This window comes from Pyrus communis, chromosome 3 (genome assembly GCF_963583255.1).
Source record: "Pyrus communis chromosome 3, drPyrComm1.1, whole genome shotgun sequence".
Lineage (NCBI taxonomy): Eukaryota > Viridiplantae > Streptophyta > Magnoliopsida > Rosales > Rosaceae > Pyrus > Pyrus communis.
In genome coordinates, this window is record NC_084805.1 from 13481277 (window position 1) to 13553365 (window position 72089).

Here is a 72089-nt window from a genome sequence, read left to right on the forward strand (position 1 = left end):
TTAGAAGTTATTCATTGGGCAAAACTGTTGTCGTCAGGAAAAGATGCCCTGGCCACCTTGACTCGACGAAAGTATTTTACTTGATGACGTCTCTTCGTCACCCCACTTCAAATTAAATATTATTACAAACTTGATCTGACAAAATTTTAGTCGAAAACTATTTAAAACAAAGTAAAATTAAAAAAAAAATAAAATTTTGCTCGACAAATAAATTCATTGGCCTAACTCTTTTGATTTTATTTAAATATTCGGTATTTATACAGTATTTAATCTAAATAATTTATATTTAATTCTAATTATATTAATCTAAAAAGTTAAATTAATTACAACTTAAAAAAAAATTATTTAACTATATTCAAAATAAAATTGTTCCTAGAATTATGTAAAAATAACTAAACTAATTAACTATGGCTACTCGAGTGGATGGTGGAATGGTGCCTCAAGGTTGCCCGGGGGCTCGGGACTGTGAATGCCCAAAGCTGACGTTGCTTGGGCTATCCTAGCAATGTATTGTCAAATATATTTGTCACGTTGGTGCATGGCTACTTGCGAGCAAGTGTCTTAAGTATGTCGCTTCTTCTCTTCGGTGTTTAGCTACGTCTCTTTTGCGCACTTCCTTCATCTCCACCTACTGCAATCTGGAAGACGTCTCAATCGAAGGAACTTGATAAAGAATAAGACCCCCTAAGGTGCCAAACCTGACCCAATCCTTGGCCGCATAATTTATTGCCTTTCCATTGGCCCCCGTCCATCTATAAGTGTAGGGACACCTCTGGATCAGGTGTCAAATCCTCCATTGGCATGTTTTTTGTTGCTGGGAGAGGTTGGCAAGGTAGTCGTCATTCTTCTGCAACATAGAAGCCTACAGAAAAACAAGAGAAACCAATTAAGATTATAGATCAAGCCTTAGAAGAAGGTTAGTTGAAACTATCTTTTGTGAAATTTTGTGCTTGCTTGCTTCTTTTAGAGGGATTAAACTATTTCTACTCCTATCCATTTCTTTCAAATTCATTTCAAATGATCTCATTATTCATTTTTTATTGAATACTAAGAGTTATTGTCTTTTGTGGACACTTGTGCTTATTATCACCCATGAATGAACTCATTGAGACGATGTTAGGCTGTGCATGTTTTAACTAGTAAATGGCCTAATTCCCTACCTTTGTTGTGTGAGACATTAGCCATTTTGAAGCCAAACATAGCCATATCTTTCATCAGCCACACTAAACTTTACCCATTTTCCTCCATAATAGCCATTCCCTATGGCTTGGGGAATACCAAAGTGATGAAGACAAAAATATAATGCTCAAGCTTTAAACTAAAAAATTGGCGTGTACCGAGGTAACATGGGCTGGAATTGCAAAATAAGAGAAATACAAAAAAAAGATAAAGAAAACATTTTAAGAAAAAAAAAATGAGAAGAAGATGCAATTTCTAAATCCATGGGTCCTGGACGCCGAGAACAAGTAAAAAAGATCCATTCAAGAGGAGAACATTCTGAATTTGCAAGGAAGACACTTTGGTTTATCTCAAGTTCTAGTAATCCTTATCCATCCCTTCATGGCCCCTACCCTAAAAACCTTACATTACAACCTTATGAAAGACCTAGTTGATCTTTGAGGATGTATTCATGGGTGTTAGTAAGTATGTGTGTTATCCTATTCTTAGTATTTGATTCCTTTCATGAGATCTTGTCTAGAAAGTTCTTTTGTTTCTAATTGAATTATGTGTGAGAATATTTTGCTTTCCATTACATAATCTCACACACATATACTTGTTGAGAGCAAGCCCTAGGAATCAAGTGAAAGAGTGAATCTGTGAGATTAGAGTTGAGACAAATCTTACCTTCCTTGCTTGAACTTGTAACTAACAGGTTGAATTTGTGCTAAAGCACCTCACTAACATGCAGATTTGATTGTTGGAAAGGTAAAGTCAAAGTTAGGAGTGTAAGGCATAGTTGTGCTTTGATTCTTATTATCTTGTTTCGGACGTTTATGGGTACCATCACCGTTAATCCCTTAGGAGACACAACTCCTCCTACTAGAAAATGGGCCATATATGGTTGGAAAGCCCTGGAAGTCTTCTTTCTAATGGTCTTTACAGCTTGTGATTTGGAGGTTTCGACAAGAAGTTATAACAGAATAAAGAAAAGTTGTTCAGTTACAAATTCTGATAACAGCCAGTTTTCAGTTACTCCAATACTAAAAGCTAGTTGTTATGAGTTATAAGTGAGAGTCAATTCAAGGATGTAAATGTGTCAGATGTTAGATAAGTCCTAAGTCTTTTAATAGGAGAAAAATATTCAACAAAAAGAGGAGAATCTGGAGAAAGAGAGAGAGCATGAGTCTTCGGCATTGAGCAGTTTCTAGGTTCTAGCTTTCCTGACTTTTTATTCATTTTGTTTTTATGGATGCTTAGGGCTGCTTTGAAGCCTTAGACATGATTAATTAATGTTATGATGCAGTTTTAGTTTATCAATTTCATTTGCAAGCTAGAATCAGTTTTCTGTTTCAATCATTTCAAGCTTAGCTACCTTGTTTATGTTTTCTTTTTGTTAAGAATGATAAGGATGACTACCATATATTCTTTCATTCATTAGCAACATGTGGTTAGGTTCAGAACTAATCATGTAAATTGATTCCATGAAGTTCTAGATAAATGCCATGTTCTAGGGTTCATGTGATGTTCATAATTCTCTTTGTTCTTAATGAGTTTCTAGGTGCTAAATCTGAATATATGCCATGCTAGGTTGCACCTACAAATATAAGTTTTATGTATGTGCCGTGCATCTAACATGCAAAGTAAGAGAGGATTCATACAATCTAGTTTTATGCCATGCTAGATATGTGAACGTCTTAGTTGTGCATTTAAAAGGGATAAGTCAAAAGATCATATCACTGATTTAGGAATGTTTAGGGGAAGGCCTTTGTTCATTTGAAGTCAGATTTATGTCATAAAAACGTTTCTACCTATTCCATGTCTTAGGTTTGTTTTTAGATAGTTCTAATTTTTTCCCTTTTCTTTTTGTTTTTATTTCTTTTCCAAACTTACTCAAACCCACCCCCCCCCATCCCCCCACATTTTAAGTCATAGGAGTCTTTAACTAATGCTAATTTGTAAAAGTCAAAGGTTTTACTAAGTTGTTTCTCAGTTCTTGTGGTGCGACACCCTTACTTGTGCCGCTATACTATCCTTATATTTGCACTTGAAAGGAACTTCAACAAAGAAAGAAGAAGGCTCTTGGTGTCATAACATGTTAAGCTTTAGTCCAACGAAATGGTTCATTGGGCAAAGGTTTTTAAAAATCCTCACATGTGTTAAAAACCTTAAAATTTCATCGGGGAAACTCAAGTGTTCATCAGGCAAAGATTGCCTGAATATTTAATTTTGATAAAAAAAAATTGGTGGGAAATAAATTCTTCCCAACAAAGTTTTGAAATATTTTTTCGCACAACCTTTTTTTCTAGGGGCAAATTTTATTTTTAGAAAAATTTGGACGTTTGACTAACGGATTTAGTAATGTAGCCCAACAAATCTATTTATGTTTGCCTAACGATCTGCACCTAATTCGTTAGGCAAAGTTGAAACTTTCCTTTTTCCTTTCCTTTTTAATTTAATTTCAAAGAGTTAAAAGATCATAGAATTTGATGATCACGTCAGTTCAGTGTGTGTGGTTCCCCTATTAATTACTGTCCTTCAACAGATTATTAAAATCAAATGTCCTATAGTTGTTAAATTGTGATTATTTGTTTCTAACCGTTGAAGGATTTCGTCTCGTTACCTAATCTCCAAATGTTTGTTTTTGGGGATTTTGGCCTATGAGATCTCAGAACATATGCAAACAAGTTTGACAGTTGGATCGTTGAAACTAGTTTTGTAGAATGCATATCCCATCAAAACAATAGATTTTACATATACTTAGAGTTTATTCTATACTTCCATTAAGTAGAACATAAGCTTTTGTTGTATCCGCTATGATCGGGTTCATCTATTGCATTCTTCTAGGGTTAAGGATTGTATTTGTAAAAAAATCATCAAAATCGAGGCTGAAATAACTGTTATATCATGATTTTTTATTTCTAACAGTCGAAGGATTTCGTCTCGTTACGTAATCTACGAGCGTTTGCTTTTGGTGATTTTTGGCATATAAGATCTCGAAATATATATAAACAAGTTTGATGGTTGGATCGTGGAAACTAGTTTTGTAGAATGTGTATCTCATCAAAACAATAGATTCAAAAAGCACTTAGAGCTTAATCTATACTTTGATTAAGTAGAACGTAAGATTTTGTTATATCCACTACTGTAAATATTTTAAAGAGAGCATTAACGAAAAGGGCTTAGGCTAACTTTTATTTAATAAAAAAACCATCCTAAACTATTATTTTAATAAAAAGGGCTTAAGTTTTATTCATAAGGACAAAACCCAAGCCCTTAAAAAACAAAAAACGCAGGCTCAACTAAAAGCCCAACTTGCATAACATTTATTATCCCAAAAATGACTCTGACGGAAATAACCCAAGCTCGTTAAAACATAACGGTTACTACATTCAATCCACCACTTCATCACCATTAATCGCACTAAGCACCCCTACAATTCAAATTCCTTTCTGCAAAACCTAATTCCAACTTCAAACTCCAACTTTCAAACCAAAATCTACAACGACTTGTCGAGAACAGTAAATTCCAACGAGCAACAATGGCATAAGAACAACAAATTCCGGCCGAACAACAAGTTCCCGACGATCAACAACTTCAGATTGAACAACAAGCTCCTAAGGAGCAACCAGTTGCCTCCAAACAAAAGGTACTAAACTGAAATCCTTGTTTGCATGTTCTTGATTCCATATAATCTATCAATTTTAAATTAGAAACTGCATTTTGATAACTAATCAATTATTTCCAAAACTAAAATTATGTGTGTTCACTACTAATTTTCAATTTCATGTTTAAGTTTAGGATAGTTCAAGAAATATTGTGTGTTATTTTTGCCTCAAATTCACAGTTAATTTGGGTTATATTGTTTTAGATCAATAGACAGTGTATATTTTCTTAGATCTCATAAAAATCGGGGGTTATTTTTCATCAATTTTACAAAATAGTTAGGTTATTACACTTAAATTCCAAAAATAATTTTCGGTTTTGATCGGTTTTGTTTTGATCCCTTTCATAAACAACATAGGTTGATTTTGTTTTGTTTTTATCCCTTTCCTTATAAATAGGGTGGCATAATTCATAAACAGTGTGGGTTATTTCACTAATAGTTTGACATATTTCATAAATATTGTGAGTTCATAAATACTGTGGATCATGTTTTGTTCTATATCCATAAATAGTGTGGGATATTTCATAAATAGTTTGACATATTTCATAAATACTGTGAGGTCTATCATGTTTTGGTTACTTTCTGCCATTTGTGTGTAGTTTTTTCAAATGGGGTTTATTTTGGTACATTACATAAAATAAAGTGAGTCTATTTAGCGTAGTTTCATAAATAACATACATTTTTTTTTGTTATAGTTTAATAAATAGTATCCTAACAATCTCCATTTTTGAAGATGAAAACAACGAAAAAACCTGCAAAGAAGGATAAAACAAAGAAAAAATAAGCCAAATAGAAGAAGGAATACCTCCAGTACGGATGCAACATGATTGTGTTTGTAGAAGCAATGAAAGTCTACAAACCTATGTTACAATGGTGTCAAGATGTCTGTATTGCACTAAAAAGGACGCCACTTTGGAGTCTACTTAAGACGTACATGGATGGGACTTTGATTATGTCAAACAGAAAGAGGATGTCCAACATGGACTTGATCAAAATCATTAACTGCTACAACCCAACAACCCAAAAGTTCAAATTTGGGTGTCATAAAGCACATGGGATTTCCAGCAATGATGTTGTCCAAATCTTTGAATTGAACAACCAAGAAATCGATCTGCGGAATACAGACAAATCAACCAAATTTGGTGATGATGACTGCCTCATCAAAAAGTACTTCGTAAATGTCAAGGTTGCCAAGAAGAAGCATCTTGCAGAGGCATATGAGAAAGCAATTCTAGATGAAACACCTGAGGGCACACAAGATATTACTTCACTCATATACGCACACCTTGTTCAATCATTGCTGTTTACAAACTCTGGAACCTACATCACCTGAAGTTTCCTCAAAATCTGTATGAATTTGCAGGAAATAAACAAGTACAATTGGGCCAAAGGAGTAAGGGACTATCTATTTAAGATGCTTGGAAAAGCAAATAAGAAAAAGATGGATGAAGGAGAACAACCAACCATTAGTGGATGCACCATCCTTGTTTTGGTAAGTAACCAACATAGTTAATAAAAATAACATGAATTGTTTCTTACAAAGTTTTGCACAAACTAACATCAATTACTTAATTCATATAGTACTGGATATGTTTTCACACAAATCTAATAGAGACAATAGAAGGACAAGAAAACATGATTTCGGTGATCGCAAGATGGGACATAAGCATGATCTACAAAGCAATCCAGGATATCCAATGGAACAAATTTAAGTAATCACCAATAATCAATATATTTCAATTTGAAAATAGTATTTTCCAACATAAAAATAATTACTTACATATAAAATGACACCTATCTAATGTGACTGTTTCCAAATTAAGGATGGCATTCCTTCTTAACAGCCACATGAAGAATCTACAGAGAAACGACGACAAAAAACGAAGGTGAATAAAAGAAAGTAACCTGATACTTAAGAAGATGAATCAAACAACGAAAATGAATCAGATAAAGAGGACATACCATAAAAGGTACAAAACAATATTCAAACAAAAAACTATCATATATGACCAAATGACATCTATAAACAATTAACTGATTCTACAAAAAAAAAGGTTCTTTCAATGTGTCCGTCATACTCTTCCATAAATAATTGTGGCTTATTATGTGTTTGTTCATAAATAGTTTGAGTAATTATGTTGTAGTACCATAAATAGAGTGTCTATTTAATAAACTATCTTAGTTAATTTCATAAATAGTGTGTATATTTCATAAACAGTGATGGTTAATTTCATAAATAGTGTCTATATTTCATAAACAATGTTGGTTATTATCATAAATAGTGTTTGTTTTTCTTCTTTCGAATCATACCCTTGCATATATGCACATTATGCAACTTTTGAATAACAAAAAAGTCATTAATATCACACTTGGATGCATACACACACCAAAGAAACCATCAAATTCCTTCCTAGAACACTCAAAGCTAATGCAATTCTTATCATTCTTCAAATATTTCAATTCAAAACCACATTCAACTGAAAACTTCTTCAACTTATCTCGAAAATCAACACAACATCAAGAACCTTCAACATATTCATAACATCGGCATCACAATCTAAGACAAGTAGGATCTTCATTCAAAGCATATCGCAACTCAAACCAACCAAGCCTCAAACCCTTAAACCTAGAACAAATATCAATACAAATATGATCGAATGTAGAAGTTGATGAAATAGAACTAATAACATATAAACCACCATATGTAAACTGATCTAGTTTACAATTCTCCATAACTAATGAACAAAAAAAACAAACAATTACAAATCAGTACACAAAATATTATATGCAGATAACCCAAAAAAAAAAAAAAAAACAACTGTAAATCACAACAAAAACTATTTAATATTTTGTTGCAAAACTATATAAAATGAACAAAAAACTAACAATATTTCTAAAACAAAACAGAACGAAACAAAATTAAAAAGCTAAAAAGTACTTTAATAACAACTGTTTCATAAACTATTATAGAACTACATCCACTATTTATGAAAAGTTAAACACATCAAGACGTACCTGCAAATTCGTCAAAACATGAATCAACTACTTGATATATTGTAATTTGAACACAAATTAAGACAAAATATATCAGTCAACACAAAAACTCAAAAAACTATGAAACTAGAATCTCATAACTTGTAATGTAGTATCTATTACCTCCAAACAATGAAACTATGAAGAACGGTAATCAATTACAGAACTCCAGTGAAACAATGAACAACAACGAAGATCACGAATCCAAAAAAAAAATAAAAAATCTCAGAACCTTCAATTTCGGAAAAAAATAAAAAATAAAAAAAATATTCTAAGAACCTTGAACGAACCTTCAATTGAAGAATAATTCTTATTTTGAAAGACCTAAACGAACAACAAAAATCAGGATTTCAAAAAAAATGACTCTCAAAACCTTTGCTTGGTTCACAAAAATCGACTCTCAAAATCTGCATATTGAAGAACTCTACAATGCAAAAGCAAAGTCATTCCAGTCGGTTATGCTAATTTCAAAATAACTTAACTAATGATTAATTAATGTAAGTTAACCTAAAACTATTAAGGGAAAAATTGACAAATTAACTTGCTATTTGGGTTGGGCTGATATAAAAGTGGCTTTTGTCCTTTTTATTAAGTAAACTTACAATACGGTTTTTGGTTAAAAGTTAAAGTTTTCAAGTCATTTTGGTTAGTTTTCCTTATTTTAAATTGATGATCGGCATCATTCATTATATCTTCTCCGAATCAATTCACTCCAGATCTTAGGGATCAAGTAATCATGGCCATTGGGATAAGATCTTATGATCAAGAATCAAGTTTTAATTTTCTTTACTTTTTTTTGTGCCCCCATTCCCTAACAAGCCTCTCACCAGAAAACCAGCCTTTTCCTAAAAAATCGCAACTTTACCCCTACTCCGACCTGTTGCTAACAAGAATACCCTCCAGATATCCCACACCAAAACCAATTTCACCCTCCAATTTTATCAAGACATTCATCACATTTTCCAAGCCCCAATTTCAACCTTACAACAATGTCTTTGACCTCAATGAATTAGACCACCACTAAGCAGACCAATTGCAATCTTCCCCACTGCATCACAGTAAGTGGCAAAAGCTACACAGGGACAAGGAGGGGCGGCCGCCCCTCCCTTCGTCGGAAATCAAGCCTAGAAGCGGTGCTTCCGCCCCTCTGATCCAACCGGAAGTGATGGTTCTCAACAAGGGGTTTCTGTTGCTGCTATGTAGCAAAGTGTTTTAATTTATTTTTTTTTTTGGAAAATCCTTAAGTTAGATGTCGCCGTTTCAATTAGTGATTAGAAAAATTTTAAAATATTTCTTAGGCAATGCCACAGTTCCATTTAGTTGAATACAAAAAAATTTAAGTAGGGGCCACTAGTCCTCGTTACCTCTTTGCGTTCACACCATTCAATCCCACCCCCTTTTGAAAACCAATCAGAAAGCACAAAGGTGCATTTTGCGCCTCCCAAATTTTTAATTTCTAAATTTATATATTCCTAACTCTAATTGATTAATTAATAAGATATTTTGTTTAATTAATATAGAATCTAATACACTAATATAGTTATTGATTATTAATTAGAGATATGAATCCTTCGAATGATTATTGATGAATGAAATTGTTGTTTAGGGTAGAAATTGAATTCTTGATTATTAATTAATTAATTATTGATATTGATTGAATTCTTGTTTTTGGAATTTTATATAATTATTGGTATTGATTAATTGAATTGTTAGTTTAATTACTTAGTAGTCATATAGTATATTTTACTCTAGGATTAAGAGTATTAAGACTTGTTTTTTTTTTTTTTTTTGAGAGCTTTATGAAAAGGATTTGGATTAAGTTTAATTTAACCAAAAATCATCATAAACTATTATTTAACTAAAATGGCTTCATATTTAATCATAAAGACAAACTAACTTATATTAGGCCTATAAACCGTAAGACACAAGTTAAATTAAAAAGGCCAACATGCAATAAATTTTTTTTTTCCAGCCATGCCCCTAACAGAAACTTCATTCCGTCAGCCCAATTCTGTTAAAAAAAAAAATTTCCTTTATTTACAAGTATGCCACTACCTCATCAAAACCAAAATATCATTCTGTTAGAAATAAATAATAATTGTCATAGTGACCAACCGAAATCTACAAATGCACATGGAGAGAGAGAGAGAGAGAGAGAGAGAGAGAGAGAGAGAGAGAGAGAGAGAGAGAGAGAGAGAGAGAGAGAGAGAGAGAGAGAGAGAGAGAGAGAGAGAGAGAGTAACAATTTCATAGAACGAAGCAGAAGGATGAAAAGGAATGAATCACAAATCAGAAATAAAAATAAAAATAAATAAAAAATCAAAAGAAATTCATTGTCATTGGAGAATCAAATCGAATTGGAAAATCGCATTCCCAAGCACAGAAGCTTCAAAAAAGTCACGCAATATTGCCATATTGCCGTACCAAATGCCATGATTCAAAGACCATTACCTCTTCAGCAAGAAATTGGGCTAAGGTAAATTCAGCACCATCTACTTCTACACCTACAAGCTCACCGACACCCAATTCGACTGCATGTCCATCCCCAAGCGCAAGCTCCTCTGCCAGGGGGACTACGACAACATCTGGAGGGAGTTTCAGATCATGCACCACCTCTTCGAGCACCCAACGATCATCCAGATCAAGGGCAACTACGAGGACTCGGTGTCCGTGCACCTCGTCATGGAGATCAAGTTCATCTTCTATAAGCCAAGTTAAATTTCATTTCCTTCATTTACATATCAAATCCACTTTTACTTGTTCTTTCTTTTTATTGGAATTGGAAATTGGAAATGGAAAGGTTGGTCTGCCATTGATTTTGAAAATTTTAATGATAATTTATTCAACTATTTAATTTGCTGAATTGAATTTCTTGTGCCTTGTTATGTACTCAATCATTAGGATTGCTTGATTTATAAGTACATACATACATATTGTTATTGGTTGAAGTTGAACAAACATAAACCCAGCGGCTCCACCTACGAGGGAGGGCAAAAGAGCCATTTACCAGATATTGTATTTTTCTGAATGCCATGTTTGGAAGTTGCCAAATTTATTTATAACTTTCTTCTATATTACGCCTAGCATCTTTTAGAATCATAAGAAATAGTGTGCATTTTCTTTAGTTTCATAAATAGTGTATAGTTTTGTAATAGTTCCAGCAATAGTGTGCATTATCTTTGGTTCAAATCCAGAATTAGTGAGTTATTTTGTTCTATTTACATAAATAGTGTTTATTTTTTTTATTTTTCATAAATAGTGTGAGTTATTTTGGATTACTTTCAGAAATAGTATGTGTTATTATGTTTTAGTTCTATAAATAGTGTGAGTTATTTTGGTTCACTTTCAGAAATCGTGCAGGTTTTAATGTTGTTATTCCAAAAATAGTGTGGGTTATTATGGTTTACTTTAAAAAATAATGTGGGTTATTTTGTTGTAGTCAAGAAATAGTGGTTCACTTGCAAAAATAGTGTGAGTTATTTTGTTATAGTTTAAGAAATAGTGTTCATTTTTGCTCCCTTACATAAAGAGTATGTGTTACCTTGGTTCGGTTTCATAAATAGTGTGAGTTTTTTGTTGTAGTGTATGAGCTATTTTGGTTCAATTTCATAAATAGTGATAGTTTATTGTTGTAATTCCAGAAATAGTATGAGCTATTTTGGTTCGGTTTCAAAAATAGTGAGTTTTTTTTGTTATATTTCCAAAAATAGTAAGAGTTATTTTAAATAATGTTGATTATTTTGCTATAATTCTAGAAATAATGTTTATTTTGTTATCTTCCAGACACAGTGTGGGTTATTTGGTTCATTTCATTAACAGTGTCGTTTTACTCTTTTATGAAAAAGACTTGGACTAAGTTTATTTTAACCAAAAACCATGCTATAACTTTATTTAATGAAAAAAATTAAATATTAATGAAAAACCTTTAAATTTAATAAAAAGGACAAAAGAACTTAAATTTTAATGAAAATGACACAATTTTAATATAAACAAATTAAAAAAAAAAAGAAAAAACAGATCTGATGTGTGGGACCCGTGCGTCCATCACATACATTGTTTATGAAACATGGTCAAGAACTAGACACTATTTATGAAAGTGGACCTATAACTAGACACTATTTATGAAACTGAATAAAAAAAAAAGACACTAATTATGAAACTGTACCAATTACTATACACTATTTATGAAACTGGACCCAATAACTAGGCACTATTTATAAAACATGACCAAGAACTAGGCACTAGTTATGAAACTTACGACACTGTTTATGAAACTTACTACACTGTTTATGAAAAATTCCGATACTATTTATGAAACTTACTGCACTGTTTATGAAACTTAAAGGTACTACACTGTTTATGAAATTGAACGGTGCTACACCGTTTGATGATTCTTCAGTTTGGTTGAAGAAAAACATTATAGATCTAGAGAGTCATCACTTTGGTTGAAGGCTATACCTTAGCAGACGAAGTTGCAATTTTGTTTGCTACTTTGCATATATATACATACATGTTTCTCATCATTTTGAAAAGGCATGTAACATCATACGTGGTACAGTATACAAAAAGAATGTGAAAACCCTATATAAAGAAGCGACATTCGGCATGACAGTGAGAATTATTTGTTTCAATCTCTATCCTTCTACAAGCATCTTGATATGGTGATTATCTAATCACCCCATGTATGTGTTAAGATAAAGAAGAATGTAGTGATTATTCCATCATTCAATTTTGCCGAATGTGAAAAGCGAGATTATGTTTAGCCATGTCAATGGAAGTAGGAGTGTGTTAAGATAAATAATAATGTAGTGATTATTCCATCATTCAATTTTACCGAATGTGAAAAGCAAGATTATATTTAGCCATGTCAATGGAAGTAGAATTGATCCATACAAAATATTTCCATGGGTGTACAACTACAATTTTTAAAGATCGAAGGACTACATAGTCTACGACTTTCAGGTCCATATGCCACATCTTCTTCAGCTATAGTCATAAAACAAACATTGAATGATTTAATGAGTTCAAGCTACACTCTTACACAAACTTCAGAGCCAAGATTAACCAAAGTCCTAAGACTGGTCACACTATTTTTCTCCAAATTCTATATGTTCTTTCACAAATCCAAGCTTTAATTTAAATAAAAGTCAAGAAAACACCTTCGACAACCAAAAATCACCAAATGGGATTGCATATCCGGATTGTAGAATTAAAAAAAAAAAAAAAAATCACATTTGAGTAAAATTTAATTAATCAAAATGAAAGAGGGAAATTGAAAAGGGTACTAAAATTTGTGAGCTTGAACACCTTGTCTCTACAAAACAAGAATCACTCCCCCCCCCCCCCCCCCCCAAAACACCAAAAAAAAAAAAAAACATAAGACAACTTAATTTGATGAGCAATTAAATTTGCTACAATTGTAGCTTGGTAATGTCGGCAAAGAAAACCCCACAAAATGGCTTTCAATAAAGTAGTTAGGAGAGGTGATGAGTCAATATTATATTATATATTTCACCCTATTCTTAGTATAATTTGGTAATTATTTTGGTAGAATGTTGATACTTTGCTTTATATTCTCAACGTAGGACATTAGACTTCCTCTGGAGCAAAACATAACCAAACAGACGAATTTTGGAGTGATTCAAATTGGAGGACATTCGTGTGTTCCTTAGCTTGTTCATGTCAAAATCTCAGCAATTTCTACCAAGCGGTTATTTTCTGGAGATTAAATGAAGGAGCAGTGCGAGATGCTGGAAATTGACGTTTCTGGGCTTAAACTGCGTTTTTTATGCCCAAGATGACCTCAAATGGGTTCGTGGCCTTCTGGAGAAGTGTTCAAAATAGTTGAAGCTTTAAATCCAGCTATTTTGGGCCAGTGTTGGAGCTGATATGGGTCCAAAACGTGGCTGTGCACGATTTTGGGCGAATTTACCAAGTCAATTTAGGATTATGGTTCCTATTTTATTTTAATTTATTTAGTTCCCTAGTCTTATTCTAAGACCATTTTTATTAGGAGGGTAGTATAAATAAGCCTTTTTGGCAGACCTAGGGTTTGGGGAGAAAGGGTAGAACGCATGCAACTTTTGGAGAGAAGATTTTGGGCAAAGTTTAGAGATTTTCATATTTTATTCTACAAGGTGTTTGCATTCTTTTTCTATTTCAATAAAGACTATGATTTTTAGTATGAATATGCGTAACTAATTCTTTTTGCTAGGGTGAGGCCATGATCCTTAGCAAGAATATGTAATCTCTTTTTAATTTGCTTATGAATTTATGCATGCAAGTTTTGGAATGTTAATCACTGTGCTTTAAACTATCTATTTGTCTTAGTGATTCACGACCATTAGGATATTTGGAAAATTTATTTGATGCAATTTTGGCGGAGGATTGTCCCTAAAATTGACTAAAGCTTCTTGTGGTTAATATGTGTAACCTCTTAGGATGGACGACACGTTTTAAGGGTTATATGGTTTTTTAAAAAGGTCTTCATAAAACTTAACGAGTCTTACATGTTCACATTCGATCTGAACACCCCGGATGGGTTGCATGTTAGATATACGTTCTATGTTGGAGGTTGCATGTTCACATTCGATCTGAACACCCCGGATGGGTTGCATGTTAGATATACGTTCTATGTTGGAGGTTCCAAGTAGGATATACTCTAGGAAAACCTAACCTTCAAAATATACATGTATGGTGCGTAAGTAATTTAGAAAAGCTACATAGGATTGTTAGGGTGACGGCGGAACCCTAGTACTTTCTCACTTTGAATTCTAAAAATTGTTCCCTTTATCTTTCTTTAAAGTTGTGGTTTTTAAGTAATCTTTTTAATTAAATTCGTTTTTCTTAGTTTAGGTCATTAAATCACCTATTTCAAAAGAAAAACTTTGTTTTAATTAATTAGTTGAGAATTGATTTCACTTTGATCTCTTTAAATTAATCCTTGTGGAGAACGACCTTGCTTGAGCCAATTATACTACAATAACCTTGTTTCTCTTGCAAGTATTTTAGGTGTTTTTAACCCTTTTGCGCAGGTGGTAAAAATCCTATCAAGAGGGCCTATGAAACAGTACCGTTGAGCAAAGGCACAAACGATGTCTGGTTTGAGGTGTTTGTCGACGAATTCTTAGAATTTCTGAATTTTGTGGCGGGAGATGTCCACGAGCCCTAGATTCGAATGGATTAAAATTTGACATCACAAACCTTCTCCAACTTTAATGTCCTCTGAATATCGACTTCCATCGGCCCGGCAATCAATATTGGTCACTCCGTACTGCATCGCCGCCGAGATGGAGATAGCTTAAAATGAAGTTTGGAGGTCTTATATGTAGTTTTTGCATAGTGGCAGAGATGGAGCTGCAATGCGAGATTAAAAAGAAAAAAAAATGGAAGGTTTCGAATGTTGCGAAGAAATGGGGGAGAAAGACAAAATAGCAGAGAGATCCATAAATGAAGAAATATATTAAACGGACAAAAGTTTGCATTCATGGGCAAAATCGGAAACTAAATATTTGGGCCATTTAAATTGGATTGGTTTATTGTTGGGTTTTGTCATAACTATTAAATAAAGTTACAACATGGTTTTTGGTTAAGATTCAAAATTTTGAAGCCCTTTTCATTAGTTTTTTTTTTTTTTTTCCCATTATGCAATTACTTAATGAAACGATACAATAAGAAACAGTGCTTAAATTCTCCTTCAAATATTCCATGTAGTCCTCCTTCGAATATTTCGCTTTCTCATTATTAGTATTGGTAAATTATGGACGACATTACTATATAAAAGAATTTGATTGTTGCCATTTTTTACCCTTACACTCTTTTAATTTTACTCCTCCACTCGAAAATTCCTTACTCCGCCATTGATCACAGCCTCAACTTTGACGGATTTCGGAGCATCACACCGAAAGATGATAAAAGCATCTTGGTATGAAAGACTCAGAAATAAGAATACAAAATTAAAAAGAATTTGATTGGGCTGGGCTGGGGCTGAAGAAGATTGAGAAGATGCAGTGTTGGTGGGTGATTCGAAGTGAGGGGGAAAGAGAGAAGTTGAGGGGCAAAGAAAGAAAGGGGAAGAGATAGCAGTGAAAAGAGAGCCTTGTTTGACGTGAAATAATTTGACCGTTGAATTTGTCTCAACGATGATATTAAGCCGTCCGTGAGATCCTCATGCGACTGATCTGAAAAGGATCCGCATCCAAAAAAGAGGGTCAAGAAGAGAGTAACCATTTCAGAGTAACCAAATTTGGTCAGACCCATAGAATAACAGCAAAATTGAGAAAAACAAAACTCTCTGCAATAAACGGGACGCCAACTCTCTACAACGAATGGGGAGAGAGACTCCATAAAGTAAAACCCCTTATTTCCGAAAATCTAAGAAAATAGTAAGAGAGGCAATTCCAAACATGCCCCAATTCTCATCCCAAATGACCAAGCAAGGAAAAAAGTTAGGTCCCCTTTGGGTGAGGCAAGCAAACAGTGTACAAGCAACATTTTCTTCGATGCCTTGCTGTTGAATCCGATTAATGCTATTTTGTTTCACGTGTATCACATTTGCAAAGCGAAAATAGTTAGCAACTTTTTGCTTCATTTATCAATTGACAATTATATATGTTGCTTTAACTAGAATATTGTTGGGATTATGTCATTTTCCCCTCAAGTTTGGTGCTAGTTCGAGCTATATATTTCAGCAACTCCAGCTCAAAGATACCCATATATTGATGGAGGCATTAAATTCTATGTTCCATATATAAGATAATGATTGATACCCAAATCGCTTTCCTTCATGATATTATTATATATATCCAGAAATTCCATCTCAAAAGGATTCCATATACATGCTAGGGTTCTATATTCTATCTTCTTTTTAGCTAGGAATATTGTTTACTTTTTCCACAAGTTAATCAAACCATTCGGAATCCATACAGCTAGGGCTAGTCCATATCTTGCTCTTACGATTCTTTGTTGTCTGTATCATTCCCATGCATGCATGTGTTCGAGTTAACATGCATTATCACGAGGGGACGACTAAGAAAACGCGTCCACACTACAGATATGTCCCTAGGGAAAGCGAGGCACGTGAAAATTGTGTTGCTTTTTCCATGCATGATTCAAGACTAATTAGGTTCATTGTGTTACTATAGCTTCATTCAACTATGTACCCCTGTGGAGTTTATGGATTCGAATGTAGTTAAATGTATCATTAAGTATAATACATGCATCGCGACTGCTGTTGTACGGAAGCATACACAACAACAGGTTGCCAACGGGTCCCGTACTCACAAGTCGAATTGCCGATATTCCTTCCACTTTATCCATCCAGGAGCAACGGGTGTGGGATTTTTATCAAAAGGTCTCGGCAATATGTGTGTATGGAACCATTCTTTCTAAGCCACTAGATGGCTCTCCTCATGGTCGATGTGGGACAAATTTGTGGCTCTAATCAAAAGCCACCAAAACCCAACAAACTCCACCTGAGTCATCTCGAAATTGACCTCCATCTCTAAATTGACGTCTCACGATTCAAATTCATACTCGTGTAAAATTTGTAACCTCAAGTATAGCTAAAGATGATTTATCCCCGCATCTAATGCTAAAGTTCAAGTCATGCCCTCTCCATTCTCAGGTCCCTTAGTTAATAGTCATGATGGAGCCACTCGGAACAATATTGCAACCAAATATCAACGTCATATTAACAACGTTATATTGACGTATAGGTCTCAAATATAGATGTATATATCAACAATCTCTACCAATTAAATATCCACTAAAAATAAACGTTGTTAACATAATGTTGATATTTGATTACAATATAATTGTTGACGTCAGTACCCAATACCGAGTCATCTCGCTGTGCAAGCGGGGAAAAGCCGCTTAGTTTATACCAAAAACGAAAAATTCATTGAAGTTGCATCAGTCCTAACCAAGGACGAATGAATACTGCAATTGGCGTTGTCGTCTTGACTTGGACATGGTGACAGACGACGACTGAAGAAATCAATATCTTAACAAGGCCTCACAGTACTGATCGTCTTATCTCATGCATAATATTAATTAATTAATTCATTATAAAATGCTAGCTAGCTAAATAAAGTTGTCTTGTATCACTTCGTACTATGGTCTAGTGGTATTCCTCTTCATTTGTAAGTAAGAGATCTTAGATTTGATTCTCGCCAAATGCGAATTTGAACCACATTATTGCTAGCCTATTGTGAGGCTAAACTCACTCCCTTCCCCTTAGTGTAGATATTATCGTTTGTTCAAAAATAAAATAAAATAAAGTTGTCTTGCACTGCTAGTGGTGCATAAATATATATAAACATACATACATATATATAGAGTACAATCCTCTCCGGATCTAAAAAAAGGGAGCCTAAGGATCAAATGATCCGAGCTGTTGAAATTTGATCCAACGGCTACAAACAGGGGGTCCTTCTAAAGTTATAATAATTATAGCCGTTTGATCAAATTTCAATAGCCTGGATTATTTGATCTTTGGGCTCCATTTTTTAAGATCCGGAAAGGATCTGTACTCATATATATATATATATATATATATATATATATATAACGTTGATATTAACAACTGTGCAGTGGACTTGTTTTTGCTAGTAGATGGCTTTCGGTTCAAGTAAACCATATTGACAAGCAAAAAGAATATTTGTGACAGCCAAACTAAGTCTAAAAGCATCTAATCTAATCCAAGAGCAAAAGATTAATTATTAGCGGAATTTTTCATCGATCAGTGATCACTATTTAACTTTTTCATACAAGTTTAAGTTCGAACTGTGTAAGTATTTTCATAACAAATTGGCATCTCTACCCCCTATATATGTCGAGTTTACTTTTTGTCTCAAAAGGGTAGACGATTGTCATTTGTTGATATACACGACATACATAAATGGCCAACAATTATTTTCATGTGTCTGTGAATGACCATTAATATATACCTATATGAATATACAAGCTCCTTATGCAAAGAAATTCCCATTTAAAAAAAAAAAATGAGATTAGGTAGGGGGCCCACAACACATCGAACTTTAACGATCTGAACAGTCTATTTTGTAAGTCTTGATTCATAAATTATGCTTACAAAAATTCAATTCAATCCGAATCCATTTGCCTATTTAATTATCAAGATAAAATTTCATTATTTCTTATATCACAAAGTATTCGTTAATTTCTTTGAACTCAATTAGATGTTTTAAACATTTCCGATTTGGTTAATATTTTGCAAGGATAATCTATGAGGTGCAACTTGAAAAATAGATGGTTCGGATTGTTAAAATTCGATGTGGTGTGGACCCTACAACTAATCTCCATTTTTATATAAAAAATCATAATAATAAGGATCCGTTCTCTTTAAAGGTTTCCTATGAATATAACTAATAACAAGAAACATCTAACGATGGATGACCAATTTTTTAGTATTGTCCTTTCGGCAAATGGAGAAAACAAACAAGAAAAAAAGATTAAAAATGATGATGCTCATGTTTGGGATTAAGATAAGTAGGCCTAACTCCGAGCATATCCTCTGCCTCTTTTGCAAAGAGTATATTCCCCCTTCCTAAAAAAACATTTCGTTAATGATATGATATTTTGTACCCTCAAAAGGCCAATTCCACGGTTATGACTTCCCATGCATCTTGGGCTCGAGATTACGCACGCATGCAAACTCTCCCATCCCCTAAATTATAGTAATTAAAAAATAAAATAAAATAAATATAAAAAAAACCTTCTTGAGCAATAATTGCAGAACATGCGCAACATGTGTGAGAGTGCTAGTAGTACATACACATGTTAAGTTGTTAAACAAGAACATTTATTATTTTACGTTATAAGATGAGATTCGAGCGTCCAAGAGAAAAAAACGCATACACACAACATATTTATATAACATAATGGTTAAAATGTCATTGATTCAACAGTTAAAGTGAAGAAATGCTTACAGGCAATTTACATGTTTTCTCCTAAAATTAAAATATTGAATATTTTGCATTAGAGTAAAGCAATTGACATTTAAATATGAATCCGAATTAACTAATCCTACATTTAAATATGAATCTATTCAATTAATGGCCATTGGTCACGATAATAAGTTGTTCCATTCACTATACCATATATAATACCAGATTTCCACCCAGAATCCGATGTTTTGTCGGTTCCTCTGCGAAAGCATAAAAAAAAAAGAGAGAAGTTACAGGGAAAATGAGCGTTTGGCCGATTCCCACAAATCATATTTATTAAATTTTTATTTATATTTAAATGTTATAATTATTACAACCATTGCGGTTCTGTTGTTAAGGACAATTTTAGAACACGGCATGTTATATGTTCGATTTCTAGACATGATGGTCAAAAGAAGTTTAAAATGTTTCTATGTGTCTTTACAATTACGAAAAGATAAACTTGCGTGGCAAATCCACCGGTTAGTCATTTTCAAAAAGAAGAAACAGTATAATTATACACACAGTGACTAATGAGGCGCATCTCTCTCGTGTGTCGCCTGCAAATTGAATATTCCCTCGCAATATCCACTCCTTCCTCCTCCATTTCCTCCCTCATTTTACTCTCACTGTAGAACGAACACTTCCCACAACCCCACTCGCGCACGCGCCCGCGTGGAGTATCTGATCCGTTCGTTAACTAGTCTCCGCAGTAGGATCCACCTCACACGACGCGCCATTCGCGCATCTATATATAGTCGCGTGCCCATTTTATATATACACAAGAGATAAAATCTTGGTCTGAGACAGGGACAAGCAAACCAATTGTTCCTCACTCCAATCTATCTATATCTGTCCGTCCCTGTTCTTCCCGCTTCCGGATTCGTATTTGGATTTCATTTCCTGGAATAGATTGGGAATTTGAAACGCGTGAATCGATTTCTGAATTGGGGTTCTTTCGGATTTTGATTTGGTGCCGAAATGAGGCTGAACGGCGAGCTTCCTCCTTGCTACGACGGAAGAGCGGAGGGGGAGGAGAATGGAGAAAATGAGAGAGAATTGAATTCGATCGTCAGCTTTGGGATTTCTCAGCCGCCGAAACTTGTCGTCGGGTACGCCTTGACCTCCAAGAAGAAGAAGAGCTTCTTGCAGCCCAAACTCGTTGTCTTGGCTAGGTATGTTGTATAAAAAACCCACCAATCTTTTTACCATTTGCACACACTACACATTCTTATCATGTGTTTGCATATATATATATATATATATATATATATATATATATATATATCTCTGTGTGTGTGTGTGTGTGTGTGTGTGTGTGTGTGTGTGTGTAACTATATACTTGTATGTATGTGAAATTTTGAAGCTTTGTGAGGTTTTGTTGTGTAGTTTCCTTATGTGTGCGTATCTCTTGTTTTCTAGTTTCAGTTTGCATGTCTTTGATTTTATGAGCATAAAAGAAGAAACAAAGGAAAAAGAAAGTGGCTTTTTTTGGGTTGCAGTGGGTGTGTGATTGGAGGGGGATATGGATGTTTTTGTCTATATTGTTTTAAGCTTTGGCAATATTGATCAAGGGAAAAGTGTGTTGCTTGGCTTTTCCATCCAAGCTTCTTCTCCAGTGGGTTTTGGAATCTTGGTGTTTGGTGTTTCTGACTGAGACAAATGGGGGGAATATTCCATCACATATACCATTTTGGGGGTTAAGAGGAACCCAAAGTCAATTCTTGGTGCTTGCTTCTGTTTTCCAAAAACTTCTAAAAACAATAATGATTTTCCCACTTCTGTCTTACTTAGAGTACTTATTTACAATCTTATCCTTCATCCCTACGTAATTGCACATATGAATTTGGGACTAAGTGGGGTGGACAATTTGCCCCTTCTTTTAGGTGCCTTTACATTTGTAGTTGAATGATTTGAATGAATCTTTTGCTACTTACCTGTTTGTGTAGCAGATGAGCTGCACATAAACAGGTTTGCTACTGTGCAGATTGTTACTTGTGCTCGAGAGTCAGACTCTTGACGAGTCGCAGCCATAAGCTTGACTTGCTATGTGTACATTTTCAAACCTTGTATAAAGTATAGGACTGCAAAGATATTACCTACGTCCTTCAGTTTCGTGATAAATTTGTCTTAAAAGAGTTTTGAGTTTTAACTCATAATTTTAGCATCGTAATTGAAAGGATTTTCTAGCTGCCTCCTGCCCTTTCACATCTTTTGAATGGTTCTTCGGTGTGTTGGTTGGTTTTTTATTTTATTTTGTCATTATTATAATTTTTACGCTGCTGAACCCAAGTTTTGAAACTGGTGCAAACTGATTGGACACTCGATTTAGTAAAACATTTCTGGGGTGCAGGAATAAGGGGATCCTCTTCATTGCAATTGATGTAAACAAGCCACTTTCAGATCAAGGACCCTTTGATGTTGTTTTGCATAAGGTGAGTGCTCATATGTTCTTTTAGACCTTTTCGTTCTCACCTGTGACAGTTTTTCCAATCTTAAAAGCATTTTTTCTAGTTAAAGGCTGCCTCTGGTTGTAAGATTTGGACTCGTTGATCATGCCATTCAATATCCCCCTCCCCTTTTGTTTTACTAATTAATTTGTTCATTGTATTTTGACAAGTATATGCCATATTTAATATATCTAACAAAACTTTGTTCCTTCCAGTTGTCGGGAAAAGAGTGGTCCGAGGTTATTGAGGTTTGTCCATACAAATTCCAAGATGCTTTCTTGTCTTCCTTCTCCTTTGTCGTGTATTGGAAATGAACTTGTGGTGCTGTATGTACTTCTGAATGATATAAAAGGTTGCTTTGTGTTAATGCTGGAATATTGTTTGTGAGATGGTTTAAAAGATGTATTGAATGCAGTGAGTTGGAGACTAGGAACTCCATTGTTGTTTAAAATGCAGGTTCTGGTTAAAATTTGTAGATCCTTGGGCCAAGTACAACATACCAGTTTTCTTTTGGTCTATCCTTTATTCATGAAAAGTCAATCTCATTTTCCCCATTAAACCACCTGAGCAGAGTCCTGGGAGTTTATCTGTCTGTTGTTGGTGTTTACTTTCCCAGCCTTTCCTTTGTAGGATTACAGACAAAAACATCCAGAAGTAACTGTTCTTGATCCCCCAAATTCAGTAGAACATCTATACAACCGCCAGTCCATGCTTCAGGAAGTGGCTGATCTAAACTTGTCTGACTGCTATGGTATTTTTTTCTCCTTTACTCTTTATGAAAACTGTGGATTGTATACAGGAAAAGTTGTGGTTAGATTTTTTTCATTTTGGTTCCTATAGGCACAGTTGGTGTTCCAAAGCAGTTGATTGTCACTAAAGATCCAACATCTATTCCAAATGAAGTTGATAAAGCTGGGCTAAAGTTGCCTCTGGGTACAGTTACTTTATCTTTCTTCTTGTGTGTTTTGGGTGTGTTTTCAGGGGCACTGGTTTTTTCTTTTAGTGTTAGGACACAGTTTCCTCCTCTGAATGAAACCGATTATGGCATCTACATACCAACGTGATGGTTGCACAAGGATTTATTGATATAGCCTAGAGATCCTCTGGATTTCCATGGCTAACGTTTTCATGGTATGTATAGTCATAATGATTGGCAGGAGGCAGGCTTCTTTGAACAATTTGGTAGGGGAGCTTTGTTGTCAGCTATTGCAGACTGATGAATCCTGACTTGGATACTTCAACTATTGACATCTGTTTATTTTGTATTTCAGTTGTCAAACCACTGGTTGTGGATGGTAGTGCCAAGTCACATGAACTATTTCTTGCTTATGACAAATGCTCCCTCTCAGAACTCGAACCTCCCTTGGTCCTGCAGGAGTTTGTAAATCACGGTATAATGTGGCAACTGGTACTTGATTACTATATCTTTTTCAACCACGTTGTAGTTCTAATTATACTTTTTCTACCTCTTGTTTGCCGCATTGTAGGTGGTGTTCTCTTTAAAGTTTATATCGTTGGGGAAGCCATAAAGGTTGTAAGGCGTTTCTCTCTTCCCAATATCAGTAAACGTGAACTAGAAAAGCTTGCTGGTGTCTTCCGTTTCCCAAGGGTTTCATGTGCTGCGGCTTCAGCAGACGATGCAGACCTTGACCCTAGTGTTGCTGGTAAAATCCTTTAAACATGTTTAATATATTGGTTGTTATAATAAAAAGTTTTTTCCCTCTTTTCTTCAAACTAGTATGATTTTCCTTTCTGTTTGCAAAATGCTGTTTCAATGATACGTTGCTAAAACTACCTTATTGGTCCTTGGGCCCCTTACTTAAAAATGGCATTATTGTTGCAGAACTTCCTCAACGGCCTTTGTTAGAGAACCTTGCAAGGGAGCTCCGCCAACGATTGGTAACCTCTACCTCTCTCTCTCTCTCTCTCTCTCTCTCTCTCTCTCTCTCTCTCTCTCTCGTTGTGCAATGGTAGAAGTTAACACTGGACTTTTTCTAGGGCCTTCGGCTATTCAATGTTGATATGATTCGAGAGTATGGGACAAAGGATGTTTTTTATGTCATTGACATCAACTACTTTCCAGGCAAGTACAGTTTGTTTGCATTTACTCTACATCCTCGCAAATATCTGTATCACGTCACTTAATCTACTGTATGTTGACAGTTGCAAAGTTTCCATGGTGTGTATTGAATGTTTTGAACGAATTACAGGTTACGGCAAAATGCCAGACTACGAGCACATATTTACAGATTTCCTACTAAGCCTTGTGCAGAGCAAGCATAAGAAAAGACTCGCTACGTAACCAGTGCAAGTACCCACTGTATATGATGTTTCGCGCAGACAGATGTAGGCCTCCTTGGAATTTGGGGAACATTCGCATCTTGCTTTGGCGTCTTTAGTTACCGATTGGTACGAAATGCCCCTTGCTCAAGTAACACTCGCCTGTACAGAAGGTTCTTGCTGTCCAAGGCCTATAAATACTTGTGATATTTTATGTTGTTGCTGGGCTTAGAAGTAGCAAATGTCCCTCCTGTACGTCTAAAATTCGATTTTGTGGGCCATTTCTTGTGAAGGATTCGGCCGGAGCGACACCGCCCCCTCTGCCGGAACTGTCTCTGTTATAAAGCGAATTCAATAACAGACGAATAAGAGAAGCTGCGTTGTCATCTCTCCTACTCTTCGTCCGAAAATTTGCTTTCCGATTCGAGTCAATTAATTAGATGTTTTCTCATCTCATTGCCCCACTTTCCACTCCCACTTCTGTGTCAGTTGGTTTCTTACATGAATTTTGATAGAAACTGCTGCTCGGTATACATTACTTGTACTTTACTGATTGATTTTTGAAGTGGAAAAGAATTGGAAATTTGATTAACACGATAGAAATCAATCTCAATGTACGAAAATTAAATATTGGCTACATAACGATCAGATGTAGGTGATATAGTGAAAATTTGATCGTGATTTTAGCAATTGAGATTAATTTATTTCTAGCTAACTTGGAGTTCACCGCCACAAGAAATTAACGGTTGCATAAATGTAGGGATGCAACTTGGGTTGAACCAATCCGAACCCATCCACGTCCAACTTGACTTTAAACCCGAATAAGTGGGTTTTTTTTAGTTATAACCCGTCCGAGCCCAACCCAATTTCAATCCGTTCATTGATTGGGTTGAGTTGGGTTGATCATTTGGTTGTCCATCCCCGACCCAACCCAAGTAACCAACCCCAATCTAACCAGATTGTAACCCATATCAATTAATGCTCATACTACACCCAAGTGAGCCAAGTCCAAAAGCCAACACGCTTTCTAATATTTTTTTTTTAATAAATTACCCTTTATAATTACTTAAGCTTTTAAGGAATAAGAGGTTTTGATTAGTCAACCCATATTTGTAGTCTCTAAATCCTAAAGCTTTATAGTAAATGGATTTATGAAACTAAAGTTAGCTAACTTTGATGCTACTTGGCTTAATTTTTTTAAGAATTCTTGATAAATAAGTTGTTACAAGATTAAATTTGAAAAAGTTAGGCAACCCGAACCCAACCCAAGTAAACCCTAACCTAGTTAAACCCAAGCCCAAATGAACCCAAATGAAGCTTAACCCAAACCTGAGCTTGAAATGTAAAAGTTAGAGGTTAGGATTGGGTTGACCTTCCAACCCGCCCAACACGCTCGAGTTGCACCCCTACATAACTAGGTCAACTTACGGAATACAAGTAAGAATCTACAACACACTAGAATGCCCTTGTTGACGATTATTTACTCCAACAACATTTAGGGTTTCACGAACAATGAAATATCTCACATTTCTAGAGGTGAGAGGAAAAGCAAGTGGGTTAAAGTCTCAAATGTTTTTTTTCGGGTATTAATTAGGTTTGGTTTGGTAACCAAATCGTTTTTCTGTTTTGCGTACGTTTGATCACAATAGCTGTGCCCAGGGTTTAGATGCTTTGCGAAATTTCTGGAACATGTAAAACCGTGGCTGAAGACGGGGGAAGAAACTGTGTTAACCCTGCCGGAGCCACCCATGTCGTTTTGTGATTTCCCTGTCATGTGAGAGGTTCTCTCCCTGCTGTGAGAGTCTCTTCTTACTTTTCCGTTACCCCATCCGCAGCCTGCCCTAGCTAGCTTCCTTTTCTTTTTTCAGTTTCTATTTTTTTCTTCCGCTTCGATCTGCCATTTCCTCCAAAAATCAAATTTCTCAGCCATCACTTCCGATCTCCCTTTCCCGTCCTCTTTTTTCTTTTCCCACCATCCATCTCCATGATTTTCTTCCATCCTTTTCCTACCCTTCCCACCTGGTTCCAACAATCCTTAGACTCCATGGATTTGTCTTCAGTGGCTTTGTTGCTGGTGGGTTATCTCTCACTAGCTTCCTTCGATTTCTTCTCCTTCACTCGTGCGAATTTTGTTAGCTGGAGGTGTCGGGTTGAAGTTTTGGTATGCAGCGGTTTCTCGACAGCGCGTCGGTGGCGGCAATGGTTGCAGGAATGTAGGGTTTTCTGTTTGGGTTGTCTGTTTCTGAGCTCAAAACTGTTGGTTTGGTTTTTGCATTGTGATTATCTTGTAACTGGGCCCTCTTGTGTATTGTGATCCTTGGACTTTGCTGGCCTTTGCCCTGGAACCCATCGATAAGAATAAAATAAGTTGATGGCCCAACCCACCAAATTGATATTACCAGGAGTCTCATGAGGATAAAATAAAAAGTAAAGTGAATAGTATCATTGGCTTTTCGTTAAAACTTCCTTAATCCAATGGTAGAGGAGAAAGTACAACCACCAAAAAACAAAACAATCACCTACCATTGGACTAAAATCAAATGACGAATGGCGGGAGACTACAATTTTCTTGGTCTTGGAGTCTAGGAGAACATGACCCATCACTAAGATGCAATAACATCAAACAAATCGAGTCTCGCACTTGAAAACATTTGCACTTAATAATTTATTATTTACACAAACAACATATCCAACAGCCACCTTATACCACTGGTTGGCACATATTCTACAAGAAACACAGCATATTCCTAACAAGGCCACGCTGTGGCCCACGCAGTATGTACAAAGAATATATACATTATGTACAGCTGACCGCTGCTTACCAAAACGGACACCACCTGCAAGAAGCACAAGAAACGTCGTTAGACAAACGGACTTTCAGCATGACGTCCGCATCTAGATTGATTGGTTTTCAACTTTTCATCCGTTATGTAATAATTTAGCCATTCACTCGCCAAATGCTGATCGAGCGACAACGAGTGTAGGCATTAGGTGGCTCTGATCCGACCAAATAGGTGTGTCAGATGCGACATTTAGGGCATCGAGATCCCAAACCAATCATAGGTTGTCTAAAACCAATAAACTTCATACGTCAAAGCCCCATTCATGTCGGACAAGAAAGGATTGAATGAATACACATGCACACGTGTTTTAATTATTCTAAATCTATGTTTAAAGAAACTGGAGATGAGAGGAAAATTTGGAAACATCTTACCCGACATAATTTTGGCATAAATTTTCGTAAGATGATGCTTGGATAATCAACTTTTGAACTTGCAGCTTAACAGATAAACCATGTTCAACTTCTCGACTCTCTCCAGAAATCAGCGTGCTGTGGTCAATTGCATGAATAGAACTGGAAGCTACAGTGGAGCCAGTAGAAAAGTCACGTCCAGTAAGTTTGTTACTCATCCGAGCCATGACAACCACAGCACGCTCATTCAAGACCTCATTAGCATCACCCAGTTGATTGACAGCCTGCACGGAATACAATATAATGAGCATAACCAAAAGCATCATTTTCAAGCATCCCAAGCTGAATTTCTGAAATACCTGAAGAAGTTCCCTTTCACGAGCACCTCGTTGAGGGTGGGGAAGCTCTTTATTTTGAGCAGGTTCTTCAGCATCCACAACAGGAGTAACATTATTATTTCCATGCATTGACATTTGAGGAACTTCATTGAAGTTGAAGAGACGCCAATTGATGAGAGGATCGTGGACAAAGGCCTGAAAACAGGTAAAACTAAATATTAGCTTCCTTACTAAAGGATTCAAAGGAGAAACAATTTACTGTTGTTCGTTCAATAGGGCAGCACCATCAGTATTAACAAAACCACACCCATCCACAATTCCACCCCATTACTTTGAAATTTTAGATTACTATTGCTTGCTGTGAATGGATGCTTTTCAATGGCATTAGATGAAGACCCAGCTATGGGATATCTTGACCTGGATGTTATCACCTATATTGCTGTAAATAATAGTTCATATAACTCTTTGATCAATTTTCCTTGCAGGTTTATCCAGAAAATGGCCGATTATTATCCTAGTCGAATCGGTGCCAAGTAAAATGCTTCAGAATGAATTTACCCTAAATCCTAATAAAATAATATACATATATATATGAATATATACATATATATACATACATACATACATATATATATATATATATATATATATATATCTATAAAGGCTTAATGAACACGACAATCTTGTCACCATACCTCCATCATTGCCATAACGCTATCTTTATGTGTTCGTAGAACTTGCATCACATTTTGACAAGTTGAACGGAAGTTGCCCTCTATACCACTAACTTCCATTGCTTTCACAAGCATTCTAGTCAACCGAAAGGGGACCTGAAAATACATAAATATTTATAGTGATTATATATGGAACTGTGTTTTAAACATTAACTAAAGGCACATTGCAATGTAGTGTCATGCCTTCTCAGGAAACTTTTCCCGGTTCATAGAGGCCTCAAAGCAGTCCCCAAAATCAATGTGCAAGATCTTCCCACTGTAAGCAACAGAATATGAGATGCTCCAAAGTTAACAAGGGAATATCAGATCCAAGTTACCAATCCACTACTAGTTGGTCCAAATTTCATTCATCAACAATTACATACCTATAGCGGTTCAGCATAAGATTGCTTGGGTGGCGATCACCTAAGCCAAGAAGGTACCCAACCTGATAAAATTCAGTTAGTCCATAATTTCACAAGCAGAAACATGTGAGATGTTTAATGGCCACATTGTGGTTATCCACCACCCCACAAATCCCATAAGTCAAATCCGTTCATTTTCATAGGTACCCATGAAAGGATCATCCATAGAAATTTTTTCCAAATTGGAATAGTTTAATCATTTAATTATCATCTTTATCATTTTTATGTTTATTGAAAACATAGGTGTTATGTATTTAATATTTATTCGGAAACAACTAGACCTTTGGCAGGGATGATCTTCGAAAGATACCTAAAGATATGGTTGGAATCACCATATCACTTGGCAGTTGGTACCACAATGTGGTCCTAACTCCTCTTAAAATGAGGGCATTCTCATTCGGCAATGTAGTCTTAAACTTTTCTTAAAATCAGCGCATTCTCATTCTCATTTACATACATATGTATGAATACTACAACGAAAAACACATATATGCTCGTGTGTGTGTGTGTACACCGCGTGTTGCAAATAACAAATAAAACACCTACCATGCTCATGACTGCTAAACTTCTCGTATAGTTTGTCCTCCTCTCCAGCCATACCTCAGAAGTGCGACTTTTCAGCCAAAGAACCTATCAAAAGCAGCTCTATACACCTTGAGAAAAGGCACTCAAAGCAACCAATAAATACATGAAGAATATGCAGTTGGTAAGAACCATACCCTTTCAAGGTCATTTCCCTCTGTATTTTGCAGGGCATACTCAAATACTTCCACTTTAGCTATGAGTGGCAAATGATCATAATCCGGAGCAAAACTTAGCATATACTTGTGTTCTTGATTTAGAGTGATCTGAAACCAAGAAAGCATTTATAACACTCCGATAAATACAACTACACCAGTCTAGGAACACACCCCTTTACATACACAGACAATGCAAGCCTATGCTAACACTCCCTCTTAATGTAAGGCTGGAGACACTCCGCTACCCCCCTACATGGGCAGGAGATATGAACTGACCATCAGAACAGCTGACTTTATCCATGGGTATAATTATCCTCACAAATCAGCTTAAAAGGAAATACTGTCCATATGTTTATAACCATGATTCTCACAGTTAACAAGATGAAGTGGTGCTATGTTAACATATATAAAAAAAAATATAAAAAAATAAAAATAAAAATAAAAAAGCAATCAAAGGGAACCAACTCACCTTTCTGGCATCTCTGTACTCCCTGATGAGATGGTGAAGCGTGTCACAATTTGGAACCCAACCAATTAGTCCACTGTTTGGAGACAATGGAATGACAGAATATCGTTCAATGGAGAGATCCTTTTCCTCAGTTTTTCTTGAATTCTCCAGTAGTGTATTCACCAAACCAAAAAGCTAAAAATGTCCATGTGTTATTAACATAGCGAGGAGAAATATTAAGGTCTATACAGAAAGAAGAAATACAAACTTAGGAACCTTGGTATCCAAATATTTAACCATTATTTAGGTAAAGAGGAAGAGATACCTGCATGACGCGTTCATCTTGGCGCAAATCTTCATGTCCCTTCAGCAAGAAGGCATAATCCTCACCATCACTCCCATGAATCGTCAATTTCCTTGGTCTTTGTTTGGATGTTATGACAACAAGTTGGCGTGCAAATGATGCAATTGTTACAACTGGAGATTCTGCAATATGAAATTTATCAATTTATTAACTCAGGTTGAATGCCAATACATGTCGACTATTGTGAAATTGTGTGCTTACCAGCACGATATGTGCCTGGAACAGCAAGCTCCAAATTACGACATTCCAACAACTCTGGTGAAACGGACTAGTAACCATATGTAGAGAAAATGTCAGTGCATATATAATGACAATGCAAGAAGTCAAACATGAAAGGAGAAAAAGATGTCCTTACCTCTAAGTCCAGAGTAGTAAGACTCTGCAGCTGCTTATCTATTCGTCTAAATACATGATAATAAAGATCCCAAGCCTAATCAACGCATAATTTAAATAATTAGTATACATAACTCAAAAAAAAAATTGATGCCACAAACCTATGCATTGCTGTAGAGAAGCAGTTAACATCCATATTAAATCCATTTAACTGTATAGTTATACAACTGAAAAATTGATGAAAAAAGTTTAACACAGTTCATACTAATCACAAATAAACAAACTTTAAAACTAATGACAAAAGAAAAGGCAAGTGTAGGCTTGAATGTAAGTGAGATTAGTTGGAAAGTGTAACAGGTAAGTTGTTGGAAAGAGCAGGCTCACACAATACAACTGACTTCAATAGTGGAGAAACAAAATAATAAAGGAAAACCATGAATTGGCAAGTATGTTTCCATTGTATCTAGAATAAGGATCCAACTCACACACACACGATAACAGATTGACCATTTATGACCTAACAGTTCGAAGATACTAATGAATTCAAGTCATTCTTGAAGAAAGAAAAGGCTTAACTAATTCAAAAAGTAAAACCACCGAACACTTTGCTCTAGAAAATCTTCATACCTGAGTAAGCTCAGCATCTTTCCCTGTTCTCTTATATTTCATGCAACAGTCATAGGCCTCCAGCAATTCATGACGATAAGCCTAAGATTCACACCATGGTGATGTAGTCAAAAGTTAAAAACTTAAGCATAGAGTTCCAGCGAAGGTTTGAAGGGTGAGAAAGTGAAACAGCAGTTTATTTCATGTAGGATTTAATACTTTGATTTGGCGTTTAATTTCACAGTTAATTATTCAAGAGGTTGGAAAATTAATGTTGACTGGCACAAGATACAGAAATGATTTTAAAACCAAGTGCAGCTAAAGCGAAGAAACCAACCTCAATGAATGCTCTCTCTTTTATGGTGGTTTTGTTCTTTTTAGCTCCTTCCTCAAGCATTTCATGCAGTGGCTCCAATACTTTTAGCATTCCTTCAATGTTATGTTCGCCAAAATACAGGCGACTAGCTTCTTCCAGACCCTCATGCCACATTTCATGCCAAAGTATTGCAACCCGGATTAGTTCCTTTGACACAAGCTGTGCCTGTAGCCAAAATCAACTTTCTGTAAGGGTTTTTTATTGCCAAACAGGGAGAAAAAACTTGGAAAGTTGATGGAAATTAAATTGAACTATTCACCTGATCCACAAGGACACCACTATGCTGTCGAACTTTGTCAACCACTTCTTGAGCTGCAGCTCTACGTAAATTACTTATTGATTTACATGCTACAAGAAGAGGGTACATAAGAGCCTGCAAAAGGAATTGAGTTACTATAGTACTTCAGCAAGTCTCAATTATATAAATTGTTGGCATTTATAGTTGCTGCAAGACATGCTACAGGAACTTCACAAAATGAGACGGATAGTACTATTCACACACCCATTTTTACCTCCCACACACCCTTGTTAACTTTTGGCCATTGATCTTCTTCAATTTATTTGATCCAGCGACCAGAAATTGAGAGGGGTGTGTGAGAAGTAAAAAATGGGTGTGTGGGTAGCACTACCAATGAGATTTAACGTACAAGTTAAGGCAGCGCAAAGGCACGACACACTTGGAGGCTACATCTCGTATATCAAGTGAAATCCATAATTATAAAGTGAAAAGGAGTCACTAAAATAAAGAACTAGTCTGACTGAAGAATGTTTTAGCTCATTGTGTAGGTAGTTGACAGTTTTAGTTTCGGCTTTGTTTGCTTTATGGTATGTTTGGGTGAGAGATCTGTAGTGCAGCACAATAAAAGATTAAAGGGAGGCACTTGAATAACTAGTACATTTTGAAAGCGAATTACACATGACTACTTGAAAAGATTCATTCGTAAATTCCTTGTTTATGTCTTTGTAGATCATGTGGTGCATTTCAAATCCTCCATCTAATGTTTTGTAGTTCATTTCTAACTGATTTATCCTAAATCCCTTGGTACTTGCAAATCCCTCAACTTGTCCTTGGTAATATTTCTATTTATTGTATAATGTTGTTTCTTATCAAATAACATATACATGATTGGTTTTCCACTACACATTGTGAAACTCAGACTGAAAGTGGAATGCCATCCAAGAATTTGTGTCATTAAAAAATACCAAAAATCAGTAGAATAATATTCACATGCTTGATCTCTGTTCTTCTATCAGTAAAATAGATAAAACTCAGACTGAAAATGGATCACTTTGTGTTGTGAAGGATTGATGCAAAAAGACAAATGACAAGGCCTCTCCCGCCCCTTCACATATAACAAACAATGCAGGAGATAATCAAGGATAGATCCTTTTTGAAGCACATGCTAGTTTTAATTGACATATTATGGTAAACAAACAAATACAAAAACACGCGTATGAAACTTCAAATAAAAAATCAATGTAAGAAATTTTACTGGTACATCAACATCTAGCCCTACAAACCAAATTCGCAATCTTGATATTCATAAAATAGTACAAAGTACAAAATCATCAAAATACAAGTAAAAGATCATCAAAAGCATACCTGTGGATGACTTTGTCCAATTCGCACCAAAAGCGACTGTATCAGTTCCCTCACAGCATAGTTATTAGAATGTATCCTGGCGATTATTTGAGGCAAAACCACCAGCCATGTGTTAATATTAACATGTGCAAACCCTTTCTGTAGTGCCATTTGCACTTCTGCAGTAGCTCCATGGTTGAACCACAACGTAAGAAGACGAAGAATATCCTGAAGCACATAACAGAAATTATATGACAAACAATATTTGGGAAATAATACAGATATTACAAATGAGAATAATATCTTTCCTTTTATGCTTTTATCAGGATATACAAATGCATAGTCAGATATCTATTACAATCCTCACAAATCACAGATAGCAGAAGATACTTAGATTCCCACCACATAACCCAATTTTCACAGCATGAATGCCTTTCTCAGATTATAGAAATCGCAGTTTGCATGCAAGAACCTGAAGTTGTAAAGCCATTGAAAATTTGCAATACATAGAAACCAGAAAGTTATCAAAAATTACTAAATTTCAAAGAAAGCAGGTGATTTTGTATAAAAGAGAAATTTTTAGAACAGAAATCAAGTGAAAAGCCGAGCTCTTCAAAGGCAGTACAAAGACAAATTGAACACAATCATACAACATACCCAAATCTGGCTCAGGCTGAACAGGTAAGTCCAGAATGGCATTCGTGTTGCAAATAAGGCTTGGTCAAGGAACAATATTTACCTGTAAACTATCATCAACACCTTTGGTATTCGCTGAACATGCTATTGAGTGAAAATATCCAGTGACCGCTGCAACAACAAACTGTGACGCAACACTTGCATAACCTCTTACAGTATAAAGTGACATCACTGCTGTATTAAACAGTGCCCACGTGTGCCATGCCTTGGCCCATTTATTGGCACATTGAGTTGCAGTGCGGAAGGCATTGAGAATTTCTACACAAATTATAATTAATCAACAAAAGATTGATAATTTCTGCTGCCGTTATCTGGAACTTAGATAAGCAAAAAATACCTTGTATAGAATCATCATCCAATCCAGGAGAAAGAGCCCAATTCCAGGCTCCCAATTTGAGATACACACGGGCGATAAGTGGAACACTTGGACTACTAGAGCTCATCAAGCCAGTTGGTGTAACTGGTTGAATACTGGGTGGACTTGAAAGCTCTATTGCCAAATTCTGAACCACATTGCGACAGCCAAACAATTACACAATAAGAAATTTTGGAAGTAGGTAGTGCATAGGTAGTTGAAGCAGAAGTACTCGCTCATTAGTGCTTACACAAAAAGGGAAACATTTTCTACCTGTAGCCTTGCAAATGCTTCCTTGCGCTTAACATCCTCTCCAAGCGACCATTGGTATTTCAAATATGCAAGCATCACTTGTGGAGGCCCATCGTACCGCAGGCTTTCATGAGTAACATCTTCAGGATCATACTGAACACAATTTAAACAATGTTCAAACAAACAAACAAACAAAATGAGAATAAATGCAAGCTAACATCCTTTGATAATTATGCATCACCAACCTGTAAGAGTTTGACTAAAGTAGATCTAGCCTGACTAATTCGCCCACTTTTCCGACAAAGGGAAGCAAACTTAAGCCAAGTGTCAACATCTTCTGTCGGAGGTAGAACAAGTGCTCTAACTGCTAAAAGTACCTGCCATACCTGCATATTCAAGTATGGTCGCATTTAGAAGTAGCTGATGCAGCCAGAAAAGTTTCAGTACACCAACCATGAGATGTGTATTGGCATGCATATGTTCTTGAGCTGGTGTTAATTACTGATAACCCCAGTCCAATTGTATGGAGGCATGAAACAGAACTTGATGGAATAATCTAGTTCTCTTAGGTTTTTCTGGAGTAGCAGCAATCACACAATTACTTTCTAGTATCTGTAGATATCAAGATTGTAAATACTATACTATATATTCACACAGATGCACAGACAATTTCATATCAATAAATTACATAAATACTGAGTTTTACTTTTTTTCCCAGCCATGACCAAGTAAATATGGCCATGTCAAACCTCGTAGAAAAACAAGAGTAAGGGCTGCAGAAGTTTAACATAAACATTATCCTTTCATATTTCAGCTATAAATAACTAATTATAAATAAAGCATGTTCACCTCAACATTACGTTTTGCTCCTTGTATCCGCTCATTCCACATATTGCGAATAAGGGCCCGTCGTCCTTCAGCAACAGGGTTTACCAGAGGAAGTGTGCAATAATCAATTACCTGATTATAGATTTTCACATTAAAATTCATGCAACAAATATATAAGGGAACAACCTCCTGCCTCGCAACCCCTCCCAAAATGAAAAAAACAAAGAGCAAACCTCCTCAAGTTCTGACAGCTGCTGAACACGGACCATATTGTTATATGCACGTTCATAGCTCTCCAAAACCTACAGAGTGAAGAAAGTCAATAATCACAGTATCCGAAGGGAAAAACTATTACATGCGGAGTGCTACTGTAGTAGCAGCATATTACATCGCGAAGATAATGATATCAAAAGTAATTCTGCTGAAAATGGAATGTATGGCTTTCTCTGACCAAGTTTTTCAAACCATATAACATCAGTAATACAAACATAACTTATAAACATAACACACCAATATTATTATATAGTAAAAACTCCTCTTAACAGGAAGAAACAGCCAATCAAGTGCAAAACATAAAGGAAAGACAAAATCAAACCACTGGAAACAAGCATATCGAAAGAGGTAACAACTTTGTCCTCCCAATCTCTGCACCTAAGACTAGAAAATCCAACATACTGAACACTTAGACGCAGACACGACTTTAACAATAGATGTCATTATTTCCTCTTCTCCTGTATATAGGTCGTTTGTAGTTAAGCACAAAGGTCCCAAACTGGTAGAGTAAAGCTCAGATCAGACAGACAATATATTAGCATTGAAATCAATATGGTCATTATTTCTAAATCCCAACAGAAGGCTTTAACCTCAGCATGTGAAACCCGATCACATCGACTCGTAGATATAACACACAAATGAAAGAGTTAATAAAGAAAAAGAAAAAAAATAGAAGACTCACCAAAGCAGCAAGCTCTGTTGCCAAGCATTTCCTAGCTCTTTCAACATACTCGCGTGCTTCATCATACTGTGTCCGGAAACAATAGAAAACAAAATAGAATAAGTCAAATACAATAAGAAATAAAGAATGTTCCCAAAGTGTTCAGGCACCCTTTACTGGTTGCTACTTAATATATCCTTTAGCTACACTGAGAACTTCAAATGTTTCTCCTCTGTAAGCAACATATATATATATGTGTGTGTGTGTGTGTGTGTGTGTGTGTGTGTGTGTGTGTGTGCACCGTGCACAAATAATATAAAAACTAAGAAGCTGACTTGACTGCATAACAAAACGTGAAGTTGGAAATCCTCAATGATCACAGGTCCATGATGGACAAAGAGACATTCTGTTTCATTCAAATAAGTGGTCCTTCTAACCAGCAAATACAATGTATTATACTGTCTAATCTGTAAATAAAAAGTTCAACTAAAGTAGATTTTTTGCATATAGTAAAACAAGCTATATTGACTATTTATTAATGAAAAGCATAAATGTTTCCAATGGTTTTAATATTCTAATGGCTTGTAAGGCTGATCCTTGCTGATTCACAAATATTCTTACTCAAGTTAGGTTTAATAAATATTAGAGAAAACAGTAACACGAATATTCCATGACCTAAAAAAGGTGATATATAACTTTTTTTTTAAATGCCATAAAGTAGAATCTATCAATAGAATTGTATATTAAATTATCAAAAAGTAGATTATAGGAAAAGTTAATTGTACCTTTCCTCTTCGAACTAACAAAACAGCTCTAAAGAATGTGCCATTACTGCTTCCATCACCACTAGCAGCAGTGTTCCCCAAGCCCCTAAGTTTGGTTTCATCACCATCATCTAACCGTGACACATATTCTGCCATTTGATCCCACTCCCCCATGTTCCAAGCAGCATTAGCAGCCTAGCACAAACAAATTTGTTAAATTAGGGAAGTAAGGACATCAACAAGCCATGTGTAATCACAAACCAACCATTGGTGCCATTTCCAATCGAGCAGCCGGTTCAGCTGGGGTCCAATATTCCTTACACAGGTTGTTAAGCTCCTCCCATTGTGCCAAAGCAGCAAGGCATCGCATCCGACCTAAAGAAGCCACCAACACAAAGCATATTCAAAATGCAAGGAAAATTGATAATATATATAAAGACAAATGGTCACAAGATCCTAACAGATTTAAAGATATTTAATAATATTAAGCAGCATATTTAATAGCACATTAAATATAAAGCGGCATCCAAAACAACAATAAAATAAGCAATACAGACCTAAAGTGGCATCCAAAACAAGATGTGGACTCGACGCTTGAGAGGCTTTTGCTGTGTAGGCCTTGAGAGCATCGTCCCATCGCTGCAACTTCTCATACCTAAACACGTACAGAGATGCAGTGGACCAGGTATTATGAGTCATAATCTTCTGCAATGTTAGTTGAAACTAAAGTTGCTTTCTTTAAAATAAATGACAATTCAGCAAAGGGCATGGAAAAGGCACAACACAATTACAAAAGAAAATTTCATTATTTTCAACGGAAAAAAGGCTCCTGAAAATCCTATTGTCAAAGAGTGGCAGGAAAAAAAAAGGGTTTGTTACAAGGGAAAGAAAATTCTTGGAACGTTTACTGCTGAAAGTTACCATGACTCTTTGAGTTGGACATCCATATTTTGTTGGGCAAAGGTCAATATTCCAACTGCAGCCTGAGAAAATACAAATTTATTCATAAATGGCAGCCAATATTCACAGAAACATCAAACCTCAAATTATAGTACGGAAGTGGTATAAAGATTTTCTTTTCCAGAGAACCTCATGCTGGTGTAACTGGTTGTTTATATGTATAAGTGCTTCAACTACAGCAACAGGGTTGGCATCCATCTTCTTGGAGCGCGCTCCTTCAAATTCCATTTCTTTGTAATGCAATGCCTTTGCAAATGCACGACACTGAAATGTAAAATAGATAAGCAAGCATACATGAAACATGTAAGAGAGAACAAAAACTGGCACCACCACCACCACCCAACCTCCCCCAAAAAAAAGTAAAAAAATATATATAACTACACCTTTTCTGCAAGAGCACCAAGCAGGCGAATGTCTATAGGAAGAGGCTTCTCATCATGTTCCATGAACTCTGCCTTCAGACACAATTAATTAAACAAAATCAACAAAAGTCAAACCAGAGAAACAGAATCTCATGCAAGAGAAATTTGATGCAGGACATAGTTTCCTTTCTTTTCTTCTCCTTGTTTCATACAGAACCTCTAGTTGTTTAGTTTGTGTGTGTGTATATATATATATATATGACATACAGAACATACATGATTCCTTTTCTTCTCCATGACATATATGACATTTAGACTTAGAGCAGAAATATGGTGATGGTTAACATTCCTAATAGAATTTTTTTTTCATTATTTATTTGACAAGTGCTTGTCTAATTTTTCGTATGTTTCAATTTGAACTGTAGGTTTTTTTTATGGACACTTTTTCCCATGAGATCCCAATATAATATTTCTCTCACTTAAAATCAGTCCCGCATAGATAGCTTGAACTCGACTACAAATGTGTGTGTGTGTGTGTGTGTAGGAGATCCTTTTATAAGGGAAAGTAAGAGATCACATTGGTGGGCCCAACTTAAATGTTATCTGATGATGCAAGCTGTCTATGGTTAAGGATCATTCTTACAAAAAGTCAGCAAAGTTTGAAATAGTTTTGATATCAAATTATGATCAAACAAATAGACAAACACGCTGTCTCCAATAAAAACTGAACTAATGGGGATAAATTGATAATAATCATGTTATGCATAACATTTGTTAGCAAAATGTTACTGACACGTTCCTGTTTTAACTATAAATGGACACCCTCAACAGAGAAAACTATATACATTCGTACATACAAATATGTAAATGTAATCATGCAACGAGGCTTTAAGCATTCCAAGCTAAAATCACATGATTCATGTCCTGTTACATTGATTTTAGGAGTAATAATATAATGAAAAAGATATACCAAATTAAGAAGTGTTGCCAAAATTTCAGGAGGTATATTTGGGGATGAAAATGCCATCTCCAAACTTCGAACTAACTGTTTCTGACTAGTCTCATTCAGCTGTGCCCAACAGCTGACAAAACCAGCTGCAAATAGCTCCCGCCCAACAAATGGCTACAAAAAGCAGGATATCAGAGCCCAAACTCCAAAAGAAGTACTATAAAAATAAGTAAATATGTAACACTCATCATATGCTTGTTCCCCATGTTTTCAATATGTTCTAATAATTATAATCTATGTCTTTCTATTTTGCAATTTGTGTATCCCAATACAATTATGTATTCTTTTAAAGTATAAGTTGACATTTATTTATGTCATATAACAAATTTAATTAAAATTAAAAAAACAGCCTAGGCCCCCGCCCATACATCTAGGTGCTTGGCCCTTTGCCTGCCACCCGACTAGACCCTAATGCCATTTAGAACCTTGGTAATACCTGCAACTGTGCAAGCCTTGCACAGGTTCGTAGGGCAGGAGAAGGAGATTCCTTCAGAAGTTCAATACTAAAATGTCTCATCCATTCTGCCCAATCTTCTTTGGTACTGCGCTGAGAAGCCTCCCCAGCAGTGCGTAATCGACCATCATTGACCTGTATATAATTTGTAGAAGTCAAAAATCAACTTACAGCCAAAATAAAATAAAAAAATAGTATTAGCATAAATAAATAAATATGCATCTCAAAGACATAAATAAGCAGCACAGCAAAACAGGAACAGTTAATACTAGCATTGAATAAAATATAATAGATCATGTCATAAACCCTAGCCAATTCCAATAGCGAATAAAAGGAAAGATTGTCATGTTTAACAACCATATTACGTGCTAAGTTAGATGAAATTAGCATCAACGTAAAGATTCACCAATTACATAAACAAAAGTTCAAAGAAGAGGTTCTGCAGTAACATACCCTATGCACTGTGTTTGACACCAACCTCTATACTTGCAAAACAGTTGCCACTAAATTTGAATTGGCTATGCAGTACACGATCTGCTCGACATGTCATTCCTAATAAGTAATAGTTACACCTAAATGCCTAGGAACTGCTAGCCACTGCACTCAGCATGTTCATATATCTAAATATGATCTCACAACATTGGTCTTCCAAGAAGTTTTGACTGCAGCAGTGAGAAACACTATCGCACACAACTTATAGAACATGTAGCCACGGGAGAGATACCTGATGGCCTCGAAGTTGTTTCTGCATATCTGACCCATTATCATAAGGGTCAATCTCTAAATCATTCCAACGGTCAGTAATAACCTCTACTGGAAGCCGTCTGCTTAATCTTTGAAAAGTTGTACTCCCCAAAATTAGAGGTTCACGTCGCTTCAACCGCCCTTCAATTTCCTCAAATTCCTTATGCTGAAATGAAATAACCTTTTTTACTTGAGAAGCAAAAGTAAGAAATCAAAAACAATTTCTTTTTAAAGAAAAAATAAGGCACTAAAGGCAGGGAATGAGGAAGACCCTTAAATTATGTTTCAGCAGAAGTTTGTGTATTGATGGGATAAAAATTGTGAAGTCCTCCCCAAGGGCATGAGCTAGACAACAAAGGGCATCAACAGCATCCTTCCGGAGCTCATTGTTCTTGCTGTAATACAAAAGTTTAAACTGCTATGATTGGTAGATAAGTATTCCACGGTACTAAAGATCCCAGATCAGTCTTAAGCCACAAGTTATAACATCAAACAGAAGAAAAGGTTCTCCCAAATTATTCATAACGTAAAACCATTAAAAACAACCTCAGAAATATTCAGGGGATACACACCAAACAAGAAGGAACTCATGCATACTGATCCACAAGTCACCGCCCCCCACCCCAAAACAAAACAAAAAAACAACATACACATAAAAAAATGGAAAGCTCGAAAAAGTGAAACAGAACTCACATCCTCAACTTTCAGGCAATGCAATCACAGAATCAGAGTGACAGAATGAGCATTAAGTTAAAGAAAGATAGAAGTTTAAGTCCTGACTTTCACAGTTTAACCATCCATATTATACATTACAAAATGGTCTCAAACAAATATTTATAAAATAAATATACGAGAATTACAATGAAATGGAAGCAAGCTGTCATTAATTGGAATTCACTTCAAAGGAAAGGGAATCTGTTCTAAAACAAGCAATAATAGCAGCCAAAAAAATAGATTTAGTAGTTGCGAAACACCCAGAACAAAGTTTGAATCATCTAGAAAGTTTCAACAGAAAAGGAGGATGTGTTTAAGAAACTTGAAGACAATTTTCAACCAATGTCTAAAAAGACCAACAGTTGCACAACAAGATCGGATGATAAAGCTAATGGACAGGTGATGAAAAGGAAACGGACCCATCTAAGACTAGCTTTAAGTGATGCACGAGAGAAGATATGTGACCAGCAACCTGAAAAATAATAATCACACATTACAATCAACATGTTGTCCAAGAACAATATATCCAAATATAACTGGAGTAAAAAATAGAGAGTAGGGGGTGTGATGACAACCTGCACACGAGGGATCAGTTTCGTCAAAGTTTTAATAGCAGCACGTCTTATGTCCACAGAAGCATCAACTTTAAACAAGCGAATGAGTGCAGGAAGAAGAAGATGCATATGTTCATCCAATGTTCCTACATTTTGAAACTGAAATGAGTCTATACAGGTTGGCATATATATACTCAAGAATAGCAGCTTCACATTTTCATCATGGTAAAAAATGTTTAATAAAATGCTTTTTGAGCTCCAAGCCTCCAACAGAGGAAACCATAATGTTCTTTGGAACTTAAAAGTCCCATACAGCCAGCCTCAGGGACCTTTGAAACAAAAACCCAACCTTAGAAACAAAAACCCAAAAAGTCTTTGTATCTCCAAATCTAAAAAGATAACAAGCAATTTTGCACAATCCGTTAATCCAAATAGAAAAGGCACGATAAAGCTATCAGTTATAAATGCAACATTATAAGCTATCTAAAAATTTGATGCCCCTTCACTTTAAATCTCCATCAACATCTGATGACTAATCTATTTATCAGAATGCAGACACAAATTAAACAAATAAACCCAGAGCCTTATGCTTATAGATGGAAGGCTTTCTTCCATCAGTCAATAAACTTCATACCCAATCACTTTGAAGTTGCCAAGGTCAGTAACTACTCATGGTCAACAATTACCTTCCAAATTGTTAACCAATAGTTGAATACCACTTGATGCTTATTCTTAGATTGCAGAATTCGAATCTCAAGTTGTGCTTATATGCAGTAATTTTGCTCCCAAGACTTTGTAGTTACCAATGGAACCGAGTTGTTCCAAAATTTTAATATGTATCTCCGACAGCTACATTAATAGAGCTTATGAACAAAACAAGGGTACAGTTTTTTTTAATAAGGAATCATATTATCTTCAGCAATTTTCTTTTTAACCCTGCAGTTATTAAGTCATAATCAACACAAAGGAACTGTTCTAGATATAATAGGAGCATACATTTGCCCACTATTTTGGGTTCCATCTAGATTCTTGAGTAAAAAAAAGAAACCAATATTCAAGCAAGATTTTCAAATTTGAATATTCTATTCGTGAATGTTACAAAGAAGGGGTCAAATTTTCTAATTCTTGCATGTATTTTACATGTAACTCACTAAATGAAATTCCTTCTTTTTCATCTGGTTCTTTCTTGCACTACTCTTGGAGAACTTGCATATCTACACAACCACTTTCCTTAAATTCAAGCCACCATTTATTTTTTTAAAAGGATTTTCTTAACAAAAGAATGTACAAAAAGTGGATTAGAAATCCACCAACTAAAATCAAACCTAAAGTACTAAACTAGACCTCTCAAATAGGACTAATTTACAAAAATTAAACTTGAAACTAACTACAGTTGCTAACCATCCAGCATTATAGAAGAAAGAATAATCCCTAAACTCAGTCGAAACAGATGCCCAAAGGTTGCCCAGTATCTAGCTTGGTCCCATCGTTCACCTACTCCCACTCCCTTAAAATCTTCCAAAAATCTTCTATTACACTCCATCCAATTCTTCAAGTTGCCAATTTAATTCTCAAAAATCTATGATATTTTCATATCATTAACAAACTAATCCAGTCTTACAAGGACTTTTCTTACAAGACTTGAAATATAAGTTTCTAATATCAATAAATGTCAATATATTAAATGAGAAATGAAGAGTACTAACCACCAAACACTTCAAGGGTACGGAGGATGTCCAGAACATAAGTATAATCGTTGTACCGTTCTGCATCACTTAGAACTTGAATACAACATGGAAGAATATCAGGAAGGTACGTTCGAAATTCATCATTGAGAGCCAAGCAAAGCTGCTCCACCAGATGCAGAACCTGAGAAAGATTACAAGAGGACAGAAAAAAATCACAATGGGAAGTTCTTTTTAAAAAAAGTACTACAATTTCAAGCACAAAAGATCAATCTCATTATACGACCAATTGTAACCAATAAGAAAAGGCCAAACTTACTGGATAACCAGGTTGAGGATGGCCAGCAGCAGGAAAACTGAAGGTTGACCATAGTTCTGAAATTAGAACGAGCAACTCATGCAGATATTTCCGAATATGCTGCACAGCACATCATACCATATGTGATCATCAAGAAATCATCCACAATCATCACATGTATGAAAACTTAAAAGCCGTCAAGACATTTATACCTGACGCACAATAGACACTAGTGTGCCAAGCTTCCATGTTATAAAATCCTTTAAAGCATCATCACATGTCCGGACTATATGTAAGAGATCAGGCAAAACCTACAGATAAGAAAAATAAAGACGCACCATTTAAAGCCAAAAAGACAAAATCAAAAGTAAATGCACCAGCACATGAACCATCGATAAGCTAAATAACAGGTCTAATTCGAGATGCAAATGGACAGTAGAATAGTCATGATAAATGAATCTTGTTTCTTTTCGAAAAATTGATAAATGGAAATGCAAAGGCATGAAACTTAACATGTATTTTGTACAAAAAAGGAAGAGAACGTTAACACAATTCACATCCATCAAACTAAGATTTAAAAGGAAAGTACATGTGCTTTTCTGTACACCTGCATTCACACACATGTTAATACATGTGCGTAAAACCTAAAACGAAACCAATCACAATTGAAATGTTTGTACACTGACCTTTGGTAAGTATGGAACACAACCAAGACCCATCGACTAACCTCACAACAAAAAAGATAATATTAGACATAAAAAACTACACAAATGGTAAGAATATCAAAATACAATCTTATAAGAAGAGTAAATCAAAAAACAATAACCACATGACTATATGCTAAATACCTTGAATATGAACATAAGAGATCCGACCACCTTTAGGTGGTAAGTAGCAAGTGAAGGGTCCCTAAGTATACGCATGAGCGAGTTGATTGCAACCTGTGGTCGTAACATTGTAACACAACGACAGTCATTTATCATATTGATGTGCATATTATATAAATGGATTTTAAGTTGTGGATCCAATCACCATAGTCCATTGATTGTGTGGACAACGCAAACGCAATCAGTGACCATGAGGAGCATCATTGTAATCAAATATATATTTATACACATCCATATAATAAAATACAAAGGTCCTAGCAGGTTTGATGTGCTACCGTAGAATAATAGTCTTCTGAGGTTGCAAATGATGGCCACAGGTCCATAGGCAATTCATCCACAGACTGAAAGTGTTGACCAGATTCACTCGCATTACGGGTAACATCTCCATGTGACCCAGGCAGGCTTTGTTGATTTCGTTTATGCACATGAGGGTCTAGAGCACCCATAATTCCGAGAACCTGATGAAGCCCAAGAACAGGTTAACATAAAAAGTTGGCTACGGTTAACAACCATGCAATCTAATTAAGAAGTTACCTTTAGTACTTCACGTCTTGTAGACCATGCTAATTCACCGTTCAGTAACTTCAAGAGCAAGCCAAGTAACAGTGGATATTCATTGTATGGAGTTATGACATACCTGTCAAAATCAAAGAACAAAGGTTTCCTAACACAAACCAAAATATAATACAGGACTTCACAAAACCCGATGCCAACAAAGTATCTCAAATCAATGCTGCATGTTACCAAATATGTGGACCGAGTCTATCTTCTATAGTTCACAACGCCCAAAAGTAAGTTGAAACATTATATTCTAATGGAAGTGGTTGGCCATGCACACTGTTCTAAAAATCCCAGCCTGGGCACTAGGCAGCTAGCCACCACCCTGATTAATCCCTAGGTGTTTGAAAATTAAGAAAGAGCGCCTAGACCTGCTTAGGCACCCACCTTGACCGCCTAGGCACCCACCTAGCCCGTCCAGATCCACCTAGCACCCGCCTAGGTTGCAACTCTCACTTAGACAGAAAATAGAAAACTTTCATTTTGCATTTTATTTTTTTCAATAAATTGTTAAGAGACTTGTTGAATACTTACTTAGATGAAAACACATTATATGTTTGTTCCCCATGTTTTCAGTATGTTCCAATGCTTTATAATCTATATGTCAGTTTACTTTGCAGTTTATGTATCCCAATGAAAGACACTTATTTATATGATATATAATAAATTTACTTAAATCCGCCGCCCAACTAGCGCATAGCATCTTTTAGAACCTTGACCACGCATACATCAATTTCAGGAACTAGAGACTCAACCCTTGTTTTTCCATCTACCAATTCTCCCTCTCCAGTAAACAAGCTTCTTAAAACCAAAGAGATGCAAGTATAAAGCAGTGACAAACTGACTCCAGTAAAATAAGGTAATCCACTGTCTTCCTAGCTCACTACAGCACATGCAAGACCTAATGCAATATTATCTATTATCGGCTCATACCTCAAGGGAAAGACCCCTAATTTAAGGATAGTACTACGACATCTAACTATGGTTGGTGGGCTTCTTAACAGCTTAATATTTGAGGTTAACAGTTACTGGGCATAAGAGATTTGGTTGCCAAGAAATCTTTTGTTTGGAAGGGAGGAGGCATGGTTTGCATAACCTCGCATACTAACTTGAATATTACTAAAACAACTCAACAAGGTATCAGAACCTAAGAGTAGTGGTTCTACCTACCCTATATTTATTTCTTTTTTACTATATTGACAAAAAGGAAAAAGAGCCCAAAGTTTAAAGACCAAATTGAGAATTAAATATTTATTCAATCAGATACTTGCATCAAATAATTATATAAGCATAAGCCTCAGTGAAGCTGTTTCTAACTCAAGATTAAAGATGAAAATGAAAAAAAATATATATAACAGAACCTATCATAGAGCAATGTAACAAACACAGTGCATACCCAGTGCTCTGTACAACTTGACCAAGAGTAGCGACCGCCACTTCCCGTTTGGTGACAGCTGCTCCATCCAGTAAAGCATCAACAATTAAAGGCATAAGCTCAGGAATGTATTTTCGCATTGCAAAACCACCCTAGACAGAAGTCCAAAAAAAAAAAAAAAAAAACACTATTTTGTATCAGCACAACACAAAACAATTTTATAACAAAGAAAAAATTTATTTCTTGATTTTTTTTGTCTTGCCACCAAAAAGAAACACATTTTCATGTTCCTCACCAACTATGCATCAGACACCTCAATCCCACCACCTACCAACCTTCAACACAAATAAAACAAATAAAAAAAACACCATGATAGGTTAAAGACAAATATACCCACCACTTTAGCCAGATCCCCAACAGTTACAAGAACTCCACTAATAATGCCATTATTTGCGTTCACACCAGTGCCATCAGTAAGTCTTGCAACAAGTGCCTGAACAATCAGACATTACTATGAGATAGGGGGAAAATACAATTAATTAATGATAAAGGACTAAGATAAACAATCACTAAATGACTTATTAAACCTTGTGTATCGGAGCAATATATGGAAGTATTAGTCGTTCACAGTTTCGTATTAAACAACCCAGTAACTTCGCGCTTTCTTCCCGGCATTTGGTATCTGCACTGCTGACATAGCAAAACAAGTCAATATCTGACACTTTGACAGTTAATTCTAGCATTGATATCCATAACTGTATGTAACCAAAATTGATAATCCTTTCACATCACCTCTGCCCCAGGTAAGTCAACAACTGTATAAGATGCCGACGAAGTGCTGGAAGAACATAAGCAGGGTTTTTTTCTGACAACCTCCCAGCCACAGAAATTGCAAACTCTCGAACATCAAAATCCTATAACAACATTTTTTTTTTAAGATGGGAAACACAAAGGAACAGAAACTTTCACAAACTCTATTTCACAAGTATACATTCCAGCAAAATCATACATCAAAACTGCACAGTTATATGGTAGAGAAAGCAAACTAAAAGAAAATAGTATCTAATATCACATGCATAAGCAGCAAAGCTTGCTTCCAATATAACAGATTAAGTCATGAACACATCTATCCAGAGTTAAAAAGACACCTCATCATTTAAAGCAGCAAAAACTGCGCTCAGACTATCAGCCTGCGCCAAAAAATCATCAAAACCTCTATTCCCATGAAGGGAGGAAAATATTGAATGACGAACAATAACATCAGCATCTGCAACAGCTTCACTGAGAAGCTTTTCCACAATCTGCAGAAAGGCCGATTTCTAGTTAACACGCATATACCAAGAAGGAGAAAAAGAAGATTAATACTACTCAATGAGATTTTGAGACTTCACATGATACATTACTATAAAGACATTGACAAATTATAATTACAATAGCAGACTGTAAAAAAAGATATCCAAATTCTTAAGTCTAATGCATATCTTCAAAACATGTTTTGCGTAATCACATATTACAGAGGGCAACATGTCCACTAGAACCGATCTAAAATTTAATGAGATACAAAACATTTCTAAAGAGTATTGCCTTCTATAAGCCTCCAAATTGCAAAGAAAGAAAAAAAAGGAATGTCCCCACAGCCAATGGACATCCTTAATACTTGTCATATGACCCATATCAGCATATTTGAACTGGAACCTAAAGGTAGGTGTTTATAGGCAAAATACGGAAAGACATTATGCTAAACATACTATTAAATATGCTAGATAAGCACAAAATTGGTTTTACAGTCTACAAACAGTTCAAAAGAAACACAGGTTGGAATGTTTAGTATAAATTTTAATGTACAAAAACAAACCTCCTCAACAAGACGTCGTCGCTTTCCCCGATTTGCCCTACCAGAAGCATATTGCATACCAGAAAAGGAATTTGCAACTAATCTGCAACAACATAGGGCAGCATCTTTCCGGATGGCTCCATCATCATCATCCAAATATACAACAACTGATTCTCTTGCAAACTCAAGAAGGTCATGGCCCTAATTCATATATCAGCTTCTATGTGAGATTAAAGGTGCATTTAGGATTCACAATGGACAACGGTATTCACACAAACCTTGAAATTAAAACGAGCTAAAGTCTGCAAAGCAAGCTGCACAAGGGCTGAACCACTGAGGTCTGACGCTTGCTGAGGGACATTCATTAAATTTCCTCTACCCATGCCAACAGCCGACCTTCCCTGAGACTGGTGGGATTTTGAAAGAACCGCCGAAATGCAGTCAAGTAACCGATCTTGGATGGTAGGAAGCAAAGATGTAATACTGAAATAACAACCAATTGAACAGGGAACCAGTCAGTGCACATGGAAGACATAGACTAATCGCCAAAATTGTGCAAGGAGAAGCTCTTGAAAAACCCAGTGTACCTAGTAGTAATTTGCTCAAGTGCCTCAACAAGCGTAGGGGAAAGACCAGCAGAGAACATAACATCCAAAAGACCACGAACATGAGGTTCCATAGCTGGCCCCATTGCTTTTGCTATGTTTCCAACACAAGCCAAAGCCTCAAGAGAGGGTCTACCTCTACGTGGAGCAATCTGGAGAACAAATAATTAATACCAGTCACAGATGTGTCCACTATCACAATTATAACTCAACCTGCAGCCTACATACACAACACAGCAGAGATAAATACGATGGTGAGGACCACAATCACTCCAATCGACATACCGCATCACGTAAATGAGACGTTATTGTCGGCAAATAATGGACAAGTTCCCCGTCCAAAGCACCAGCCATCTCCCCAAGGGCAATAAAACCACTGGAGCGTTCTGCCGGTATTCGCAAAACTGCAAGAATATGATTCATACATATCTGCAAGAAATAGCATATACTTACACATTCAGGATGATGAACAGAAAATATAAATGAAACAGATTTCGCCCAAACCATTCTGCCCACCATTTACAATATAATAATAAAGGACAGTTGACAAACCGTTAAGTAGTTTGTGACAAATCGATCACGCAGAAAATGAGCAATTCGAGGTAGCAGCGAAGTTATGCTCAGGCGAACCAGCCTGTCCCGGTGCTCAAGATATCTAAGGACAATATCGGCAACTTCCCTGTACCTAGACATCATAAATTCACCTGTATTCCTGCCCAGATGAAATTAACTTTTTTTAAACTGATGAAGGAGCAGTTGATGGCTGGGTCAAAATGTCAAGATAGCACAAAGTAACACAGCACATGTACATTTTTACATGACTTAAAATAATTTAGGTTACTTGCTCGCACATTGCAACCACATGTAACCATTTTGGTTTTCCTAGGCTCCACCTAATAGAATAGAGTCACTACTAAAACAGGGTCACATAAAATTCTTGCAAAAACTTTATTCAAGCCAACAAGAATCCATTACACATTCGTATAAATGAATGTGCACAATAACAAAGTCTATTCCAAAATGGTAGTTAGAATTGCATGAACATATGTTCACGTGTCTCTTGAAGAACTGATCATCAACATGAGCTAATATGCATTTTGTACAGATGTGGTAGGGTTTCACTTACATTTGGCCAATCTTGTACATATGATACTTCTAGTGAACGACAATCATATTCACATTAAAAAAAAAGTATAGAATTACAAATGAAAATTATCATCCCCACGAACTCTACCAACCTTAAAAGTTCTCCAACTGCAAGCAAAGAACCATGTATGCTGTGAATGGAAGCATTTTTACCCAATCCATCTTGGGTAGCCTCAAACATACGATAATACCATTGCACACGCCAGCGTGTCTCACGTTTCTCAATAACACCAAGGCAAGCACGTAGAGCTTCCACAGCTCGCTCTCGAATAGGCAACACTGGATCCCTCAAAGCAACCCAAATAGCATCAACAAATTCAGGCACATGAACATTGAACACTGTTGAAGCGTTTTCTGCCATTTCCTATAATAAGAAAACATAGAGTTAACTATTTCCTATATCAAAATCTAATGAGAACAGCTAAAAAGAATTTTAAAGTTATATAGTAAAAGTTCTATGATATGAAACTTTTTTTAAGAATAGAACTTTGATGGGATGATATGAAAAGTTTCTTCACCTATAAATGGAGTGTCCCCGGAGAAACAACCTCAGGAGCGCTAATAAATAAATGAGTACAAAAGTAAAATTGTTGCACTTACTTTCAAAATCAAGACAGCGGCAAAACGGCGATACTCGACTCTATCTCCCCGCAACCAATCCAGAGCAATTTTTATCTAAGAGGACCAAGGCTTATCAGATACTTTACTATTCTAAATCATATTCTTTCATGTCAAGGGGGTACACAAAAATGCAACAAACCTGGCGTTCCACTTCATCTGCAGTCATTGCTCCCCCTGCCCTAGCAAGGTGGCCCAGAACTCTACTAGCAAGGACCAGAATATCAGGATCACGCTTTACCTCAAAAACAGTCCGTATGTAATTAGCAAACTTTGAAACCTTGGAGGAATTCTCTCCCAGCGCCACATCTATCAACTCATCAATAGCTCTTAGAGCTCCCAAATTTTCTGCAACATCACTGCAATCCAGTAGAGATGAAATTCGATCATACAACTGATCCATGAAACGCGAAAATGCCTCTCCGTTGAGGTCACGGGCTTCTTCTTCCAGATGCTTCTTCAATGCTAACGAAGCCCCATCCTAGGAAACAACACAGTTTAAGCAGTTTAAGTCCTCTGTCATCAAACAAGCATAAAAGACAGCAACTTTTCCCGGTAATCTTCGAAAACCATCGGGCCCTTGAAACTATTAGCGTTGCTGATTAGAGCGAGTGAGAAAGTTATCGAATTTGCCTATAGTGAGTGAGGTGTGCTTAAAATTGGCCTATTATATTAGCTCCAATAAAACTAACATAATACCTAACAAATCGCACAATTCATAGCTTGCACTATCCACTAAACCTATTAGTTATCCACTTAACCTATTAACAAGAACGTGAAAAGTTGGAACGTCTCGGGAACCAAACAGAAAATAAGAAACAGAGAGCGATAGAGAGCACAAAGTACTGACCTTGGGGCTGCCACGGGTGCAGAGGTCAGCAAGGATGCGATTGAGCGCGTCAAAACTTCCTCCACTGGGTCCGGCAGAGCCGGGGCCGCAGAACCTGAGGGACTGCCCCGAGGCCGCCATGTGTCTCAGGCTCCCCAAACCCTAAAAGCCCCAACTTCTCTCTCCCACTCCCTCTCTCTGAAGCAATCGGATCTTCAAGGCATCGAAGATCCGCCGAGAGAGCAATGGCAGATTGATTCTTCCGCCGGAGACGATGGGAAATGTAGGCGTGCGAGTAGTTGCGGGCGCGCTAAAGCGGGGAGAGAGTACCAACAGCTCTCTGCAGATTACGCTTCGAATTAACGCAATCGAAAGCGAAAGGAGGAAAAAAGGGTGGTTTGGGGGGTTTTGGGGTGGGCGGCTTATTGCGGCTGTGCGTGTAAATCTCGTTAATTCTTGGGTTTTGTGAACGCTCCCGACTCGAACTTTTTTTCACTTTTTATTCACTTACTATAAAGGGTAAAGTAATTTTTTAATACAAAACCGTTTTCGTTTCAAAAAAGTTAATATACACTGGTCCTGTTACGAAAAAAATATTTAGTTCTAAAAGTTATTGCAGAATTTACATTTATTAAAAACAAAATCAGCATTTTCTAGTCCAACACAAATTCTTGGGTATAATATGTATTAACATAATTAATTATTAATCTCTTGCTGCATGCATACGTGACAATTTTTTTTTTTTGTCTATAATATTTTTTAAACTTTTTTTATTTTTTCTTTATGAAAATATATTTTAGAAATATTAAATCAATAGATCGGAGTATAATTTAAATTGGAATCGTGTCATGGGGGTGTAATACGCCAATTTGTCCACTATTAGACTATTAGCAGATAAATTTGTTTTTAGAAAATAATAAACTTACTAACCACATGTAGTGTACAGGTGGTAATTGACTCTTTTTATTTTATTATTTAGTTTTTTGTCTGATAATTATATTGTTTTTATTTTTATTTTTTTAACAAACAATATTATCTACACTAAAGGGAAAGGAGGATTGGCTTAGCCTCATGATATTATTTTTATTTTTAGTTCTTTTAATTTTAGTTAATATTGTTTCCATGTAAATATATTTTAATAAATAATAAAATATATACTAGTTTATATTTTAATATTGTTTCACTTGGTTCGTGAAATGATATCGCAATGGTTAGGAATCGAGGGATTGAATTGTCAGATCCCGTTCTCCATGTCAGTGAGGATTGTATAACAGAATTTGACCGAGACCATTTTCTCTCTTTGCTCCGGAAGATGTCTTCGACATTCCCTGAGCAGAAAGAAGCTGCGAAGGAGCTTCGGATGCTGACAAAGAGGATGCCTTCTTTCCGGGCGCTTTTTAACGAGTCTATACATGCCATTCCTCAATTGCTCAGTCATCTATCTGAAGGGAAGTTTGAAGATGGTATTGACCCGGAACACCAAGAAGATATTATCACAACGCTATTGAATTTGTCAATCCACGACAACAACAAGAAGCTTGTGGCTGAAACTTTAATAGTAATTCCTTTACTTATGGAAGCATTGCAGTCGGGGACTATTCAAACAAGGAGCAATGCAGCTGCAGCTCTTTTCACTTTGTCAGCTCTTGAGTCCAACAAGGCACTTATTGGAAAATCAGGTGCCCTAAAGCTACTCATTGCCCTCCTAGACGAGGGACATCCATTAGCTATGAAAGATGTCGCCTCTGCAATTTTCAATCTATGCATTACTCATGAGAACAAGGCAAGAGCTGTGAGAGACGGGGCAGTGAGGACGATTCTGAAAAAGATAGCGAACAGTGTGCATGTTGATGAGTTGTTGGCCATCCTCGCAATGATCTCAAGCCATCCTAAGGCTGTGGAGGAAATGGGAGAGCTTGGAGGTGTTTCTCTCTTGCTCCGTGTTATCAGGGAGACCAATTGCTCACGCAACAAGGAGAATTGCATTGCAGTCCTTCACACAATCTGTTTGAATGACCGAACCAAGTGGAAGGAAATTAGGGAAGAAGAGAACACTTATGGAACGATATCTGAGCTTGCAAATAATGGAACTTCAAGGGCTAAGAGGAAAGCTAGTGGCATTCTTGATAGACTGAACAAATCTGTAGATCTCACACATACTGCATGATGGTGAATCCTCCTTTTCCACCATATTTGTAAATTCTTCACCCATTTCCAGAGCTCTGGTTGTTACTTGTTAGTAGTGTACTACTCAAGCAACTCCAAGCATCATGTGTTCATTCTCAATCCATGTTTTGTATGTTTCGTTTTATCTTCCGGAGTTTCGATTTCAAGGAGAAAGCTTTACCCTTTTTCCCTTCTCTTTTTATATACTTGTTTATGTCCTCGCACAAAGTGTGTGTGAAGTTTTTTATTTTTGTTTTTTAAATTGAAGGAGAGATGAATGGGGAGAGAGTGAGAGAGGTTTAATTTTTAATATTTTTTTTTAATTAGAGGTGTTAAATCATCTGTATGTGAGGTTTAAGCAAAAAACAGCAAATTTTGTTTTGTGAAATTACATTATTGCTCTTAACTTTTTTGTTGTGATAGAAAACTAAATAGTCTTTTCACTTTCATTTGGTTGACAAAGAAGGTTCTATTAATATGTAATTTAGATATAGATTCAAGTCAAATGTAATGTAACTAGTAATGTAACTGGCAATTAGTTGCAAGCGTAACTTAAACGACAATGACATTATCATAATTTGAAAAAGATTAAATTGATGAATCTTCAAGAATATTTTGCATCTCCTCTCTAATTTAACTAGTATTTTTTTGGGAATAAATTTATACCTTTGATGAACTATAAAAAAGTAGAACCCTATTGAATGAATTGCATTTATGTCAAATAAAAGAAAAAATTTGATGTTTTAGTATATAATAGAAATGATGCTCACGTGTTACTATAGATTATAAATTATATGGAAGATTATATTTGCAAGATATAGAAGATTGTGTGGTAGAAGATTAATACTATTTGTATTCAAAACGTTGAAAATTTTTTACATATAAAATATTTAATCAATTTAGCCCACACCTTCTACACTCTAAACCAACCAAAATCCAACACAATACCAAGTTATGTTTGCAGCCTCTATTAATTAACAACCTTTAGGGTAAAAAAAAAGTCCACCCGAATTGAGATTAAAACGCACCTAATCGAAAACTCTGATCATAAACATCCTTCAAATGATTTTACATCAGTCCCTAAACTTGTAAAACATGTTTTTACGCAAACAGAACAACGAAAAGTAGATAATGTTAGAACCAAGTGGTTTTCTTAGAGCTGTTATACTACAATTACCTTGTACTCTTGCAAGTATTTTAAGTGTTTTTAACCCTAATTTTGCAGGTGGTAAAAATTTCATTACTACACCAACACAAAACTAAAATTTTATATATATATATATATATGTTATCTAAATGTAAATCAATTCTTAGCTAATGACATGTTCAAATCCTTATTTCCTCGTATGATTATGTACCAATAGGATTAGGCAAATCATTAGCTAATTAACATGTTTAAACACCCACAACTTTTCCATAAACAATGTGAAATAATAAAAATATATTATGGATATGATTAATTATCAAATTTACAGAGTATAATTTGTTTCTTAACTTTTTTTGTTTTTGTTCCAAAAAATAGTGCAGTATGTTGCATTGCCTTGCAAGATAAAAATCGACTCACCTTAATAGCTCACATGTGAAACATTGGATTGCACTTATGTTCCAATCGTTGTTAGAACTATTACATTATAAATTATAATGTCCAAGTTAGGGGTCATGTCAAACCTGGTTAGTACAAAATCATTTTAGGATGATCTTGCTAAATGAGAACAAAAGTTAAAGTAGTCTAATTAGAGTGAACAAATTACGTTTAATTATCTATTCTAAAGTTGAAGGGGAATTGGCATGTTCACAGCTACAATAAAAAAAATGGCCCTCAACTTCTCTTATTTACAAGAAGGCCATTAGATTGGGCTGATATTGGGGTTTGGCTGTTTTGGGCTGCCTATCATATGTTTCCTGGGCTTATATATTTAGCCAAAAAAGACCCAACCCTTTGGGAGCCAAAATGCCCACACTGCCCATCAAAGCACAAATATCTAGGCATCTGTTTCGTAAGAGGTAAGGGTGGGATCGTATTTTTTGTCTCTAGGGTTTCAAACTAGTGGATGGGTTAGAGAGAGACTTTCATTCCCTTTGTTTCTGAACCAGGATGAGGTCAATTAGACCATGCCGTTACGGGGAGAAAGGTAGAGACATAGCGAGAGACAGAGAGGGGTTTGGAAAGAGGGGGAAGGCTTAAGATGTTGATGACCAGATCTTTGAATTAGTGATCTTAAGGGTGCCAATGAAAGAAAGCAAATGGGTCGTCAGGATTTTGGGGAGAGAAACAGAGAGGGAAGAGTGAAGATGGTGAACAGATGTCATCCTTCATTCCAGGATTCATTCTTGATCGTCCATGCTCTGTTGCACATTCAGATAAGTCACTTTTTCCTTTTGATTTTGTAATAAAATCTTAATATTTTAATATTTATTACATTTATATCTACTTGCATGTTGTGATTAAGAGGCCATAATTATGTTACAAATATTTCTGCACTGTTTGGTTAGGTTAGTGATGCGAGTCTTATACGCGCACAAATTAAACCCTCTTTTTGTCAAATTGTAGTATAGGTGCAAGTAGGGATCGTTCTGGACCGGGGATTAGGAGGGATTGTTAATCACTTGGATTTGACTAAAAAAAAACGTAAAAACACAAAATAAATGTATTTCTAACTAATCTAACACTTTAAAATAAATGGGGGATTGGTTTTGGACGAAATTAAACTAAAATAGAAACTTGGAAACAAAACATATTGTACAAACGAAATTGATGGAATAGAATGAAGAAAAACTAGTTAGAGGGTTCCTTATCCACACATGAACATAAGCATATAATTTGACTCCCAGTTATGACTTCAACAAACGATGAATGACAATGCTCCAAGTTAATTAGGTCCGCTTAAATTAACCTTCAGATTTCCCTAGATTCATTGGATTGAATGGGATACGCATTACAACCAAATTATTCCTAATCAAAGTCTCTCACATGGAATACGCATGATAGAGACATTCAACAAAGATCATTAAGTTCAACGGAAATCATAAACATTGACTAGGCATTCATAACTATGGAATACGCATGTTAATCCAGCCTAGGGTTTACTAAACACAATCGTGACTAGCGATTTTTACTACTCATGAATATAAGTTCATAACGATTAGGTGAAATTCCCTTATATCCTAGCATCAAGTCTTAGGCATGCAAATTAAGTGTCGACCCTCAACCCACATACATAAACAAGTTCTTAATCAAAACAGAAAAGTAACCCACATCTAAAGTTCATGAATTCATAACTGGAGTAAATCAAATCATAACCAACATATGTCCATGGCTTCAAATTCGCCTCTAACTAAAAAGAAATTAGTTTCACATGTTTAACATAATTGAATAACAAGTTAAATTAAACATGAAAACAGAAACAAGAAAAGAAAGAACAAATGGATGGAAAGTTAGCTACGGGGTTCATCTCCACATATGTTATACTTGCATAATAAAACGATTTCCAATTGCATTTCAACAAATCATTAATTCTCAACGCCCCGGGTCAATTAGGTCCGCTTAAATTAACCGTCAAGTTTTCCTTAAGTTAATGAATTGGATGGGTTAGCGCAACGCAATTCACAACATTCTCCAAAAGTCCTTTACGTGAAAAGCACAATAAAGATACAATCAAAGATCATTAAGCATCATGAAAACTTTAAGTGTTGACGAGGCATTCGTTACTATGGAATACGCATGAAACTTATGCCAAGAATTTATTTAACGCGATTGTTTATAAGCAACCTCCACTACTTGTGAATATAAGTTCGTAACTATTAGGTGAAACTCACTTATATTCTAGCGTCATATTGATGCATGAAAATTAAGCGCGCATTCTTAATAAACATTCATAAATAAGTTATCAATCAAACGGTTAAACAAATTGAACCACAACTTATGAAACGCAATTAGAATTAATCAAATCAAAATGCAAGCATAAACATATATTTCGAATCACCCCCTAGCTAAAGGGGGTTTAGTTTATTATAACTTTGAAATCAAAGAAATACCTAAACATTCCAACAACTCAAACTTGAATTGTATGAACGTTTAGGCACTCTTCTCTTCCATTCCTCATACGTACAAACAAAGAGAATTGAATTTAAACATTGAAATCAAAGAAACACCTAAACATTCCAACAACTCAAACTTGAATTGTATGAACGTTTAGGCACTCTTCTCTTCCTCGTTGTTGTAGCACAAGGTCTAAGGATAGTTTGATGGTGTGAATGGTTTGGGGAGTGGTGTTTGGATTAATAGGGAAATGGAAAAATGGTGTTTGGATTACAAGGGAACTCACGGCAAAGAGAAGGAATGGAAGTGTTTGTGGTGTGTTGTGTATGAAATGAGATGTGTCTTGAATGAATGAATGCAAGGGTATTTATAGGAGTAGTGGAGGGAACATATGGCTATGTCATTTGTAGGTGAAGTAGGTGGATGTTGTAGGTGAAGTAGGTGGATGTTGTAGGTGAAGTAGGTGAAGTAGGTGGATGTTGTAGGTGAAGTAGGTGGATGTTGTAGGTGATTATGAGTGATAAGTGATAAGTGTATGATATGTTAAGTGATAAATGAATGATTATGATAAGTGATAAATGAATGTATGATATGATAAGTGGTGAATGATATGTGGTGAATGATAAGTGGTAGTGTTTAAGTATTTAAAATAGGGAACAAAGCCCTTCCTTGCATGGCAAGGAAGGGAGACACAAGGAAACACACGACAATGTCCTAAGGTTGCTAGGAATGTTGTTTTTGTGTTCTAAAATGCGTAGGAGTTTTCAATGATGCTCAAACATGAGGTCTTTTTAGGATTTAACTTTCCTACTTCAAGTCTTCTATTTCGTCCATCCTTTTGGCTCCAAGCATATGATATCCATTCCAATCTCTAATTTGCTCCAAAAGGCTCCAAAAGGCATCCTTTTGCATACTTTGCCCTTAGAACCTGAAAACACACAAAAGAAGCATAAAGAACTAAAATAACTAAAGAAACATAACGTAAATGTACGAGAACAAGCCATTTAAGTCGCATAAATATGCTCCTATCAGTTAGCAGCATGCTTTTCTATTTTTTTAATCGATTTGGGGATTTTCTGCCCTTCTATTTATTTATATGCTCTTTGTTTTGTTTCTCACTCTCAGTTCCTCTGTATTTCTGTTAACTGTTCAAAGGTCCCTTTTGTTTTTCTTTTTTGTTGTTTAAATTTTGTCTATTATTCTATATGGGCTTCCATTTCAATCCCAGTGTCCTTAAATTTAATGGAATGTTGTTAAATATTTTACATGTTTTAGGTCGGTTGTTTTTAAATGCTGCATAAGTTATCTGGTTTGCTCGAAATTTCCTTTATCTTGCAAGAAATGTGTTGAGCTTGACTTTTTAAGTTGAAATTGGGAAGCTTTTTTTTAGTTGGTGTGTCCAAAACCTAAATTTTATTATTGGGTTTTCACTTCAGTTTCAGTGATCCATACATTCCCTTTTTTCCTTTACAACTGTCTGAAACTTCTTAATTTTTAAAGCCTTTGTAATTTCAGTAGTCACTTTGAATTGGTTGTTCTAGGGTTTTACTTCCCCTCTAATTTGAGTGATAATCCTAAACTGGGTTTTTCATCACTCCAATTTGATTGGAAAAAGTGATTTTCTATATGTATGTATGTGTACGTATATATGTTTGTATATGTGTGTGAGTATAAGTAAAAGTATACATATATATGTCTATCTGTGAATTTATATGCATGTGTATATATGTATGCACCTATCTGTGAGTATACATGTATGCTTCTATCTGTGTGTATGTATGCGTATATGTTTTTGTCCAGGAATCTATGTGTCTATACATGGGTATGTATCTATGTATGCATATCTGTGTATGTACATGTATTTGTATGTCTACACATGGGTATATATGTATACATCTGTGTGTATGTATATGTATGTATGCGTCTGTGTGCATGTAAGTTGTGCATCAGCTTCTTTGTTGCCTAATTTTAATACGATTTTTTTTTATTTCAATTGTTTGAAGATGAGAGACTGATTATTCTCTTATTTTTATGGATTGCAGGAAATATCATGCCGACTCGGGATTTTGTGTTGCATGTTTCATTCGCTAACCCTAACTTTTTAATGTTGTGCAACTATTACTATTTGTAGATTCATTTGTTGCATTGTTGTACTGAATACTTTTGTATTCTTCTACAAAAGGTTTTTCATTTCATGTTTATTGATGGACAACAATGGGATCAATTAGGAGCCTTTAACTGTTTGTAGATTAATCTACATTTTGTTTCTCATATGTGTCTATCTTTTACCGATTGGTTTTAAATATGAATATGTGTGATTGTGTTGAAAAGGGTTAGGCCCGGGATAAGCCCAGTGCCACCAAGGCGGTTGTCTAGGGCCCAAAAACAAAATCCAAATAATTAGGTTAAAAAAAAAACAAAACAAAACAAAATTTGTCCAGAGCCCAAAATAGGGGCTGGATGGGAAGAGCCCAAGTTTGACAATAGATGGAACGGCCTAGGTTTTGGGCATAAAAATATATAAAAAAAAAAATTAATATAAAGGGGACCAGTCGTCCCCCAATTAACCCTAACACATCTACCATTTTTCCTGATTCCCCACCCCACTTTGTTTCCCCACTGCCCTGCTGTCTCTATTCTTTTCTCCCAATTCCATTGGCTACAAATGCAGTATTTTGATTCCCAAAATTCAATGTTTCCCGATTCCCAACTACAAGCTGCCGCGCTGCAGCTTCCTAGCCCGACATGTCATTCTCAGCAACAGTCACCAAGCCTTTTGAGTTTTGAGGTAGACCTAATTTTTAAAATTTGAATTATTAATTCATAATTTAATATAAAATTTTGCAAGTGACATAGAATTATATGATAATTGATATATAGAATTGTTTATTGATAAATTGAATTATTTGATTTCATTCCAAATCTAAATTTTTTGTTCAATTTTATCAATTTTTATAATATGTTAAGACTATGTGTTAGTGCTTTTATAATATATAATAATGTTAGTGTTTTTATAATATATAATATATGTTGGAATGCTAATTTTAATAGGAAATTTTTTGTTATATCATGTGCAGGTAATTTGTGCATACAAATTATCGAAGCCATATATTTTAGGAAACAGTTCTATGGAAATATAAAAAATAAAAATAAAAATAAAAGCAAAGGATAACGAAATTGTCGAAAGTTTAAGAGGATCTCTTAATAAATTATTTTTGTACAAAGAATGAGTCGGTCGAAAATTTGATAGAAAATGATGTTGGTGAAGAACCACAAAATGTTGTTAGGTAGTCTCATGATCATGACATTGGTAGTTATGTGGAGGAAGATGTTAATGACGAGTCTCATAACCATGAAAATGGTGGTGATGTAGAGGAAAATGTTGGTGATGGGTCTCAATACTATGAAAATGGTGATGATGTGGATTTGAATGTTGATGATGATCATATTGGTGTAGAGGAAAATATTGAATCTCCTGAACTTATTTTTCATTTAAACATTTATGATCCAAGAGTTTGGGATGGTTTTAATGCAGAAATGAGAGACTTGTAGAAAATGGACCAATTCGAGAAACTAATCTCACTTATCCTAAGGACAAACTCTCTAGAAAATTTTCCTTACATTACTATGATCGAAAATTGTGAACGGATGAAATTTATAATAGGAAATGGCTTGTGTATTCAAAAGAGTTGGATGAAGTCTCTTACTTTTTTTTGTCATTCTTGATTGTACTCCTAATGCAGTCATGTGGAACAAATGACTTTAATTGTGTTGATTTGTCAAGTAGGTTAATAAATATAAGGGAGTATTTCATGGAGTTTTTAAGTGTGGAAGATACATTATGACAAAGACTTTTTAAGAAGTTGCAAGATCTCCTAAAGTCTCTTGATATTGATATTGATAATGTGAGGGGATAAAGTTATGATAATGGATATAACATGAAAGGAAAACACCAAGGTGTCCAGAAAAGATTACTAGACATAAATCATAGAGCTTTTTAGATGCCATGTGGTTCTCATTGTCTTAATTTAATTGTTTGTGATATGGCAATTTCATGTCTTAAAGCAAAATTTTTTTTTGTAGCATGTCAATGCATGTATATGACGTTTTCCAACTCTACAAAGTGTTGGAATATTTTGCTTGAACATATTGATGATTTAACTTTGAAATCATTATCAACTACTCGATGAGAAAATCACATTGAAAGTGTTAAAGCAATTACATTCCAAGTAGCCCAGGTTAGAAATGTTTTGTTTAAGTTGGTGGAAATTATTGAGAATCCCCAATTGAGTATAAATGCATGATGTTTAGCATCAAGAGAACTTTTAAGTTTTGATTTTGTATTAAGTTTGATTATTTGGTATGATATTTTGTTGAAGATTAACATGGTGAGCACAAAATTACAATATGAAGACATGCGTCTTGATGTTGCTATAAAGGCATTGGAAACACTTGTTAGTTTTTTGAAAACTACAGAGAAACTAGTTTTGCTTTTGTCATGAGTGATGCTAAAGAAATTGTACTTGATTCGGAAATTAACCTTGTTTTTCAAATTAAACGCCATAAACCTGGAAAAAGATATCATGATGAAGTTGATGGTAATGAGAAGGAACAACAATCTGCAAAAGAATTATTTAGAACAGATTATTTTCTTGTTATAGTGGATGTTGCTCTTTCTCAACTCAAACAAAGGTTTGAACAATTAAAGACTTTAGAATCTACTAGCTAGGTTGCCCATGCGTTGCTGCGATGCTGCACTGTTGTAAACCTTTTTTCCACAAAATGGGTGATCTATCTATTTTCTTCATATAATGAAAAATCTTCTAGGACAACAAAGAACATAAGTAGATATTAGGTTTTAAAATTTGCTTTATTCTTTGCATTTCTATTTTAATGCAACAAGAAAGAAATTGTAATACATTGTAAAATTAAGAGGTTGCTGAGAAAAGTAAACATTGTTCTGTAGGAATCAATACGATTGAATATATAATAGTTGAATAAATAGTGAGGAAGGCAAAATAGCACAATACACATCATAGTTTGAAGTTCATCGATTGAGAATAGGTTACAGTAGTGGTCTATGCATAGATATTTTCTAGAGGTACTCGGGTCAAATTGTCAACAAACAATCGTTTCATTAGTAAATGCAGACTGGCTAAAGTTGGGCTCAAAATGATAAGAATAGTTTGCTGATGATGATAAAAGAGAGATTGACGTATGGGGCCTTTAGTATTTCACCGAAAAGAATGTCATGAATTTATCCACAGGATAAATGTCAAGGCATTCAAGATTTTTCATTGAAAATTTGACACAGTTTAAAGGCATTACTCTAAAGTTGCTTAACAAATAATGAAAACCTGACCAAGTTGATATCAATCACAAATCCAAATGAATATTAAATAATGAAGCAAAACACTTAAAACAAATAGGGTTTAACAGGTTTAAAAACTGTGTGCTAAACATCATGAAGGAGAAAATGCTGTGAAAAAAAAAAAATGAAAAGATAGGTAAAAACTAAGGAGAAACAGAAAAAAAAAAAAAAAAAAAAAAGAGAGAAAAAAATAGAAGATGTGAATACGTTTGTTTTCCATGTGAGGTTTTTGGTCAACGAAATTTTTGTGTACAGAACAATGGGATCAATTAAATTTTTGGTTCTTGTGTTTTAAAATCAATCCCACCTCAAAAAAATAAGAGTAAGTTTGTATTGATAACACAATGATAAAAATGGATAAGTTCTATACATGGATGGTTACAGAGTTATGGGCTGACTTGGTTCTTGAAGAAAAATAAGAAAAACTTAAATATTGACAAAAAAGATGAAGTTTATTTATGTTGTAAGTGACCATATCAGTATCTATTGAATAAAGGTTTTTTAGAAACGTAAAAGGGAAAAAAGTTGAAAAAGAAATTAAAAGTTGAGAGTGATGAATGTAATACCTTGAAGATGGCGAATAGACGCAGTTCTTTCAAATTGATTCCAATTTGGTTGTAGAAAACTGAAACAGATTCAAATTGTAAACATTTTGCACCAAGGATTGAATATGGAGAGACAAATACTTTTTCCAATGAATAAAAATGAGTGCAAATATAATCGTTTCACATATGATAAGGTAGGGAAAACGACGGTCGACATATTGGGATCTGATGATCATATGTTAAGAACAATCGATAACGGTGATTAATACAAAATTGTAGCTGCTAGTGGTTGGGATTGCAACAGAGGTAAAACATACTGATGCTAAATTTGGTTTTAAAGGTTGGTAACAATCATGGAATGATGTTGGATATGATTATACCCCATGATGAAATTACTTTTATAATTATTTATTGGCTAACATTGCATTCATGGTATAGTTAAAGGCTTTATACGTTTTTAGCACCAATTAAGTTTGGTTCCAATGCATATGGAACGAAAATAAAATGTTGGGGTTAACATTAAACAGAAGTAACAAAAAACTAACAAACCAAAATACTTGATACATTGTAAACTAAGTGTCCAAACGGATTATATACCTTCAATAAACACTGGTGCTTCTTGAAAGTGAAGAAGAACGATATCAGACAGTGATATCAACCTTCTGATTACAGAGACAACATCTACAGGATCACAAAAAGAAAATTTAAACGTAGAATTTATCTGTAAATCAAAAACTCCAAAAAGAAAAACAATAAATAAAAAAAAATGAGGTACATCAAGAAAAGAAACCTTACCAAGCTCAAAGCTTTAATGTCTAATCTAAATTAGAGAACACTAACCCAAAAGACAAAGTACTTTACATTTCTTAGGAAATTACTTTGTGGTGGAGGCTATATATGTAAGTGATAATTTCAGTAACCTATTGCTGAACCTCTGTTTATCAAAACGTAATAAAGTAAAGCACACAAAAAAGGCATTGTTAAATCTTCTTAACTATAAAGTACCTGAACATTTTTTTTTTCACTCACACCAGGGACATCACAAAGTAAAGGAACTAATAGCTCAACTAATTGGTTAATGTCCTGTAAACCTTCCACTTGTTGTTTATATGAGGATATGGTTGCAACAAAAATAAATATAGTTAAAATAAATTCAACCAATATGGCATGGGAACCATGGGAATTAATCATATGAACTGAGTCAATTGACCGAAAAACATAGCACAAAATGCATCAAACCACCAAGAAAACATAACCAAATTGAAGTCCAAAGTTTGGAGTAAACAACACACATAGAGACTTAAAAATTCACAGAAAAAACAATGACAACCATTATCAAAAATACACCCAAAGAGTTAGCGAAATGAGATACAAGTTATGCAAGCATTCATAAAATAACATGAATACATAAAGGACAAATTAACAACTCACCCCATAGAAATCAATCGAACACCGTAATTTTCAACTAACAAAACAAACAGTCAAAATTTAAAAAAGTAAAAACATGCAAGAATAAAAATTAAACAAAACCAAACACCAAATCAATACAAACCCCAAATTTATTGCATTCTCTTTTCCTCTAATCAGACCCCAAAATCCAAATGGATCTAGCCCTAGAGGAGCTCCAATTTCTCATCATCCCAGGTATACTCAGAGAATCCACCTCCATCCATTACATAAAAATTAGGAAAAAAAAAAACATAAAAAAAAAAAAAGTGTACCTGATGCCGCTGCTCTTGAACAGCCAAAAAAATTAGATCACCCTAAATACCAAGAAAATATATAAGCAATTCAATAATCACCAAAGAGAAATCCACCATGCATGAAATAAAGAAATTAAACAAAAAAAATACCGAAAAACGCATAGGGTACCTCATACTTCCAGTTCTAGCCTTGGAGAGCTATTTTTGCGATTTATTTTTAGAGAAAGTGGAATTAGATAGAGTGGAATGAGAGAGACTCCCCAGTTGCCTAGATTTTCCAGCTTCTTTCCTTTCCAGATGACCAACGCGTATAGAAACCCTAAGAGAGCACCACAACAGTCAACAAAATGAAATCATTAGGATTATAAAATATATCTTATATAGTTGAATAAAAGCCGTTCCACAGCGATCTAGAAACACGCCGCCCCCAAACTGGGCTGGAAATCGGCCAAAAATCCAGCCATAACCCGGAAATCTTAGACGGAAAAAATGGCAAACATTGCGAATTCTTGACACACCCTGATCCAAAACTTGGGGCTTGTTGGCCGTCACGTGAGGGTGATGTAGCCAAGTGCGCAATGCGGAAGTAAAAGAGTGAAAATACGAGGAAGTAAAGTCAACAGAATAATTTACAATAAAAAGATCAGTGAGTGATAGTGACAAACATGGAAGGAAAAAGGCAAAGTAGAAGTTCAAGTATCCTAGTTGCAGTCCAGAATAAACAAACACTACACAAGTGATAACTAGAAAATCCTACATGGAGGGTGCTTTATCAGAATTGCCTCGATGCCACGTTAGTCACCCACGTCCTCGCTACCAAAAACCTGGAGGGGCGCAAAACAAAAAACGTGAGTGGGCAAAAACAAAGTTTGTTTTTCAAACCATTTCAATATCAAGTAATAACCCCTCTCTGTAAAAATCGTATACTTTCCAGAAAATATTATACGTACTCATATATCAAATCATGCTAAAACGATAAAGCTCAAATATGCCATGCCAGAATATTCTGTGTTAGAATATCCAAACAAATAGTATAAGCATCAAGTAGGTGAGATAAAACAAATCATAATATACCAATAATATCAGTACGTTAGCCGGAGTCACTTAAAGTGACCTGTACGGCTGAAACTATAGCTCCTCAACCACTATCTTGCACACGAGTCGGAACCACTTAAAGTGGTCTGTACGACAGGCTGGTGTATCTAATTACGCTCAGTGCTACGATCACGTGAAGACTATGCGATGTATCGCAAGTCACCTACAAGTCGGAACCACCTAAAGTGGTTTGTACGACAGCTTGGCACCTACCTTGGATCCAAGGTAAGCATACGGTGCGGGAGGTGAACGATCACGTCAAGGCTAGGCCCTACTCTGGTGGAGCACAATCACCGAGATGCAGGAATATAAGCTATAACTCAATCTCATCAACACCACATCTATCACTAACAACATACTCACCTGACTTACCTGAGCATCCGCGGCACCAAAGCATAAACAACATAATCACAATAATAAATCGAGGATATTCGACATGGCATTTCAATTATAAAACCATTAAAACATAATTTCTGAAAAGATACCAATCAATATATATATATACTGAAAACAAAAGCCCACTCACTGATAAGTAGAAGGGTCGTAAGCCCTGAGCCTCGCATGGCTGCGCTCGTCCTCCGGATAGTCATCACCTATATGCGAAACAACTATAAAAACGTCAATTTAACGCACATAACCAACCTTAGATAATAACTTCTCATACATTGCTCAAATGAGGTGTTTGAATATACCAACAGGCTCTACTCAACCTCACAAACATCCCCATATTTTTAAAATAATTTTCTGACCTTCCACGCGTTGCCACTCACCGGCCAAGGCACGGCCAAACGTGCCTACCACACGCGGGCACGTGCCTGCCACGCGTGTGGAACCTTAACGACGTTAGGGAATATTCCGTTAAAACCCTAACAGACGTTAACGGCCGTTACCTGACACCGTTAGAATATTCCATTAACTATGACGGAATATTCTCCTCCTTTTTCGATGAGCCTCGCTGGTCGCCGCCGTTATCAACTTGAATTTCGCCGGAAATTGAGAAAAACTTCAACCTTTAATATCTTCTTCATTTCTCAACCAAATTCCATGAAATTTGTACCAAGATGAAGCTTACAACGAGTAGAATAAAACCTTACCACTTTGGGGACCTAAAACCAACGGAATCTCGCCAGAGAAACCTTGATAATCTGGCCAAACCTGCAACTCGATGAACTCGAGCTTCCCGACGTCCAAAATCCTTCAAACTTACTCCCCAAGCTCCGTGAAGACATCCTAAAGCTTCCTACAACCTTAAAAACTTCTAAAAACCTCACGATCACGTGTGCATGAACAGTGCACCAAATCGGGGTTCCATGGTTCTCGGGTTTTCGAAGGTTTCACGTCGATTTAAGGGTATGGATGAGCTCCTGAGCTCACAAAGAACACAAAAGTAAACTCCTCAACGTCGATCCGTGAAAGATGAAGGTAGTTTGAAGAGTGACCGTACCACTTGTATGGATAACGGATGAAATCTGAGAGAAGGAGATAGAGAGTCACGAGAAGAAGGTTTGTGGTCCAGATGGCAGCCCACCAACCAAAAACAAAACAAACCAAACATCCTACAACACAAATTAACGTCCAAGTGCAAGATTGTCATTTCACACCAACGTTACAAATAATTCGCGACGGGCTGTCACAATTCTTACCTCGATCATAACTTTGGAAACCCTGGAAACCAATTACATTAGTTTCCACAAAAAAATAAACCCCTAGGTTTAAATGGATGAAAAACAGCCCCGCAAGCACAAACCACAAAGAAAATCCCTTAAAAAACGAAAATCAAGAACTTTTTCCACGAAACAGAGAACAGAACACCAGAGAGAATTAGGGGATTTGAAAAAACAACAGCAAAACGAAAAGGGAAGACCGCAAATTAGGTACAGGCACTAAAGGAATAACAACCTAAGAGCTAGGAAGACTCTCGAAGTCGAGGGAACAGGGATGGTCGACGCGTGGAAAACAGAGGCAAAAAGGTCTCTTCAGCGCACCAAGCAAGCAAGACAAATGGAAACAAAGCTGAGAAGCGAGGGCATTTCCGTCATGACACTATTAATGAACAGTGCCGTTCCTAACCCAGTTTTAGTATATATAATTTTTGGCTTCTTGTTTGATGCACCGAAGTTGTGAGATCCTATATTTTTAGAATTTGTATTAATGTTATTGTTGCAACCCGTTTTGACCTAGAGACTTTTTAGCCATTTCGTTGTTACATTAGTTACTTAGTTATTTATGACACTATGTGTACACCTTTTGGTTAAGCCATGCATGCTTTAACTTGTGGCATGCAAAGAGTAGGAATTAAGACCACTATGGCACCATGTCTTACACCTTTGTATCATTATCATCATAACCAATGACGTGTCATCGTCCAAGTCATTTTAGTATAGCACTTCAACATCAGCTTGCCACCTCAGAAGCTTGGTATGCTTGGTGGAAGTGTTACCAATATTGTTCCCATAAATTCAACACCTTGCCTTTACGTGTTAATCTCTCATACGTGGATTGACACATTCTGTTTGCCAATCAGATGAACCAATCCTTTTTTATATATTTTATTGTATTTTTTACTTGGCCATTACGATTTGGTAGCCGCCTTATATCCCTATAAATAGGAGCTCTGCTCCATTTGTTTTCCAACTACAATTTGTATGCATTACGTAGAGGTGGTGTGTATATGTGTGTGTATATATATATATGTATGTATGTATGTACGTGTGTATATATATTATATATGTTTAGAGAGACCGAGAGATTAGAAAAGAAAATAGAGTGGAAGAAATACATGGCATTAGGAGTGATCAAGGAGCTTGCTCAAGTACATGGAGCTTAGTTATTGTGGTAATGATGTGGATCTTCGTTTTAGCTTTGGAATCGAGGTAGGGGTTTCTTGGGGAACTTATCACTATTAGGATATTTGTCTTGTTTAAGCTTTGTGAAATATGTGTTATACTCGATATGTCTTTATAATTGATAGAAGTTTGTATTTTGGAATATTCATATTATTGTTATTGTCAATAATGTGGATATCGAGATAATGCTGATTAAATGCATATATTATTGCATATTGGAGTGGAAGGATTTTATTGGAATAAGAAAAATTTGTGTTTCAATTTTTTTTTTCACTTTTACTCGCACACTGGGTGTGGGGTCACATTTTTCCGCCGACCTCCGGTCCGGGACGTGACAGAAGCTAATTTCATTTGATGATCAAGAGCTAAAAGAGAGTTATATGATTCTTGAAGCACATTTGAAACATGGAAATACCATGGATGTAGATGGAGCCGACTTATGTTCCGAATTACAAGTTTTGCAAATGATGTTACCTAAAGAAGCGTTTCTATCTAATAACTCTTGGACGTCCATGAAAATATCAAACTTTGTCAAAGAAATTGACATGTGTCCTAATGTCTTGATCGCTTATTGTGTACTGTTAATTGTACTTGTGATCGTGGCATTTGCAGAAAGAAAATTTTCAAAATTGAAATTATTAAAATCTTACTTGCGGGCCACATTGAGAAGGATGAGATAGAAGACTCGGAGTATGATGATATAATTGATGATTTTGCTTCAAAAAATGCCAGAAGATAATTTCTTAAAAGTTGAAATTTAAGGAGCTTTGCTAGGAGTGGTTGTATACGATTCTACTTTTGATTGTCAGGGTTTAGGTACTATGTTCCCTTGTATATTTTCTCAAGTAATATAATTTGGGCATGAGAGCCTAGCCCCCCAGCTTCGACTGGGTTCCAGCCCTCAACAAATTATTTTATAAAACATATGTTTCCATATTAAAATATGGCACATTTTGAGCTTTCGCATTGGGCACCAAAAAACTCAAGATTGGTCCTGAGAAGAGTACAATGTTGATGTGCATGTTTTGCATCTTCCACTTTGGTTTGATAATAAAAAAATTAAAAAAAAAGTGACATCTTAATAGGCAGTTTAGATGTCAAAAATTGTTTCCATACCAAACTTGAGCTATATATATGAATTAGCCGTTGCTTAGTTTTTACATAGGACCAGAACACATTGGCTGATGCAAGTTGCAAACAAAAAAAAATGACAATTGAAAACCCTAACGAATTATCGTACCTATTACGTAGAATGAAGTTTCTCGCATAAAGGTGCAGAACCCATTTCCTCCACATAAGTAGAGAAACCAATATCAATAAAAAACTGAAATTCAACAACGTAAAATACATGTTTAATAATGGTTGCCACTCCTCTTGTTCTTCAATTTTCTTTTAGGGTTGGTGTAGACTCCTTAAAATTGTTTTTGCAAAATTTTAACACATTTACCTTACAAGCTAAAGTGATTTTTTTTTTCGAAAAAAAAAAAATTATTGATATTGTATTTTATTTGTGATTCAAAGCAACTAAAATGGTGAAAGAGATTGATCGAAGAGAACACTAGATTCTAGGAGGAGTTTTGATTAAAAAAATTAAGGACTTTGGTTAAAGCCCGAAAGAAGAACAACTTCGAGTGACAAAACTGACATTTTCAGAAACTGCTCCATGGCCTAACACGTCAAGGGTAGTGAAAATAGAAAAAATAAGAATGAGTTTACGTGTTTTTGGTAAAGGTGTAAATCGAAACAAATTGGTAGTCCACACTATATCTTCCCCTACAAATCAGAATAATATGCACCAAATGAAAAAAGTTCTTTCAAACTTTTTTGGGTTGTTCAATTGGATCTGCAAGTTTAACCATCCGAAGAAGGTTAGGATGATGTTGCTTTGGCTCATCGGCACCACAACTGTCTTTTGGATTTTAAATATGTTGGTACGGATGAGATTTTAAATTTAAAAAAGGGTAGTGTAGGCCATTTTTGTTGGGTCATAAGCACAATATTTTTTTTGTGGTTACATTTTTTGTTTCATCATACTTCTAAATCAGCCCTTTTGAATGTCGATGGGTTGTTGATGTAAAGTTAATTCAATATAAATGCAAGTTAAAATACTTATTCTACCACAACGGTTAGCTTTTGTCTTGGATTTTCATATTATGTTAAATCATTTGTGTCGGTTTATGCTTGTTTGGGATTGGCTAAGTTGGGTTCTATA

The 72089-nt window shown here is 35.5% G+C and overlaps 2 protein-coding genes and 1 pseudogene across 2 annotated transcripts; 2 read left to right on the plus strand and 1 right to left on the minus strand.

Moving 5' to 3' along the window:
- The first annotated feature begins 20573 nt into the window (after positions 1-20573).
- LOC137729450 (inositol-tetrakisphosphate 1-kinase 4-like) lies at positions 20574-24980 on the plus strand. Its single transcript, XM_068468399.1, has 10 exons — positions 20574-20978; positions 22157-22238; positions 22469-22501; positions 22884-23004; positions 23094-23186; positions 23525-23644; positions 23741-23917; positions 24097-24152; positions 24252-24336; positions 24464-24980. Exons 1-10 carry the CDS (start codon positions 20785-20787, stop codon positions 24553-24555), a joined length of 1053 nt encoding a protein of 350 aa, XP_068324500.1. The 5' UTR covers positions 20574-20784; the 3' UTR covers positions 24556-24980.
- A 2068-nt stretch (positions 24981-27048) lies between these two features.
- On the minus strand, positions 27049-52530 carry LOC137729610 (serine/threonine-protein kinase TOR-like). The gene is made up of 56 exons (XM_068468588.1): positions 52134-52530; positions 51426-51764; positions 51266-51340; positions 50758-51029; positions 50072-50231; positions 49805-49948; positions 49502-49671; positions 49193-49397; positions 48936-49115; positions 48229-48381; positions 47873-47994; positions 47668-47767; positions 47478-47573; positions 47102-47232; positions 45682-45784; positions 45423-45605; positions 45109-45201; positions 44947-44982; positions 44473-44571; positions 44282-44380; positions 43984-44146; positions 42299-42423; positions 42143-42195; positions 41281-41404; positions 40990-41175; positions 40248-40400; positions 39773-39925; positions 38824-38895; positions 38570-38704; positions 38402-38463; positions 38038-38135; positions 37746-37855; positions 37502-37675; positions 36738-36803; positions 36016-36084; positions 35804-35914; positions 35200-35340; positions 34976-35107; positions 34685-34850; positions 34391-34605; positions 33673-33879; positions 32329-32442; positions 32031-32234; positions 31715-31795; positions 31110-31184; positions 30956-31022; positions 30716-30876; positions 30412-30585; positions 29922-30050; positions 29749-29832; positions 29164-29225; positions 28982-29054; positions 28760-28894; positions 28086-28259; positions 27748-28010; positions 27049-27370 (listed from the first exon to the last, which is right to left on the minus strand). The coding sequence occupies exons 1-56, from the start codon at positions 52251-52253 to the stop codon at positions 27352-27354; spliced, it is 7410 nt and encodes a 2469-aa protein (XP_068324689.1). The 5' UTR covers positions 52254-52530; the 3' UTR covers positions 27049-27351.
- Positions 52387-54310, plus strand: LOC137728221 (U-box domain-containing protein 9-like; annotated as a pseudogene).
- The last annotated feature ends 17779 nt before the right edge of the window (positions 54311-72089 follow it).

Bases quoted from the DNA above. Each gene is read 5' to 3' on its own strand.
- LOC137729610 (XM_068468588.1), bottom strand. From the start codon at position 52,253: ATGGCGGCCTCGGGGCAGTCCCTCAGGTTCTGCGGCCCCGGCTCTGCC. The intron at 42,424-43,983 runs GTTAGTACTCTT...TTCAAAATGTAG, and splicing joins TACCCTTGAAGTGTTTGGTG to GAACATTGGATGAACATATG. The intron at 34,606-34,684 runs GTATTTTTTGCT...TAATTTGTGTAG, and splicing joins GGATGATGATTCTATACAAG to AAATTCTCAATGCCTTCCGC.
- LOC137729450 (XM_068468399.1), top strand. From the start codon at position 20,785: ATGAGGCTGAACGGCGAGCTTCCTCCTTGCTACGACGGAAGAGCGGAG. The intron at 22,239-22,468 runs GTGAGTGCTCAT...TGTTCCTTCCAG, and splicing joins TTGATGTTGTTTTGCATAAG to TTGTCGGGAAAAGAGTGGTC. The intron at 23,005-23,093 runs GTATTTTTTTCT...TGGTTCCTATAG, and splicing joins AAACTTGTCTGACTGCTATG to GCACAGTTGGTGTTCCAAAG.